Below are 72,089 nucleotides of genomic sequence, written 5' to 3'. Positions count from 1 at the left end.
ATCTCAAAGTGCCATCATCTCCCCCTTGTTCAAAAGCCATAGTCTTATGTTTGTGAATTCCTTCCTTCAACTGCAATAAGTAAGGATCACTGAACTGTTTTTCTTTTGCTTCGGCTACTAAGGAGGATTCAGCCCTGTTCTGGAGAACAACGCCACCATCTTCGGAGTCCAAAAGTCGAACTCCTAGATTTGCTAAGCGGTGGACTTCCTTCATCATAGTTCTCTTGTCTGCCTCAACATGAGCTAAGCTCCCCATAGAACGCCGACTGAGAGCATCGGCTACAACATTTGCTTTCCCCGGATGATAGAGGATATCAACATCATAATACTTAAGTAATTCGAGCCACCTTCTCTGATGTAGATTTAATTCTCTTTGCTTGAAGATGTACTGGAGAATCTTGTGATTTGTAAAAATGTCAACATGTACCCCATACAAATAATGGCGCCAAATCTTAAGCGCGAACACCACAGCTGCTAATTCAAGGTCATGAGTCGGATAATTCTTCTCGTGAGCCTTGAGCTGTCTCGACGCGTAGGCTATGACTTTACCGTGCTGCATTAATACACACCTAAGACCAACCACTGAAGCATCACAATAAACGACGAACCCTTTGGTTCCTTCTGGTAGTGTCAGGACTGGAGCTGAAGTCAATCTATTCTTTAACTCCTCAAAACTTTTCTCGCATGCGTCCGACCATTGAAACATGACTTTCTTATGAGTTAATCTAGTCAAAGGGGACGAGATAGAAGAAAATCCCTCTACGAAATGCCTATAATAGCCTGCTAGACCCAAGAAACTTCTTATATCGGATACTGAGGTGGGTCTAGGCCAATTCTTCATTGCCTCTTTTTTCTTAGAGTCCACCTTCACGCCTTCCCCTGAGATGACTTGGCCCAAAAACGCTACTGATTTCAACCAGAATTCACACTCATATCATTCTGTCTGAGTCTCTCAAACTCCAAAGCCTTAGCTTTCAATACCTCAATGGGTAGAAAGTGCTCAAGGAACGCATCTGCAAAATCCTTCCAAGTCGCAGGATCTGCATCCTCCCCTCGGGACTCTTCCTATGTTTCATACCACATGTTGGCAACATCCTTCAGCTGGTACGCAGCAAGCTCTGCTGCCTCAGTGTCTGTAGCATGCATCACTCGAAATATCTTCTGAACCTCATCAATGAAGTTTTGCGGATCCTCATCCTTTTTAGACCCTGTAAAGATGGGAGGTTTCATGTTGAGGAATTCCCTAGACCTGGAACTACCCGTCTCATGAACATCATTTGTTCCCTGCCTTTGAGCCTGATTAGCAACAATCTGGGTGAGCAACTGGATAGCTCCCCTGACATCCATGTCTGAAGCACTGGGCACTGAGCCTGATGCAACTCCCTAGGCTGGAGTGTCCTCATCCTGAGTAGCATTAGTTGTAGCCCCCTGGCTAGTAGCTGAGGCCCTCTTGGTGTACTTTCTTTTTGCAGGCATTTTTATGAAATACGCAATTCGCACGGGTTAAAAAGATTCCTGAAATCATAGCTCTAATTGCACGATCTAGAGTATGAAAGAAATGGAACAATCCTAGATGTCTTGGTGGTCAACTATTTACATGTGTGGCGCGCACACACACATAAAAGAGACCCCACTGGACACGGCTTCATAGACTCCCTAGGACTCTTGAACTTAGGGCTCTGATACCAAGCTTTGTCACGCCCCGAACCTGGGCCTGGACGTAACATGACACTCGGTGCCTGACTACATGTGACCGAGCGAACCAACTGGCTGGCTGAATTAACATGTGGTGTAACTATAAGTTAGAGGTAAATATAAAACATGATAATCTACTAAAGAGTCTGACTGAAATATCATAGATGCGGAAAATACTGAAAGGTCTGCAAGTAGAAACAAGTAGCCGACAAGGCTAACATATGAAATCCTGCTAAGATTTGACTGACTGGGTTATAGTCTACGAAGCCTCTAAAGAATACTGCAAATGCTAGCTGTTTACCGGGACAAGGTCCCCGGTATACCTTATTAACTGAAATACTATAATGACTAAAACAAAAGAGAGACAAGGCCCCGGAATACTGGGGCTCACCAATAGCTGATACGAGATGTCCTAGCAAGCAAAATCGTCAACCTGAAAATCGTGGTCCCGTGCAAAAGGGACGTCAATACATTTGAATTGTACTGGTATGTAAAATAGCTGAACAAAAGAACTGTCAACACTGAAACTGAAACTAAACTGTTACCTGATAAACTGATAACTGAACAAGGAAGTAAGGATGTGAATACTCCCTCTTCTGAATGATGAACAACCTGTTTATCTGAACATTAAACTACGGCCTCAGGCCCAATATGTATATATATGTATATATATATGTAAATATATGTGCACAACTGCGGCCTCGGGCCCAAGTATACATATACATAACTGCGACCTCAGGTCCAAAATGCATAAAGCATAAATTGCGGCCTCAGGCCCAAATGCAGGTGTTCAACATTCAGGAATTTAAATCAGGAACTGAGAATCATACTGTAATATGTGATACTGAAATAATGAGCCATACCGACTTACATGATACCGGTATAGTGAATAGGATTAAACTGAGATGAGTATTCATAATAAGTTGATTTGTCATAACTGAAACTCATAGAATATCGAATGATTATGAAACTATGTCATTTAGAGAATATAAGTTCTACTTCTATTCATGGAACCAAGGCATAATTACTTTCTGAGGAAACTAGTTATGTTCATGATGAATGTGACGTAGGGAGAATCATAAATATTCCCAAACGTAAAAAGTTAGCCTTACATACCTCAATTTGCCCCTTAGTGATACTACAATGATCCACACTACTAAGAACCTTCAATCTACAATAACAACATCCAATGGAACCCAATATTAGTAATAAATTCCATAACTTATGCCATTTAGGCATATTATCAAACACCTTGTAGGCATAGATATTTACACCTCATAACTATAGTGTTGGTTCATCCAACTATCACCATTAACCAACAATTCATTCCACCATCATTCCTAACAAATTTATAACTTCCAACAACATATGTATGACCATCCATTCACACCCAACCAACAAATCCTATCAAATAATCACCTTTAAATCCCTATCATGGTCATGCATTTAAATTGGGAATTTATAACTTCCAATTACCATACCATAAGTTGTAATACTTGATTCATACTCATAATTCCATAATAACACCATATATGTAAGTCTAAGGGTGTAGGATTACCTCTTGTAGACCAAATCTTGAAAGACAACTTTTGGGGTGTTCTTGAGATTTTGAAGAAATCCTATGAAACCCAATCAAAATCATGTTGTAACTAGTGATTGAGAAGTGAAATCACCATGATAACACACTTAAAAACTCACCTTAGGTGTGCAATTGGATGCCTTGGTCGAGTTGGGGGTGTAGAGGAAGCCCTAAGCTTGAGAAATGACTCAATTTCTCTTATTTTCGGTCTTTAAGATATTTAAAACCTTCCAGACGCGCGAGCTCGCGCGCTTGTTCGCGCGCTGGAGGCAGAATCCTCAGCAAAAACACGCGACTTCGCGCTCCTATTCGCGCTAGTGACACCTACCCAGTAAAAGGGTCATAACTTTCTGTATACACCTCCAAATGACGAACGATTTGTTGCGTTGGAAACTAGACGCAAAGGGATTTAATTTGATAGGTTATGCACCACACAAATCATTGTATCCAGGTAGATATGCTCGCCCAAAGTGAGGTCTTGTGCATACTCATTTGCAAATTTTCAGCTATAATGAAAATTTTCAACTTGGCTTGGACTTAAGCCTCTCCTTAGACCCCAAATTACCTATAATATGCCTCGTACACTTATTATCATAACCACTCAATTACCATCACGCTAATACTCGTTTAATACATCCACAACCGATTCAAATTACGGGGTGTTACAATATTGTTAGCAAATAACAATAAGAACAAGTGGTGTACCAGCAACGATTTTATTATGAGGTCATACAACTCACTTCAGATTTAATATACCTCTTCAAATAACTGAAATAATCATCACAAATATATCAAATCAGAGAAATAGTGCTAAATTTATAAAGAAATCAAATGTGATAATATGTGAAGAAGTGCTTTTGGCTAACTACCAAACGATCTAAACAATCGCCTAGAGTTTTAGAGATATATTGATATTGATGAACCGTTTGATAAAAAAGTAATAGTTTGGGAGCTGTCAAGTATGATCAATAGTTCCAAAATTGACCAAAGAAGAAACTGTAAAAGCCAACTTGCCAAAATTATACTTATAACCTCAAATGAAAAATATTCAAATGAAAAAAATATAGTAGTAAGAACAAATCCAACATTCAATGACTTCTTGCTTCGTGTCGGAAACGAAGAAGAGCATCCAATAAAAGATGATTTAGTTCTTCTAAAACACTTGGTTACTAACCCCAATGGTAATAATAGTGCATTTAATAAGAAAAAAAATTTCATCATTATATTAAAACGCAATTTGTGCAAATTACATGATAGAATTAAAAAGATATCTTAGCTAGCAGAAATGAATATGTTAATCAACTAAATAAAAGATTGATTGCTAAGTTTTATGGTTAAAAAAAATATATTTTTCAGTTTTAACTCAGCAGAAGATGATACCAATAATAACTTCCAAGAATAATACTTAAATACTTTAATACCAAATGGCCTTTCTACCGTACATGTTTGTTGTCAAGTTCATTATTTCTTACGTATGTTAGTGTCACCATATATATAATAGACTAAGTTAAAATTGATCTTCCATTGCATATAGATTGATTTTGAAATTGATCTTCCAATGCATATAGGTTGATTTTGAAGAAATATATATTCGTTATACTACTGAAAACTTAGATCCGCTGAATACCGTATGTAATAATACACATATGGTATATAGAAGTTTTAACATAACGTCATACATGCAGAACTTATGATACTAGTCAATATGCTTCTAAGTATGTGTTTACCCAATTCAACTTTCATCTTCCGAAGTAAAAGAATATCCTTTTAAATTTGTGTGAAAATAATTTTTAGTATGTTTATGTTTTGTAGTTATAATAAATAAAGTACAAAGACAAACATCTTAAATATTGAACTATATTTACCACAATATATTTTTTTACACGAATAATTATAGTGCACTTTCAAGAGAGATATCAATATCGACAACAAGAGTTCTGGTTATGACAGAGTAACCAAAGAATTAGAAGGAAACATATATATACAAAAAATCAGTTTATAAAGAAGTGTTCGGTAATATACCATCACATTAGATACCTTTAAACTACAATACATAACTATCTACTTAATATGACTACAATTGATCATTTGTGTAATTTCTGATGATATCCTTCTATTTTGAATTCCGGTATTATGCTAATGTAACAATATTTTTCGGTATTTAAATGATTGTTGTAGTATTATATATAAAATTTCTCTCCTTAATTAAATTTAATTATTTCTTTATATAAATAAATATTTAAACCATCATCTTCCCTTATTAACGTGCAGCGCACGTTTATAGATACTAGTAATATAAATAGATAGATAGATATAGATTAAGTTTAATTGGTTAAGTAAAAGGCTATTTGGGTTAATTATGCATTAAGAAAAGACTTTCTTATCTACGTGTCAATGGTAACGAAGGCCCATATGCAATATGGCCCAACTTCTCTAGGAGGCCTCTCTACTTATTTACCCAATCCAAAGGCAACAAAGCCCGATAAAATGATCCAAGACAAAGTTATCATGTTGGATTCATTTCTTTCACTTCAGAAAAAGGCAATTTACATGTATTGTTTTTGTCAATAGGCTTTTCAAACTATGGTTCTCATTATACTATGCAATAAAAAAGCTTGTTTAATTTGGAGAAGATAAATAATGCAAGAAAACAAAATATTTGCTTAAAAATCTGAATAGTTCAAGTGGCAAAAGTTGTTAGATTAATGACTTAGGTCACAAGCTCGAGCCAGACGAATTAAGCTTGGTATAAAAAAAGGATAGAGGAAAGGATCTTTTTCCTTGAGTTTCTAAGATTGCAGTTGATCCTAAAGGTTAGTCAAGACGGGGTTTTCGATTATGTTAAAAACAAACACAACAACAACAATAACCCAGTGTAATTCCACAAGTGAGGTCTGGGGAGGGTAATATGTACGCAGACCTTACCTCTACTCGAGAGGCAGAGAGGCTGTTTCTAGGAGACCCTCGGCTCAAAGAGGCAACAAGAGACACTATATTAATACTATCAATAGACTCATAATAAAACAACATAAAATACCATGAAATCCATAACATAACATAAATGCCATAAAAAACAAGTAACAACAATATAAGAGATATAGGAAATACGAGAAGGATATAAGGTATTAATACACAGCAGATAAAGCCTATCATCAGTAGTTGATCAATAGCATCCTAAGACTAACTCCTAACTGGCTAGTCTCACTCTAGTGCGCTGTAAAAAAGACATCACAATTTCCCCTAACCTACAACCTTAATGCTCGATCTCCACAATTCTCTGTTTAGGGCCATGTCCTCAGTAACCCTAAGTCGCGCCATATCCTGCTTGATTACCTCTCCCCAATACTTCTTAGGTCTCCCTCTAACTCTCTTCGTACCCACCACCGCCAGTCGTTCACACCTTCTCACCGGTGCATCAGTGTTCCTCCTCTGAATGTGCCTGAACCATCTGAGTCTTGCTTCCCGCATCTTGTCCTCCATGGGGGCCACACCCACCTTCTCTCGAATATCTTCATTTCTAATCCTATCCTTCCTTGTATGCCCGCACATCCACCTCAACATACTCATCTCTGCAACTTTCATCCTCTGGATGTGTGAGATCTTCACCGGCCAACACTCGGTCCCATACAACAACTAGTCCAAAAGAGGGGTTGTATGTACACATAATAAAACCTTTGGGGTAGAAAATCTATTTTCACGAAAGTTGGAGACCAAGAAAGGAAATTCAGACAACGTTATATACCCGTGTACTCTCCTCTCCGGCCAGTGCGAATCTGTTTGCCCTAATTAACCTTCAAAAGGGTGCAAACTTATACTCTATCCGCCGTCCACACTTGAAATAATATCTTCTTTCTTTATAGGTATAAAAAATCATCTCTTTCTCTTATATATATGTTGTTTATTCTAGCTAGGGTTTGTCAAAAGTATAATTGGTTTTTATGAATCTCGGTGTTCTAGGGTTTTGATTGTTTTTCATTTTGCTTTGGGTTTTTGGTATTAATTATTGTTTTATAAAGTGGATCTGTGTTATATTTTTTGTTAGCGTTTGGATGATTGAAAGTTAGGGGTTTTATTGGAATATTTTGTCAATGGAAAGGGTGAAGTTTGGGCTTTGTTGGGTGAAAATCTGTATTTTGGGTGTGGTTAATGTTGGGAAATTATTGTTAGGTGTTTGAAACTGTAGGATCTCTTTTCTTGAAAAATTTAGGGTCTTAATGTTGGTACTTTTTTGGATTGTGCTTTTTATTTAATTGCTTCGTGATGTGTGTCTGAACTGAAATTCGTTTTGGGGGTTTTAGTAGTTGAAAGAGAGTGGGATTTATATGCTGAAATTATTTGAAGGGGAAAGGCTTAATCTACTACTATATGTTATTCTCTGTTGATAGTATTAGCTTTACTTGGACATGCATAGTGAGTCTTTTTCGTATTGAGGCTTTAGAGATTGTACTTAGCTGAGCTAGTTATTTGTTTTTATGCATTTTAGCTATTCCCTTAGTTTCAGAATCTATTGCGAGGAATGATGGGGACGCTGACTGGCGCATTGAGCAACCTCTCAAGCAACCATTAGAGGTTGAGGTTGCTCAATGCGTCAGTCAACGTCCTCATCATTCATGAGCTTGTACTTAGCTGGGAATAGCTAAACTTGCCTCTACTAGATGGTGTCTCCTTAATATTTCTGTTGAAGCCACCATTTATGTATGTTGGACTTGTAATCATTGAGCATACTTAATCCACAAGCATATTGCTTTTATGAGAAACTTAATTCATGTTTTTTTGGATTTTTAAACTTTTGTTAAGTTCTTTATCTTAAGTGCACTTTTTAGAGTTTTCACTAGTTTTTCTTCTATGTAATGTTGGGCCTTTTTAAATTGTTATCTTTCTTTGTTTTTGATTGATGAATACTTTATGGGTTTTGGAGAAGGATATGACGATCATTATGACTTGGAAAGCTGAGATGACAGCAACTTATATTGTATTCGTACTGGCTGATCATTTCTTCATCTACCCAAATTGTTTTTTGGTTTTGAACTGGCTAGGAAATCATGAGTTCCTAGGAACTTGTGGTGAAATCTTTTTTTGTAGGAATTTGACTATCAACTTTTTTATTTGTTTTCATTTCACTTCTATGCTTTGTATTTATTTGCCAACTTAGAACATATTATAAGACTTTAGATCTTGGGCTTCATGTTTTTTTTGGTCCAAAGTCTTATATTTTATACTGAAGAGAACGAGATGATGAATAATGTATTTTCATGATTGCGGTATGATGCATTTCATCATGTATTCGTACTGGCTGATCGTTCTAGAATTGTCTGGTTTAGTGTGCTTTTTTTTAAAAAAATAAATTGGTTTACATTGATCTTGGGTGTGAAATCTTGAAATATGAATTTACATCTGAAACCATTTAACTTGGTTTTACTTCATATATTCTGGACCATACAGTGTTGTGGAGAATGAGATGATGAATGTTATACAGTTTGATAGGTGATATGATGGCAGATTATCATGTATTAGCTCTAGCTGATTATTCTCTATGGTGTGCCTTCAACTGGTTCTACTTGTGTGCTAAGTAGACTTGTTATTGAATTTATTTGACTGGATACATTGTGTGTGTAGCAATGTCTGTTCTCTATTTTTGTTTCAACTTTAACATTTTTCATCGTAATATTGAAGTCCAGAAGTTGATTTTTATCATGTTGACATACTATCTTAAAGGCTGTCTTCCCTTACTTTTAAAGCCTGATGGCCCTTTGGATTCTTTTCCAATAGAAGATACTGTAGGGAGTAAAAGGGTCATCTTTTTTCATCAAAAGGTGCTATCCCTGTCCCATTAATGCCGCCTTCCTTGCTTTTATTTGTAAAATATTATCTAGGGTCAAAATTTTCAATCTTGTGCATGTATATATTCGCAAGGTAGAACCAAATCAGGACATCAAGAGAAGTCTGACTTTTTTTTTGGTTTTATTATTTGTGGTTGGAGAATGATATGATGAACTTCATACAAGTGATTGCTTATATGATAGCACTTTATCATGTATTAGCTCTAGCTGATCATTCTCGTTTGATTCCACACTAATTTTGTTGCTCTATTTTGTTTTCGATCATGTTATTCAACTTAAAAATTTCTTACTATTTTTGCCTTCTTGTTCTGTCCCAATCTGAGAGAAATTATCGGGCCTGTCGTGTCTTTTCTTTTGTGTTGACGTCAATAGGAATTTTCTAAAGTACAATCTTCTTTGTATTCACTGTAGGTGTATGTGAGAGTGAGAGTAGATAGGTAATGTTTACAGTACCTAAATTCTACCATGCTGTTATTTGTTAAATATTATCTAGGGTCAGAAGCTCCTTCCTCGTGCACCTAGTAGAATAGTAGAATGATGGACGGCTTCTACAGAAGTTTGACATGTTGTGGGTTTTATTATTTGTGGTTGGAGAATGACATGATGAACTTCATACGAGTGATTGCTGATATGATAGCACTTTATCATGTATTAGCTCTAGCTGATCATTCTCTTTCCATTCCGCACCAATTCCACTAAGTTATCTAATTTTGTAATTTTGCTACCCTTGGACTTGAAAAATTGTTTTGCCTCCTTTTTTTTTACCCATCTAAAAGGAATTGTTAGGCCTCTGTTGTCCTCTTTTCCTTTGTTCTGGTTGGCATCAATACTAGTTTTGTAAGGTGAGAATGATAGTAGATATGTAATGTTTGCAGGAACTCCTCTGATTGAATATTGTTTGATAATCTGAGTAGACATTCTCTTTTCTCAGGGTGCATGCGTGGTCTTTTCTTATCGTCCTTTTCTTTTGGATCCTGGAGTGTGTGGTTTATGTATTGTTTGATATCATGACATTTATGTTTTTGTAAGAGTTTCCTCACTCTTTTTAAACTGTGGACAGATATCAGATTTGCTGCAAATGAGGAGACGGAGTTACAGCCCATCACCACCACGAGGTTATGGCAGGAGAGGAGGGAGGAGCCCGAGCCCCAGGGGTCGATATGGTGGTCGTAGCAGAGATGCTCCTACTAGTCTCTTAGTTCGAAATCTTCGCCATGATTGTCGGTATGCACTAATTACCGTCCTTTTCAAACTTTAATGAGCTAGACTTGAAGCATGCTATACTTTTTTTTCCTTTCTGCAAAAACAGAACTGAACCATTAAGTCAGTTTCAAGTAATTTTGTGCCTGTAGTGGATCACATAGACTTAGCATTTTGTTAGAAAATGCTCAGATGATTCCTATCTTGAGGAACAGCCAGTGGAGAAGAGGGTGAGATGGTAAATTTTTCATATAGCAGAGATGGCATTGAAGACAGAGCATTGTTGAGATTCATTAATTATATTTTTAGAGCACTCTGAGCTACTTACGCTAGACCTGTTCCATGTGTGCGTGTATATATGTATTTGTGTAACTTGCTATACAACTCACTTTAATTCTTGTATGCAGGCCAGAAGACCTAAGAAGGCCGTTCGGGCAATTTGGGCCTGTCAAGGACATTTACTTGCCCAGGGACTACTACACTGGGTGAGCTTGATTTGCATGCGATCTATTCATCTACTAAACTTTTCCCCTTGAAAAAGAAGAACGAGAAACAGAGCAGAAACATACCCCCCCAACTCTCTTCAAAAAATAGAAAAAGACATTCGATCTTTATGGTCAAGCTCTCTTTCTTGTCAAAAGTAGCAATTTTATATTTTAGTTTTGAGAAGCTGACACCGCTCCTACCTCCCCCCAGCCTCCCCAAAGTTCTAGCCTAAATTTCATTTTTGGTGAATCCGTACTGTATTTTTAATTTTAGATTCTTTTCTTAAATCTTTTTGTTATGTCAAGTTGGGTTGTGCTTTATTATTAAAATTGATGAGATTTAGCAGCGAAACTTAAAGAGTTTTGAAGACTTCAATCAAGTAGTAAGAGTTCTGTTGACTCATTGAAGTAGTAAGAGCAATCAAGTAGTAAGAGTTGAAGGTGATGTTAATGGTAGTGAAGATTTGAAGGAATTTGGATTTGAATACAATGTGAAGATTTCAAGATTTCAAGTCTTGAAGAAATTCAAGTCAATCTTTAATCTGATACATTCAAGGTCAGCAGCCATGTGCTTGCTTTATGTGCTTATGAAGACATTATTTTAGTAGGATTATTTTTGCTATTGTTGTTTTGTGGCTGTTTGGAAGTCTTGTTACTCCGTCGGCTAGTCCTTTACTTTCTTTATTGTATCTCTCTTAGAATCTTGGGTCCTGATAGTTGTTCTTTTTGGGGTGAGACTGAAGCTCTCAACCTCACGTGCTTGGCAATTTGGAACTTAAAACCTGATCAGACATATATTCTGACTTGGGTTTACTTTCGAGCTGCCCCAGAGAGCTTTGGCTAGGGTTCATGTGCAGAACTCCATACGGCATGCTTATCGAATCTCAAGTTTTCTAACTTTCTTCATTTGTTTCCACCTCCTTTGCACAGTCAACCACGTGGCTTTGGATTTGTCCAGTTTGTGGATCCAGCTGATGCTGCAGAAGCTAAGTATCAGATGGATGGGCAGGGTTTTCAAGGTCGGCAACTGACTGTGGTTTTTGCAGAGGAAAACAGGAAAAAGCCAACTGAAATGAGAGCTAGGGAACGTAGTGGAAGGTAATACTTTCTATTTCATTTGCTTACATCATATTAGCCCATTTAATTTCTGTCTTGGGTAGCCAGAATTTGCTTGTTACTCAGTGAACAACTACTTGAATCTTGGTTGTCCTCCATTTTTTGGTGTTGAGCATAGTGTCCGAAACTAAATATCTGGTAGTTTAAAGATTGGTGATTTGGTGCTATGCAATAATCTACCTTCACATTTCTTGTTTCCTATATTTTGGTCATTCTAGTTAGTATTCCTCCATTTTAAATCAAATGATTGAATGATGATAGATGTGATTCTAGAATTGATTGGGTTGATTGTTTTGCATTTGAATGTTTATCTTTAACTTGATTTTCTTGCAGTGGTAGGAGCCGCAGCTATGATCGGAGACGGTACTCACCTCAATATTCCAGATCTCCACCTCCACGTTATGCAAGGTCCCGCAGCCGTGGCTACTCTCCTAAGAGAAGGCAGTACTCGAGGTATGCAAGAATATTATTTTATGTTTATTGTACGTTTATGTTGAATTAGATCCGTGGTGTAACTAAAGGTGCTCCAGGTCTTTAATTACATGTGTGCATCCAACACAAGCCGTTAGCCTATCTGCTGATATTAACTTCAATTTTTGTGCATCATTGCATGTCTTCTGTTAATTTTGGCTGAAAAAGCATTGTTGCCTTCGGCTTATGTTATCACTTGGGTTGCTTTTTGTGCGAAAAATTATATTTTAGGCTTTGTTCAAATCCAAATTTCCATCTTTCTGTAAATGATGATTTACTCCTCACTTTGCAGGTCTGTTTCACCTGAAGAGAAAAGATACAGCCGTGAGAGATCATACTCACGTTCCCCTGCAAGGGACATTTCTCCACCATATAATGGGTCAAGGAGTCGCAGTCAAACTCCGGTCAGAGAGCATTCACCATATGATGATGGTCGAAGGAGCCGCAGCAGAAGTCCAGTTAAGGAGCGTTCTCCGGTTAGGGGTCACAGCAGGAGTCCCAGTCGCAGCAGGAGCCCAGGTGATGTCCGTTACTCGAGGGATCCAGATCATGACGTGTCTCCACGACACTGAGCTATCTCTTGGAGATTAATGCTGTAGTAGTTTGAATCACAGTCTAGTTGTACGACTCTTTGGTGTTTCTATTTATCTATGCTCGAGTAAAACTTAGTTGGTATTGTCTTGTCTTGTGTAGTAGACAACATGAATTCTGATTGGCTATGACATTGAACGATTTATAATAGTGGTTGATTATGCTTGTTACTGTTGAGTTTATGCATGTTTTTGAGAGCCATATTGGGCAGGTGCGTTAAGGAGTGCATTGTAATATGTTGCTTTTTTCCTTGTTTTCAAAAAAAGTTTCAATAATTTGTTTCTACATGAAATTTTGCAAGTTTCTGAAAATTTCGAAAATGAGTTTTTCAAAATCTCACTTTTTAAAAATTTTAGTATCTTTTTTCGACCCACATAACTTGCAATAGTTCTTCAAGTAAAATGCATGTTAAAATAATTTTAGATCTCAAATATTACTTTTGTTAAAAATTATGTAGTTTTTATGTCTGAACACCTGCTTAATCCTCACATCCCAACTGTAAGCCTTAGTATGCCTTGGCAAAGGGTCTGCAAATATTTGAATCAAATGAATTACTTTCATCCTATTATCTAATCCGGTCTTGCAATAGATTATAACAAATTTACATGCATATTTTTACGCTTAAACTCTATTTGATTTTCCCATGTTTTTTAAGTAAATATATTATAGACTCTATTTCCTTGTTGGAAGAACACTTCGTATATTACCAATGTTTTAAATTGAGCTATCTATTTCACTAAGGGCTTGTTTGGTACGAGGTATAATTAATTTTGGGATTAAATTTGAGGTGAGTTTATTCCATGTTTGGTTGGAATAAAATCGTAGGATAACTAATCTCGGGATTAATTATCTCGAGATTATAGTATTTTTTTATACCTATGAAAGGGTGAGTAATTAATCGCGGAATAATTAATTATGGAATAACTTGTTTCCCAACCAAATTATTGTGCGTTCGCATAAGCGCGTCCATAGATGAAGTTCCACTCTTTACACGTATGAGAAGGGTAAATTTCATGGAAAGAAACAAATGAAAGCGAAATTTCTCGAAATGACATATTGACATTAATATATATGTGAAGGCCTCACTCTTTTTTAAGCGAAGTAGGAAAGAAGGTAGGTAACTCCAACAATTTATAACAGAAGAAAAAGCAGAAAGTTTTAGAGAGATGTCTATGGACACAACTACAGAAGATAGTGATTCCTTTATTTCTAATACTGATGGAATCATCTGCGGTTATTCTGATAATTCAGGGTGGGGTGAAAGCATGATCTCAGATCCCAATATCACTTCGTCTCCTTCAAGGAGCGTAGACGACCGCCAGCAACATCAGTCGAAGCAACAGATTTCGACTGCTGCTGCTGGCGGTCCTACTGATGATTTGATTATATCATCAGGTACATCTTCCAGGATGCAGTTTAATGCTTATTGCAATAATTGTAACCGAGATGCTTTTGAACTTGGTTTAGGTTTGAATATTGGTGGTGGGGAAGTGGACAAAGGAGCTAGCGTTAGCTCGTCTGTCCAAACCTTGATGGCAGTACAACGGAAAACCCTAAGTGTAAACAGAGGTTATTCACGTAATAATAAGAATAGCAAAATCAAGCCAAAGGTCCACGAGTGTTCAATTTGTGGGTTAGAGTTCTCATTAGGTCAAGCTTTGGGTGGTCACATGGGAAGACACAGACCTCTTGCGATTAAAGCAACAAACACTAAGGTTTCCTTGACTACTGTTGATGAGATTCAGGAGGAGTCGAGAAGCATTCCGTTGCTGCTTGATCTTAACTGGCCGCCGCAGCCGCCACCAAGAGGTGGGGGAACGAATGAGATCCTCCATCTTTAACTAGAGATCTTCGATTCGAGCTCAAAGAATGAAGAAATTCTCGATATGAAAGCTTTCTCTTAAATGATTTTTATAGTGGGCGAATCTGTATTAGGTGATAGAAGAAAGTCTTTGATGGACTGTAATTACTTATTATTAGGTGATAGAAGAAAGGTTTTTTTGTAAGTAAGTTGCTCTATCCGATAATTTGATGGTATCCGATATTTGATTAACATTTTGAATTTTCGCATATTTAGTACTGGAATAACTTATACGATAATTTATATAGTATAACTTTATACAAATACTATGTGACATAATAATATTGTGAGACCCTAAGGAAAACGTTTGGTTTGATGAATTAGCAAAAAATAATCACAGTATGAATATTTGTATTATTTTATCCAATGTTTGGTTATCATTTTAAATTTCAGTATATTTAGTACAGTATACCGTATAAAGTAATCTATATACATTTTTTCATGCCAATGTGAATAATTATACCCATGATGCTATTATACGAAGAGGTGCTTTAAATGGCATGTGCATAAGGCGAGGAGTTTTATATGCTTTAGCGAGGTGTAAGCCCGAGATAAGAGACGTAAGCCCCATGAGTATTTAATTTTTAATATTTTATAAAATAATATAATTATAGTAAATATTTATAAACAGGTAAAATTGCATAAAAATTAAAGAAAATTATAAATGTGTAATATATATATGTGTGTGTGTGTGTGTGTGTGTGCGCGCGCTCCATCTCCATAAAAAAACTAGTCAAAACAATATATTATACGCTACTTACAAGCACTAGTAATTTGGGCCGAAAAGAATAAAGTTTTCTACATGTAGGAACAAAAAGGATGACTAACCTGCAATTTGAACTTTGAACTTGTTGCTACGAAGGAGAATGTAATTCTTTGTGTATTTGTTAAAAAAAATTGAATATTCATTGCTTTTGGGAGATATTAGCAGACTAGATAAAGAATTGGAAAAAAAATCATAAATTAGGGCTTCAATCAATAAAAAAAGGTCTTGACTTTTAAATTTAATACATTTCAGTTATTTTTTAAAACTTTTGAGTAATTACAAGTTAACTTTTGAAAATTTGGATATTATATGAAGGACTTATTCAACAAATTTTGTTTTAATTTGAAAAAAATCTCTAGAGCTTATGCCTCACTACAAAAAGGGGGAAGTGCACGGTTAGTCACTAATAACATATGTATTTACTTTTAAGCCACTGTTTAAAATGTCTTTAGTCTTTAGCCACTGCTTTAATAAACTTTAACTGCTCGGACGAAAATACCCTTCTGCTCATGTCCTTATCTAAGTTCAAGACTTTAGGACTACATGTCCTTAATTTTTGAACTTGGAACTCTAAGTTCAGGACTACATGTCCTTAACTTTTGAACTTTTAACTGTAAGTTCAAGACCAAAGTGTCCTTAACTTTTGAGCTTGTTAGTCTAAGTTAAAGACCTATTGTCCATTACTTTTGGGCTTCTTAGGCTAAGTTTAGGACCTATTGTCCTTAACTTTTGAGCTTGTTAGTCTAAGTTCAGGACTTCAGGACATATTGTCCTTAACTTTTGAACTTGTAACTGTAAGTTCAGGACCTATTGTCCTTAACTTTTGGGCTTCTTAGCCTAAGTTCAGGACCTATTATCCTTAACTTTTGAACTTATAACTATAAGTTCAGGACCTATTGTCCTTAACTTTTGAACTTGTAATTGTAAGTTCAGGACCTATTGTCCTTAACTTTTGAGCCTGTTAGTCTAAGTTCAGGACTAAATGTCCTTAACTTTTGAACTTGTAATTCTAGGACCAAGTGTCCTTAACTTTTGAACTTAGAACTCGAAGTTCAGGACCAAGTGTCCTTAACTTTTGAACTTGTAACTGTAAATTCAATACCAAGTGTTCAAAGTAAATCAACATAAGTCTAGTTTCATATCCGTCAGTGCTCATCCAGTTAATCAGTTGAAACTTACGAAAATATGATTTAATTATCAATATCGTCTTACTTGAAGTTTATGATATGTAGATATTAAAGCAAATTTAATATATAATATGAACTGTTTATGTGGCAAATCTAACATATGTTTACTGTCGAATTAAGGTAAGCATTTACCTCATCTTATTTCTCCGATCTCTATTTTGGGAAGCTTGTTTAAGAATAAGAAATAATTGCTTAGATAGTTAAAAGAGCCGAAGTGCATCAATGGAATTAATTCATGGCAGACGCATACACGACACGAGCCAAACCCATTGAAGATGAAGAAGAGTGTGCCATTTGTTCTTCTCCCTAACACATGAAAGGGATGGAAGAAAGGGTAACACAATCCTTTCATATTAATTTTAATAGACTAGTGGCTACTATTGCTAAGCATTAAAAATGCTGGATAAAAAGTAAATACTACTTTAAAAAGTGGCTATCCCACACGATTGGAGGCTACAAAAACGCACCTCAAGCCCAGGTGTACGCCCCGAACTCCCGGGCGTACGCCCCGAATTGTTGGGTGTATGCCACTTGAGATTTTCGCCCCACACCATCCCTCGAGGCATTTTTGGTGCGTCTCGCCCAAGGACTCGCTCCGGAAACATCTTTTAAAACACGGACGCTAGGAAGTTAATTTGATTTTTCATGTATAATTTAAATATATATTATTTCAAATATGCACGTGAAAAATTGTATTAAATAATGTAAAAGGATTTTGTTTTCTTTAGAAGAAATATAAATAGAGGTCCCACCAGAAGCATATGCTTCCTGACAGAAAGAAAGGAGGAAATAGGTAAATCTGGAATTTGTAAAAAGTAGCAACATATTGTGAATGATGTTGGCCATTGAAAAAATTGTCACTTTCCAACTGGAAGCCTTTGTCTGCATTTGCAAACATTTGACCAAATTAATGACTTTCTTCCTTATATTATCTAATCTTACAATAATGAGAAAGTATATATAAATCTAACATGTGAATTACTTCACTAGTCTTATTAAACCAGATTTACTTTTGATCTTATATGCAATTCAAAAATTAAGTAATTATATAACTAATTTATATTAGTTTAGTGGAATATTTCATCCAATACATCGAATAATTCATACGCTTACACATAATAAATAATCCCATATTTACTCTTGATTCTAACAGAGCTCCTTTCTTAAGTATTATTGAACATGATTTTAAATCATAGTTAAAAGTAAAGGGACAAATAAAACCTTTTTTTCCGAAGTATTTGACACATAGAATTCACCCACTCCTCGTTGGAGTCAGGGGCGAAGTTATGCATAGTCAACTGAGCACCGTTTGCCAAAAAATTATTCCATGTATAAGGTAAAATATTATGTGTTATTAATTAAAAAATAAACTTTAAACACCCTTTCAAAATTACATATACTTTAAACACCCTTAATGAATTTTCTGGTTCGCCAGAGCTCCATTAAATTTATAATAAAGACAAAACAAATAGCTCAAAGTATAACGGATGATTTTAGTTGTTCACTAGTTTGAGTTGTATTAGAGAGGAAAATAATCATTATAAGTTGTCACGACATATTTTTTGGCTTATGTTGCTTGTCACTGATCTATTATCTATTGTCTATTGCTTATTTTCTTCTTTTGAGTCGAGGATTTTTCAGAAATACCCTCATTTACCCTAGGGCTGTGTATGGATCGGACTTAGCATATTTCGAATTGAAATTTCTGATTTCGAATTCTATAAAATGCAATTCGAATTTCGATCCGAATTAATATTGGATCGGATCGAATTTTAAAGTTTAGATCGGATAAATAATTCGGATTTTGGATCGGATTATTCGTATTATTAAGGCTATTGCTAAGCTAATTAGCTAATGCATCTGCCTTATCTGCTTCTTCGGTGTTATGTGCTAATACAAATATCTCTTTGCTTTTTTATCACGCCCAACTATGCCTTATAAAAAGGACAAGCGGTCGTTGCAAATATAATCCGGTTTATAAGTCCGGAGTCGAATTCCACAGAGAACTAAAGCTTAGCTACAGTTGTTCACTATCACCAAGAATACAAGCTTGAACAATTATTAACTTATAGATATTAAGATTCTTGTGTTCTGATGATAGGCTATAATTGCATATTTTAGTCAATTATTACACTCTAATTTACTGCACTTTAGTTGAGTTTGCGCTTTAATCGCTAGTGTTTTGCACTAACTGTGTGTTTTATGCCTTGTAGGAGTGATTTCGAGCTATATAGATGTTATAAAATGAATTCAAGTAATTTGGATCTTTGAAGTCTGAGTGAAAGCCCAAGGAATTAAGCCGGGATCAACGGATGATAAAGCAACAAAACGAAGACTCGAGTAGGCATATTGTGTACTGTCTAGTAAAATACACATAACTTTTTGCTCAGAACTCCATTTGGGCTCCACAATATATGGTTGGAAAGCTAACTCAAAGGGCTACAACTTTTATGTTTTACGGGTTTTCAAATTCCAAACGGAACAGGGTGAAAAGCGCGGTAGAAACCGCGACCGCGAAGCTGAGGCGGGCTGAGGCAGTATACCTGCCATATACCGTGGTTGACCGCGGCCGCGGCAGTCCAGACGTGAAATATTGTCCTTTTTCGCGTAGGAGAAGGTATAATTGTTTGGGTCCGACCCTACTTGGTATATATACACGGAAAAACAGTATTTTTAAGTGTTGGACACACTTTTGACATAAAAATTAGACCTAAGGAGGCTAAGGAGAACTAGGATTCGACCTAAGGAGTCAAGAACACAATAGGAGCAAGGCGGGAAATTTTTCAACGAGTTTTTCCTTCCTCTTCCTATTTTTCATTGTTGGTTATGATTTTTAGTATTGTAGTTTACATACTATTATGAATAGCTAAATTGTTATCTAGAGTTTTGATAGAACCTTTTGTAGGATAAATTCTTGTTATGCTTTTATATAATTGAGCCGTTGGATTTCTCTACTTGTTCAACTACGTGTTTATTGTTGTTGATTGAATGGCCATCGATTGACTGTACCTATTTATTATGTGTTGCTTGAGAAAGGTTACATATTTAGGTGATTGTTGAACAACGTCACTCCTAATGTATGTGAGAAATCGATACAACAGGTTTAAAGGTAGGTTTAGAAATAACAAAGTCTTGATGTGGTCATAATGAGCGGTTAGATAAAGCCAACTAGCATAGTTCGAGAGAATATGTCTAATTAATTGTTGTAGTTGCTCGAGAGAGAATTACGACACCTAAAGTGCTCACGATCAGTAGAGAATACATTGGCGAAATTGTAGGGAATATAGCTAGAAGGATTCCGACAATTGGGAAAATCATAACTCTAGACCTCTTTAATTTAGTCTCCAACCATTTATCTCGTTAGTTGATAATTTTACCGTTTTCTAGTATTTGCTAGTTAATTAGTTAGAAATATAAATATCAATCTTTATAACTTAGAAAATTGTTCAAACTTGTCTTTTTAGTGATATTAAACAGATATAGCTAAGCCTTGGTTCCCTGTGGGATTCGACTCCGGACTTTTAGACCGAATTATATTTGCAGCGACCGCTTATCCTTTTTAGGATTAGAGTTGGGCATGATCACTAACTAACTAACAAATTAAAATAATAAATTAACACTAAAAATACTACAGGTTGAAAACAAAGATTAAGGAAGTCTAGAGTTATGATTTCCCCAATTATCGGAATCCTTCCCGCTATGTCTTCTATAATTTCGCCTAAGTATTCTCTACCGATCATGAGCGCTCTGCGTGTTGTAATTCTCTCCCGAGTAATTACGACAATTTACTAGACATACTCTCCCGAGTTACGCTAGCTGGCTTTAATTACAACTCACTTAGATCGCACCCAAGGTTTCGTTATCCCTAATCCCACCTTTAAACCCTTAGTTATTGATTCCTCACATATGTCGGGAGTGATGTTGTTCAACAACTACCTAAATATGCACTCTCTCCCGAGTAATACATACTAAATAGACACAGCTAATTGAGAGCCCTTCAATCAACCACAAGAATAATATAGTTGAACATATAGAGAAAATACTACGGCTCAATTATATAAAAACACAACAAGAATTTATCATACAAAAAGTTCCATCAAAACCCTAGATAACAAATTAGCTATTCATAATAGTATGTAAAACTACAATACTAAAAGTCATAACCAACAATGAAAAATAGGAAGAGGAAGAAAAAACTCGTAGAAGAATTCCCCGCCTTGCTCCTATTGTGTCTCTGTCTCCTTAGGTCGAATCTGTGTTAAAAGTATGTCCAACCTCTCAAAATACCATTTTCCATGTGTATATACCAAGCAGGGTTGAGCCCAAACAATTATACATTCTCCAATGTGAAAAAGGACAAGTTTCCAGGCCTGGACTAGCGCGGGAGCGCTAGTGACCGCACATATTAACAAGTGCACTGCCTGTGTCCGCGACCAGGTCCGCAATCGCGGGTTCGATCGCGTTTTTCACCCTGTTTCTTTTGGAATTTTGCAAAAATGTAAAATATGAAAGTTGTAGCCCTTTGATTAGCTTTCCAACAATATATTATATAGTCCAAATGGAGTTCAGAGCAAAAAGTTATGTGCATTTTACTAGACAGTGCGCAATATGTCTACTCGATTCTTTGTTTGTTCTAACTATCATCCGTTGACCCCCCGAACACGATCCCGATTTAATTCCTTGAGCTTTTACTTAGACTTCAAAGCTCCAAATCACTTGAATTCATTTCATAACATCTACATAGCTCGGAATCACTCCTACAAGGCATAAAACACACAATTAGTGCAAGACACTAGCGATTAAAGCTCAAACTCAATTAAAGTGCAGTAAATTTAAGTGTAATAAGCGACTAAAATACGTAATTATAGCCTATTATCACTTTTCCCTTTTATTAGCATTGCATCTCTAAGAACATATTTCTCTGGAGATTCGAGTTATGCCTTTGAGTTGCAAAACTCTTACTTATATTTTTTTTGTAGAAGAGGCAATACAACAAGAAAAATTCATGTTTCTACAATTATGAGGGTACTATAGTGCCAATGTAGCAAAATCCAACCATTGTAAATGTAATAAATTGGAAGAAGATGTAAAAGAAGTACTGGCTATCCGAAATTAAAGTTTAGTATTTATACATGCCCTAATAATTTCGGATTTCAAATTGGATCGGGTTAAAATTATATCAATTCGAATCCGATCTGGATATCGTAAATTTTAATAAACATAATCCGAAATCCGAAATTGAGCGGATCGGTTCGGATTTAGGATATCCGATCCAAATGCACAACCCTACTTTACCTTTTTGGGGTAAAGGTAAGGTCTGCGTATACTCTTGTCTCTCCGGACATAATTTATAAAATTTTACTGAATTGTTGTTATTGTTATTGTGACAAACATAAATGATAGAACGATACTGCTGTAACATAGAAATGGACTTTATATATCACAATCTGGTGTTGTCTATTATGTTCTTTTATTGTTGTTTTTGTGTTTGAATTCTAAGAGCCCATACCTCCAAGTCCTTAGTACACACATGCTTAGTTGGCTTCAACTAAAGGAAAAAGATAGGAATCTATTCATAAATACTCAATCATTTTACCACATTCTTATACTATAGACTTTTCATTTTCTCTTGTTTTTTTTCCTCAACCTGAAATTATTGAGGCCCTTTCTTTTTACTTTATTTTAAGTTTAAGATAAAAACATTTATCCCCCATTTGTTTAATCAAATAAATAAAAAAGAAAATAAAACAAAGAGGAATTTAAGGGAATGTACCACTAGATTGTGTTAAGCTAGACATAAGGCGAAAATCTCGATATGTCTCAAAATCTCTGTCCCCAGATCTCAAGAATCTTTAAGATCTAGAAAATAAAAAAAATGCAAAAAGAAAAACCTTTTTTTCTTTTACTTTTTTGTGCCTTTTCCATATTCCAAGAAATTTATATTTTTATTTCATCCATCTAAAGACAAGTAAAAAAACAAAAAATGGTAGTACACAGTATCTGTAAAGTTCTAGAGTTGAGATTAGCACAAGCTCTACATTTAAGGTCTCTTTATACTTTCTTGTCATATAGTATGAAAAAAATAATCTTTTTATTGAGGATATGTACAATGACATGAATAAAATAATTTGTTTGGTTCATAGTGTACGCGGGTGTTTTTGTTTTTTATATATTAGTAATAGTTTTAAGGCTAAAGATTAAATCTTTAAGCAAGATGGTTAATGGTATTTAGCAATAATTACTTATGTAGTAATAAATGAACAGCTCATTTTGGGGTACTGAAGTTACTACAGTAGACTAGTGTCCTGTGTTGTTCCAGTTTCCTTTAGGTAATTTTATGACCACTCATTCCTTTGTTTTTGTACCTAAAGTGAAGAGAAGTTAAAGGGGTTTTCAGTTTTTTCTTGAAAATTTGTTTTTGGGTTGACAGCTTTGTCTCTAAACTGTCTGTGTTTTACATTTGACTGTTTGAGTTTACTAACTTTTATAGGATCTTGGTTAGTAGATTTTCTTTGTTTGCTTCAGTGGAGCAGAAGTTCAATTAAGGTACTTTATTTCTTGTGTTTTTTCTTCTGCTTCTTCATTAATGCTTCTGTTTGAAATGTTGTGTGTTTAAAAGCAGTTTTGAGATGTGGGGTTTTGAAGTTGAGGCTAAATTTGTAAAGGGTTTCTTAATCTTTTAATATTTCTTGGATTTTGGTGTTGTCTATGCTTTTTAAGGTGTTAGATAATGTTAGTTTTTGATAAAGTTTAGTTCTTTGAACACTGTTTTTGCTCTTATGAGAGTGAGTGTTTTGTGGTTTTGAACACTGTTTTTGGTCTTATGAACTGATAAAGCACAATATCTTAATCAATGCTACCTCTGTAGTGACATTTTCTGTTGTTTTTAAACTACCCTGAAGTGGACTAATAAGTACATGACACTATTTGTGTACCAAGAATTAGATAACTGAAACTGAAATGTCAAATATTTGGGGAATCCTGTGATCTATTATTTAGGAAAACCAGCATTCTAAACTGCCAAAAGTTTGAATCTTTTGTTAGGTCTTTGTTTAATGAATTAGACTGCATTAAGTGCTGGTCTTTTGCTCTGGAGTTGTCACTGCTGGAAATCTGGATTCGCTAGACAGTAGACATCCTTTAGTGGAATAATATGCTAAGATTTCTTGTGTTATGAGAGTGTGCCTTCCTTTTTCTTATTGCTGGGGGTGGGACTGGGAATATCGTGTATATTCTTCTGGACTTCTAGTAGATTGCTATTACTACCTAGAGTTTAACTGCTTTCTTGGCTTCGGTCTTTTTTTATCTTGCTGTTGTTCCTACTTGTTGCCATTACTTTTTTCATCCTTTTTCCATCCGAGGGTCTATCGGAAATAGCTTGTCTGCCCTTCCAGGGTAGGGGTAAGGCTGTGTACATCTTACCCTCCCCAGACCCCACTTGTGAGAAATCACTGGGTTTGTTGTTGTTGTATTATTCTTCTAGTAGAGTTCATGTTTGTTATACAAAATCCCATGCTCTAGGCACAGTCAACAAGCTGGAGAGAAAAGAGTTCTATTATCACTCTTGAGCTCCTCGCACGTCTATACCTTGTTTCATATTCGTTTGGTGGGTTCTCTAATTCCCGGTTAATGCTATTAGGAGAAACCCAATGATGTAGAAGGTAACCGTTAACTAATGTTAGAGCATCTATTCCAAAGTTTTTTTACAGTGGTTGAACTCTCTTAATAAGAATTCTGCCTTTGATGGATATAGTTAAATTTATAAAAGTCTTCACTTTTTGAATTTCTTTGCTCATTTTTAGATATCTTGGGCCAGTTTTATTGGGGAGAAGTGTTTTGCCTGTTAGGTTTTGCATTTCTGTTTATATTTGGAGTTAATAATCGACCTACATTTTTGAGGCAGTCATACTTCCGAGTTCATCTTTCTTTTCAATGAAACTCGCGTTAATTTTTGTACTCTATTTCCTGTAGAACCTCTTGACAAACCTCGTCTGAAGCAACAGTGCAGGCCGATTGATACTAGAGTTATAAATTTTGGATACTTCTGATGATGCTCAAACCGTGGCTTGCGATATCCATACTATTTTCTTTCCTCATCTCAAATGTAACAGGTAATGCTTTAAGTTTCTACTTATCAGCATAATAATCTAATATTTGTATGGTGATTCAGGACATTGGTTACTTGATTATGTTCTTAGTTGTTCCTGTTTTTTGTGTTTTGATTTTCTGTTGTTCATGTGATTCATTTGTAATAGGATCCAACAGCTGAGCTTTTTACGTATTGTCCTTGATTTGATTTGTTTGGAGTTTTAATGTGTATGTTATTTCAAAATTGTAGGTGCATTTGTTGGAATAAACATTGGCACCGATGTTTCAAATTTACCGCCAGCTTCGGATGTGGTTGCACTCCTCAAAGTTAATCAAATAACTCATGTGCGCCTATTTAATGCTGATGCTCATATGTTGAATGCGTTAGCCAACTCTAGTATCGAAGTTATTATTGGTGTTACAAATGATGAAGTCTTAGGGATCGGAGAATCTCCATCAGCTGCAGCTGCTTGGGTAAATAAAAATGTAGCAGCTTACATGCCCTCTACAAATATTACGGCTATTGCCGTGGGTAGTGAAGTTCTCACCGCAATCCCAAACGCTGCACCGGTTTTGGTTCCCGCTATGAATTACTTGCATAAAGCATTAGTGGCTTCACAACTTAATCACCAAGTAAAAGTTTCAACCCCGCAATCTATGGACGTGATTGCTAGGGCATTTCCTCCTTCCACTGCCACTTTCAATTCTTCTTGGAACTCAACAATCTTCCAGATCCTTCAGTTTCTAAGAAACACAAACTCATACTTCATGTTGAATGCTTATCCATATTATGAATACGTGCACTCCGATGGAATCTTTCCGATTGAATATGCTCTTTTCCAACCACTCTCCGCAGTGAAGCAAATTGTTGACCCAAACACCCTGTTTCACTATGTAAGTATGTTTGATGCTTTAGTTGATGCTGCATACAACTCTATAGCAGCCCTCAACTTTTCCGATATCCCAATTGTTGTGACCGAGACTGGTTGGCCGTGGGATGGTGGTGCCAATGAGCCTGATGCTTCTAAGGAAAATGCCGAAACATTTAATAATAACCTGATTCGGCGTGTTTCAAATGATACTGGCCCACCTAGTCAACCAAAAAATCCCATTAACACCTTTATTTACGAGATGTTCAATGAAGACAAAAGACCTGGACCGATATCGGAAAGAAGCTGGGGTATCTTTTCTACAAATGGGAGCGAGATTTATTCCCTTAGCTTGGGTTCCTCGGCCGGTATTTCAGACAATTCTACTGCAGTTTTCTGTATAGCGAAAAAGGGTGCAGATGAGAACAAACTGCAAGATGGAATTAACTGGGCTTGTGGCCAGGGACATGCTAATTGCAGTGCAATTCAATCTGGACAGCCTTGTTATTTTCCAGATACGTTGCAAAATCATGCTTCTTATGCGTACAATGACTATTATCAGAGAATGCGAAGTCTTGGTGGAACATGCGATTTTGATGGTACAGCAACAACGACAACACAAGATCCAAGTAAGTTACCATAGTTGGTGTTTTAGTATGTATTTTCTTTTTTGTCTTTACAATGAGTTCGGAGAGACTACTGACTCTTTTCTTTAGTTATCTTGTCCTTTCTCGTCACTTTTATTATGGCTACATTAGATGAATGACATTACTTTTTTTCAAATGTTTGTGTATGAGATATGGTAGTGGAGCATTGCTTATTTTGCAAAGTTAATCAACTTATATCTATTTAATTTCTTACAGATGTGGCAACGGTTCTCTAAGTTTCTACACATTGATTAAAATGCAAAGTATGCGTTTGTACAATATTGCAAAATGCTTCTAGCCGTATATTTCTAAATAACATTTCAACATGCCGTCTCTGTATTTTAGTCTACATGAAGCTCTTTTGCTCTTTCGTTTTCTTTTTCTTTCTTTTTTCCCCTTTTGGCCCCTTGTCCGGATCACACTTGCAAAATCGTCGATAATGATCTAGACGACAACAACAACAACAACCCAGTAAAAACTCACAAGTGGAGTCAGGGGAGGGTAGAGTATACGCAGACCTTACCCTATCCCAAGGGGTAGAGAGACTGTTTTCGATAGACCCTCGCTCAAGCAGACGAAAAAGACAATATATCAGTACCAACAGTAGAAAGCATAGAAATAATAACAGAATCATAAGTACTAGAAAATAGATGAAAAACGATAGCACTAACACGTAAGAAAGGCTCGGTGCTATGAAAGATAATGATCTAGACAATATGCATTGAAATCGCAACCCTTTTCATCCTCTGTGTATGTTATCAGAACCACTTTTTTGCTTTCTTACCTAAAGCTTGACTCATTTGATGGTTATCCTTGTGCAGGTTCCAAAACATGTAAATTTACAGGAAGGTGAGATTACTAAACTAAGTATATGTGTGCATGGTAAATTGCAAAAATATTGCTTCTCTGTGCTAAATTGCTTTCTTTTATTCGATAGTTCGACTCCAGGTGGGCTGTTTCCTCCGGCAGCATTTGGACCTATCAGTCCGACTTCTCAGGGTCCAACGATTCGAGCAACTGTTATCGTGTATACATTGGCTGTATTTTCTGCTTTGTTGATGCTTGATGTGAATGTGCATTTTGTTTAATAGCTTCTTTAGAAGTCAGTTCTTTGCCTTTTTGATTCCCTTGTAGTTTGCAGGAAAATTGAACCATTTCAGTAGTCAGTTTAGATGATTGATATCTGTCTCTGACACCAACCAGATGATTGAAATTCATTTTTTGATATTTATCCTTGTTGATGAGATCCACTTTAGTCATGTTACATGTTTACTAAATTTTAGGGGTGGGCAGCTCAGATTGCATATGAAAATTCGGTTTAGATTTTCTGTTTTCGAATTGAAGAAATTGACAATCCGGATTGGATCCAATTTTTTAAGTTCTATTTTGGTTTGGATAATTTGTATTTTGGGTTTTGAGCTTGTAAGTTGAGATGTTTCTTCTTTTTACAAAAATGAATATCCGAATGAAATATTCATGTTAAATTGCCTGAAAATTCCTCATTCTCACCATAATCATCTAACTGAAGTATTCAAGTAATGAAGTTATTATAAAAAAATAAAATACAATAGAGACATTAATAAGCCCGATAAGAAATAGAAATGGTAAAATTATGTCCAAATAAAAAGTATTCTCACATTAGCATAGTAATTGATATTGAATATATGAGATAATATTTAATAGCTAGCGTGTTATTTATTATTATTGACATATGGATAATGGGGTAAATTTTTCTCTTACTCCCTCTTCTATCTTACTTTCTAGTCGAAATTTCTTTGGGGCATAAAGTATAAGAATTTTGAATTTTCGAATATCCAAAAAAGTCGAAGTACTAAATCCAATGTTCAGTGCGAAATCCAATAATTTTAAAAGTTAAATTTAAAATTCAATTCGTAATTCGAAAATCTAAACAAAAAATTCAAAAAATTTGGATTTCAGGTTTGTCCACCCTTACTAATTTCTAAGAGTCTTTTAGTCATGTAGGAGATCTATATGCTTTTTAGTATTTTATTTTGTATAACACTAGTCGGTCGAGTTTAATCGATAAATATACTTCTGAAGGCATAAGTTTGGCCAAACAAAATTATTATAGAAAGATAATAAATGTCATGTGAAAATATACATTAGATATACTTATTGACTTGGTCTATGTACCATAATATTTTTTAAACAACAATTATTTTTGGTAATTCTCCAAAGAATTATGTATGCCAAGCAATAAACTATGGAGTATTCTCTTTCATCTTTTCTTTTTATAAAATTTTAATTAAATCATTGTCAAAATCCCCCAATGCTAGCAAAAAATTCGTGTTCTTCCCTAATATGTCTAGGGACAAAATTAAAGCCTCATTTGAAACTCAAAACGAGTCTAAGTACCAAATTGTCTACTACTAAAAAGAAAGAGTTTAACATTTATATACATCCTTAATTTATACTTAAAAGATAATTGTCAAAATGTAATGATCCATAATTTGTTACAATAAGTTAAAATATAAGTAATTGGGAAAACTTAGAAGATAATATTTAAACCACGAATATGCATTATTCCTTGTGAATTATTGCATATATAGGACCCATTTGGACATAGATTTTCAAATATTTTTTGAAAAAACTGATTTGGGTGAAGTTTGATTTGAAATTATAAATGTGATTGAACATGAATTCTGGAGTAAGTTTTGACATGTTAATTTTTTTTAGCTAAAAAGTCCTAAGTGGTTTATTAAAAAAATTTATTAAATATTTATAAATATCTAACCTATTTATTATTGTATATTAATTTGAGATTACGACATAAACTTATATATTTGAGATATTAAAAAGAGATCTTAAGCTATATTTGGGATTTGGAATTTTGATAAATCAACATCTCTCAAAAAGACATATATTTGATTTTTTTTTTTTTTTTTTGGAAAAAAGCTTGCAAAAACTTATGGCCAAACACCTACATAATGTGTATAGAAGCAGAAAGCAATCCACTTCGATAGACTGAGAGATAATCTTCAATGTACGGCGGAGCTCCGTCGGGCGGAATAGGAATCGGTAGTAGTAGTGGAGGAAGAACATGGCCGTCGACGACGTCGGTGTCTAGTTCCGGTAAGAGAATACAGAAGGAAATGACTGAACTAAGCATAGAGGCACCACCAGATTGTGCAGCTGGGCCTAAAGGCGATAATCTTTACCATTGGGTTGCTACCCTCTTCGGCCCACCTGGTCAGTCTTCTATTCCCCTCTCTTTGTTTAGCTACAAGGAGTTAATCTTTCTTTTTCTTGTGGATCAGTATTACAAAGTGTTGATTTTTTTTTTTTGAAGGATTATACTGTGAAGTGTTAGGGTTTGAAGCGTAAAGTTGGATACTTAGTCCCCTTTGGGCATAAGTACTATTATACAGTATTTGCAAACTTGCAATTCAGTATTTTAGAATTTGCACATAGTGAACTTCAAGAGAAATATTGAAATAGTTTTTTGAAGGTATATTTCAAGTGAAATGCTGGTTTCGGCTCATATATCTGTTTTTTTAAGTGAAATTCGCGTCCAAACACAATTGAACTTCCACAAAAACTATTCATTTTAACTTCAGCTTGAAATTCGAATATCGTCCAAACGGTAATACTCAAGTCCAATTTAAGTGTGTTGGATTGACTTAGAGTAGATTGACCAATTCGGTGTTGAAGTGTGTCACTCCATCATTTAGAAGATAAACGATGCTTTTATTTATTTATTCATGTGTGTATTATCACTTACTCTCATGATTTTTCCGAAAAAAGAAAAAGAAAAAACTCCAAATCCTGTGTGGCCTGATTCTTGTAGGGGCCAAGCACATGGAGATACTTTTTTTGTTAATGAGTCGTGGTGAGACTTGAATCCAATAATTATTTAAATCCTTCACGGCAAGGTACTCCATAAGCTTATTTGTTGAATTGGCCTGATGATGTATAACACGTAGGTCGAAACCTTACTGTTAATGTATCTTGAATCTCTAAATAATAGGAAATGAAAATGCTATTTCTGATGAAAGTGATTATTGTATTCTTCATGTTGATGTGGCTGTGCTTATTGTCTGGTTTCTTTTAAAGCTGGCTAAATATACATTTTGTTTTTGCAAACTGAGTGCTGCTACAAGTGCTTCTTTGAATTCCATGGCAGCTCTAAATATGCTCGGGATAACAATTTTTTAGCACTTGGTTTATTTATTGGGTTTACATGAATTTGGGTTTTTAAGTTTGATTGTATACTTCTGCTTGATTTTTGGATAATAGATAGATAATTATTTTTTTGCTTCGATTCACTGAAGAATTCCTGGTGCTTCACGGACTGAATATCTTCCTGTTTCTTGCAGGAACACCTTATGAGGGTGGAATATATTTTCTCGATATAACCTTCCCTTCTGATTATCCATTTAAACCTCCAAAGGTATGTTGAAGAATATGCCTTAGTGAATGTATTGTGCATATAGTGTTGTACCTTTTTTTAAGCAAGGCATCTATTGTTCTATTTTGTCTGAATGAAAAATTTCCAATATTTTCCAATAAAAAGAAACTCTGTCTTCTGATATAAATGTTAAATCTAGTACGGGCTGCAAAGCCCTGCACAAAGCTTCGTGTTCACCCTCTTCTGATAAAATGTTTGCAGTGTACTTTCTGCTGAATAAAACTAACATAAGAAATGGTAACTGCTATTATAGAGAATTGCCTCCCATAAAATAGTCGCTTGATTGCTTCCCTTCCTTTATGAAAACTGTCACTTATGTTCTCTATTTTTGGGTCATGTGTAAATGTATGAGCACTCTGGAACTTAATGCTCTTGATGAATCTTCTATATATTTCTTCACATGTTTGATGAAGGTATCACACAATAGCTGGACATTGATCTTTTAAAGATGTAAATTCTTTCATGAATCCTAAACATTGTTTCTGAGGACTTTGAGGTTGCCATGTCTTAAAATGGTAATTCAAATATTTTGGGTTTTCATGTTCTTTACCTGCAGAGTACCATCATGGTGGATAATAGAAGCTTCTTTAGCCATTATAATTCTGAGACAAAAGGTTACACACAGATAAGAATTCTAGGAAATTGTGCTGTGATGTTCGATTTGAGTGCTAAGTTTCTTGCTGGTGCATTCTTGTTTCTCCTGATTTATCTCTGTGTAAAGGCTGAAACTTGAGCTAATGATGATTTCCTCCGTACTTGTATAATCTTCTTTATGGTTTGTGTTTAAAATGATCAATCTGCATTATTGCTTGAAGAGGACAACAAAGAGAACGGCTGCGGAACCGGAAAATGAAGTGAATTATGCCATGAAACAAAATCATTCTCTATGCGACCAATTCCAGTAAATTCATAAATTAATGATAAATGTGCTTCTTCCTAAACTTTGGGTTGGTGTAGAATAAACGAGTAAAGTGAGGAATGAATTCCGTAAGATCTGGTATATGTATAGTTATTTTCACCTTTATACAGTACTATGCTTCTCAAGAACATAGTGTTTATTGTTTAATCTGAACAAAAGACATGGGTGCCTTCATTTGAAACATTTCCACTGCCAAATTCAGCCGATAAACAAAAATCATCTTCACACACTTAATAATATTTCTTGTTTATCAGCTGAATCTGGCGGTGGAAACATTCCCTGGAGATTATCTTTTAGGTCCCTTTTCTTTTCATTCTGACCTCAAGCTTTTGCAGGTTGTATTCAAAACTCGCATATATCATTGCAATGTTGAGCCTTCTGGAAATGTTAGCTTGGACATCCTAACAGATAACTGGAGTCCAGCATTAACAATCTCGAAAGTACTACTTGCTCTGAGATCAATGTTCACCACTCCAGAAACCTGTAAGTTCGTATCCTATCCGCAGTCCTTTGCCCTCTCTCAACCGAAGTAAAATAGACAAAAATATGTTAATTTTATGAGAAAAAAATGCATAACAAAAGGCACATGTATTGTTTGATGAAAGCGCTTACAGGTTCATGCTGGAAGTCCTTCCAATTATTTGGTTTCAATGGGCTAACTATATGAATATAATAACCACCTTTTTTCTGCATTCTGATGGTAGTATCTTTTGATCCTGATTCTTGCAGATAAGCCAGTTGTTCCTGGTATTGCACACTTATACTTTGAAGATAAAGCCAAACATGATGAAATAGCTACAGAATGGACACTGCGATTTGCAAGGTGAAAAAAATGAATTCAATGTGGAATTTTCTTAACAAGTTCTGGTCAGCCCCCTGCTTAGTTTGAAATTCTCCCTAGCTTTACTAGTTAACAGACAATGAGGAGCTGTTGTAGACTTGTAGCCGATATTTAAACTTAATGCCTGTATATAGATAAATTAGACTTACCAATCAAAAAAATATATAGATAAATTAGACTTCCGGTAGCTAATTTTTCAACTTTTCGTTGAGCCCAGTGGCCTTATTTGTTTTATTTGATTTGTTCATTTCTTCACACTGCTTCATTTACAAGTCCTTAAGGCTGAATCAATGGAAGCAGAGAAACTTGAGGGCAGGTTTTACCCAAAATTGGAATAATCTTGGATTCCTCAAGGAGAGTCTAACGTGAAGTTTTAGGTTTGGGATAAGGGGCTCTCAGATCCAGATATATATGTGGTTTCTCTTGTGTGTGCATTCACTGTTTTCCTTGAACTCCATGTTCGATACTTAGTGGTATGTAGTTGATAGAAGAACAAAAAGAAATGCCCCCTTTTTCTGTTTATTTTTTTAAGAAAAAGTCAACCTTTTACTTTGATAGTAGGATGCCATAACTCAAGTGGTATCCTGACAGTTTTTTAATTATTTAAATTTATTTTTATTAGTGTTAAATACTACATTATTATTTCAGTCACCAGAATCACCAAATGGTGTTTTTATTTGGAATTTGCTATTATCTTAGTGGGTGACCATGAAGGCATTGCATTGAGGAAACTAAGGATGTCACATTGCTATATAAAACCAGAGCTCCCTACTCAATATGCAAGACAAGTTTAAGATATTTTCATTCTTTCTCTAAGTATTGTTGGCTGCATAAGCAAAATGACAAGCTTAGGAAAGTTGGGCCAATGGCCTTTACTTGTAACTGCTTTGGCAATTTGCATAGTAGCCAACACTGTTTTTGCTGATTACTCTTATGGGTATGCTTCTCCCTCACCTTCTTATGCCTCTAAGAAGTATTACAAATCACCATCTCCATCCAAGTATCATATACCGACTCCTTACTATAAGTCACCTGCTCCTTCAAAGTACTACAAATCACCTACTCCCGCAAAATACTACTACAAGTCGCCAGCTCCCGCCAAGTACTACTACCAGTCGCCAGCTCCCGCAAAGTACTACAAGTCGCCCTCTCCCGCAAAGTACTATAAGTCGCCATCTCCCGCAAAGTACTACAAGTCACCAACTCCCGCAAAGTACTACAAGTCACCAACTCCCGCGAAATACTACAAATCACCAGCTCCTTCAAAGAATTACTACAAGTCGCCATCGCCGACAAAGTACTACAAATCCCCGTCGCCTGTAAAGTATTACAAGTCACCATCCCCAGCAAAATATTACAAATCACCTGCTCCCTCTAAATACTATAAGTCACTCCCTCCACCAAAATATTATAAGTTCCAAGTTTACTATAAGTCTCCACCACCACCAGCTAATTATGAGAAATCACCTTCATATTACAAGTCACCTCCACCTCCTCCGAAATACTATGAGCAGTCACCTTATTACAAGTCATCTCCACCCCCACCAAAATACTATGAGCAATCACCATCTTCTTATAAATCTCCACCTCCACCATACTATAAAGAATCTACACCTTCCTATAAATCTCCTCCACCTCCACCAAAATACTATGAGCAATCACCTATAACTTACAATTTGCCATCTCTACCAAAGACATATGAAAAATCACCATTTTATTACTCACCTCCACCACCAGCGAACTATTACAAGCAAACTCCCACCTATGCCTCACCTCCACCACCTGAGAAGTACGAGCAATCCGCCACCTACGCTTCACCTCCACCCCCATCAGCATCTCCTCCGCCAACCTATTACTAATTTTAACTATTCAATCATTTTCCCCCATTTCCATGACTTTAATTCCTTTTTGTCCTCTTTATCTTTAGCAACTCCATTTCCTCCGCCAAAATTTGATTTATGCTTTCCGAAATGATCGGCTTTTGCTTATTGTGTGTTCAATGTTCTTCTATTTAATAATTTGTATTATTTATTATTTGATTTAAGTAAGATCCTCCAGATCTCCATCAATTCCGCTCATTATATCGAGATTCTGTGCATTCTACTTTTCTTAATTCTGTCATCTTCTTTGTCTAATAATGCGTGCTTTAATCGACTGAATTCTTTCGTTGTTCCATAAGAATACCTCATGACATATATTCAAACTTAGTTGAAATGAAGTGGTATTGTGTCTTGAGAATTATTTTTTCCCAAGAATGGTTTATAGCCTATCCGCTAAAGAATTGCTAACCTACGAATATATTAATCTGTTTTAACAGTTTCCAAAGATGTAAGAAAATAATTGAAAGGCTAAAATGGCACACTTCCAAAATAAAAAATATTTGACATAGTGTATTAAAAGACAGGGACACAAGGCGAGATATAAATTTCCAGACATGGCGTGTAAGCCCTTGAATCTTTTAAATTTTGCTAATTTTTAAGTTACAATAACTTTGTATAATACCATGATATACGATCAACTACAATGTCCAAACAATCCAAACATCAAAAGAAAACAAGAGTTATCTTTGAAACAAAGTGTGAAGTATTTATGGAGAGGTAAATGAGTCGAGAAACACTTTCTTCATACTACTAATTTAAAATTTTCTCCATTTTGATGACGAATGGGTACAAGTCAGTTTACACATACATTGACTATTACGCTGTATATCTAAGGGGCGGATTTATAGCTCAGATTATGGAGCACATGAACTTACGGTCTCTCTGCCAAATTAGGTATTTTAAGTATGTATTTTCTAGAATTCGTCTAATTTATCCGCTGGCCCTATACTTCAAAAGGCTGAATAATGCACTTAGTTGGATAATGAGTTATTTACTCAAGGAATAAGGATCAATTCCCACTTAATACTTATTTTTTGCTCCTTTCCTTAGTGGTGCACCATGTTCTAGAAATCGTGTATTTGGCACCTCCCACCTGTACATGTACCCGAGTAACTCTAACCAACTTGGCTTCGGTAGGAAGAAACCATCTAGTTTGTTAAAGACTAATATTAATATTACTAAATTTCTTGTTTAAGATGCAATCAAATATTAGATTAGATAAATCAGAAATGGTAACTTAGCCTTACATGAATAATTACAATTACATAATTCAACTCCAGCACGGTGTGCTTCCAACTGGTTAATAAATTAACAAACATCTTACAATACTATGATTCGTCAATAAAAGAGAACTTTTGATATAGTTGTTTGTAAATTGTTATTTTCTAACAGTTAGAGCTTTCACACCCCATGAAATGAGAAGGAAACTATTATTATCAACCGGAACAGAATAATTAAAAGAGCAGAACTTGAAGAAAAAAAATATAGACCGTAATTATGAAGACCTTGCAAAAGTTAAAGACCAAGGGTCTACAAAGGAAACCGACAAACCGCACCAACCTGATAATCCGAGTCAAACCGAGAAAAAAAGCCCGAATATGGTTTTGATATGATTTGGTGTTGGAAAAAAAAACCCGACCATAATTGGTTTGGTTTGGTTTTAACTAAAGAAAGTCAAACCGAAACCAAATCAACCCGACATTACATATATAGAAATTTTAGATATATTTAATATATAAATATACTTATTATGATGTAATTTATAAATATTTCTTAAACTTTTTCATAATTTAATCATTTAAGATATTATTTCAAGGATGGACTTAGAACTTTTGAAAGTTCCAAACTTCCAATAAGTTTTATAGCCATTATATAATATTAGTAACTTAAATAATGCTAACAAAAGTCCAAACCAAAATCAAATCAATATTAATGTAAACTACGGATTGTAGATACGTTTTCTGTTGTTATAAGATTTATTAGGTGTATTTAAGCTACTGTATTCATGAATACAATAACAAAAATATGCATGAATCAGGGAAGTCCAGCTAATCAATTGTTGTATTCGAGTGTATTTGACTATATTTATGGCGTGAAACATGGGCTTAGAGCTGGATAGATTATTGTATTAAACTGTATCCGACTGTATTCATGGCGTGAAACAGGGGATTACACTATTTTTAAACGGAAAGTGAATCAATTAACATAATAGACTCCTAATATAACTCAACAAACTCAATTATAACACACAAATTTTGTATTTCCAGTTATAAAAAAGATTATCAACCGAAAAATACCCTAAAAACATAGCAATCTTCAGAGAAATTATATAATACATCTGAATACATAAATTATATTAATTAAAAAAACATATGAATACATTCATGGCATATAGCGAGACAGTGAATACAATGGAATACATAGAATACAGCGGGATACATTGAAATACAATGAAAAAAAAGACAGTGAATACAATGAAATACATGAAATATAGCGAGATACAATGAATTACAATGAAAAAAAGACAATGAATACAATAAAATACATGAAAATACAGCGTGATACGTTAAAAATACATTGAAATATATTAACAAAAAATCAAGTTGCTCAGCCCCAAACTCCGTCGTCTCTGTTCAAGAACAAACACTAATTTCCGGCGAATCCGCCGTCGAGCAAAAATCCTGAATCTCATTGTTCCCACGCATTACCATTGTAGCAGAATTTGCATATTTGTTTGTGGTTTAATTACCGGCGGTGTAATTAAGAATCTCGAAACTCAAACCAGATGGAAAATCCGGTTCGAAGATCCTTACCAAATTGCCATGAACAGGTTATAAACATCACTGGTGACTCAAATATAGACAAGAAAATAGGGATAAGCTATAATAACAGTGAAGAAGTTGAGGGGGTAATGGAAGTTTCTAGAGGACAAGAAGGTTTGATTCGAGTTTACGAAAGAGTATTGCAGGTTGAAGGAAATGAAGGTGGGGCAGTTGGGTGTAGATTGCTTGCAATTAAAAGTCAAATTGAAAATCACCGTTTGTGGCTAATGGTAGGTGATGTGGGTGAGAGAAATTTTGAGATTGAGCATCGTGTTTTTAAGGAATGAGGGAAGAGAATGTCATGTATCAAAGTAGAGAGAGAAAGAAAATAGTGTAACTAAATAGCGTATTTAGTGGCTTAGGGGTAGGAGGTAACCAAAATTAGATATTTTGCTATAAACATTAAAAGGTATCTATAGAATATAATTTTTAAAATGGTATTTATTTAAAATAAATAAGGTGTTAACCTTTGCTATAAGAGGTAAAAATTCCTATAATGCTAAAAAAGCTCAAACCGAAATCAAATCAATACTAATGCTAACAAAAGACATTCAATTCAATACTACAAACGTCAATGTAATGAATATCTATTTTTTGTTTTGCAATAATTTAGATAAAAATGCATAATCTAATTTTATTTTTTCTTTAGAGTTTAATCATGTAATTAATACTCCCCATTTGCATCTATACCTGTTTTTTGTGTCACGTTTTAACTTGTGCCCGCTTTGAAAAAATAATTGCAAGCGTATTCGCTTTTTCGCATAACTTCAGCATACGGGGCTGAAGTAGCAAAGGCAATCACGCAAAACCTCAGCATTCTGGTAGACGGGAGTGAAGTTCAGCTCTAGAGCTGAAGTTTTTGTTTTGTAACTGGCGAACTTCAGCTCTTTGTTTTGTAACTGGCGAACTTCAGCTCTAGAGCTGAAGTTTTGTTTTGTAACTGGCGAACTTCAGCTCTAGAGCTGAAGTTTTTGTTTTGTAACTGGCTAGAGCTGAAATTTTTCTAATTTGCTCTTGTCTCACACATGAAAATGCTAGTCTGGTTTCTTCTACGGAACTGCTGTGTCGAACAAGAAAAAGGGCGGATTAGACACCAACCTAATGTTAACGTTGACTGCTTGATCCAGATCATAGAAATATTAGGCTAACTGGCTAATTGGAATACTTATTTGAATAATTAGTTGATTTAAAAACGAAAGAGATAGCTCGACCGTGGAAAAAGCAAAAGCAAAACAGAACTTTGTATAACAATAATTTTTGGATTACCCCCCTCCCACCTTCAAAAAAAAAAAAAAAGAAAGAAGAAGAAGAAGAAGGAATAGAAAGGGGGCTGGAGTTGTTTATAAAGTGAGTACAAGTTAAAAGTTTTTAAAAAAATGGGTATAAGTTAAATGGGGCACCAATTAGGCGCCCCGTGCAATATTTACCTTATTAGTCTACTTATTTTAGCATGACTTAGTACTTTTAGATTATTCTTATTTTTATCATGGTTTTTTAATTAACAATATTTATATTACATAATTTTATTTGTTTATTGTTGAATTTAGGATAATGCCATGACGCATCTCATATTTTGTATTATTTTCTTGGAAAATACCTTATATAGTTGTATCTTATTAGGATTAAAGAAATATTTTGAGCACAAGTTATATGTTTTGTGCTATGAAGATTTTATCGGGAAAAAATCCGAAAAAATCCGAATAACCCAAAAATCCGAGAAAAATCGAGATTGAAAACCCGAATTTTATTGGCTTGGTTTGATTTTTAGATTTAATAACCCGACATAATTGGTTTGCTTTGGTAATTATAAAATCCAAACCAACCCAACTTATATACACCCCTAGCTAAGACATAACTATTTTTTCCTGATGAAAGGTTCCATCAAAATTCACCCTTATAGTGTCCTTAATGCAAAACAATATTAGGACCCATTTTTTGGGTGCAATATTTCGACTTCTAATTTATGATAAATGACGATGGCTTTTAAAGAGTTAAATTTAGTTAAGGAATATTTGGATTTACAAGGCTAATTATACTCGTTTGCACAAAACATAATGGGACGAGCCTCAAGCGTTGGGCGTGCATTTTACAAGACAAGAGCCTCATGTTTTTGAACTTCATGTCCAATATACCGTAATTATATCTACATACCAACTTATACATTCTTGCTTGGGGAAAGAAGAAAGAAACCTCATCCCCCCTCATGGAAAATGCCAAATAGTCAGTTCCTTTACTTCAGCAATTCGATACCAGTCGTGGCAACCTTATTCTTTTTCATTTTGATTTTAATATTTTTTTTCTAAATTATAATTTTCAATCACCAAAGAAGTGCTTGCCACTAAGTATTGACCTAGTCTTTATTTGGACTTTGCTATCATCTTAGTGGTTAACCATGATGCAGTTACATAAAATGTTAAGAAAGATGTCTCGCTGCAATATAAAAACTAGAGTTCCCAACTTAACTATGCAACACAAGTCTTAGTTCTATCCTTCTCTTGTCCCACTATAGTTGCAAAATGAGAAGCTTTGGGAATTTAGGGCAATGGCCTCTTCTTGCTGCTGCTTTGGCAATTTGCTTTGTAGCTAGCACTGTTGTTGCTGATTACTCTTACGGGTATGCTTCTCCCTCACCTTCTTACAATTCTAAGAAGTATTACAAATCACCATCTTCACCCAAGTATCATATACCTACTCCTTACTATAAGTCACCTCCTCCTACAAAGCACTACTACAAGTCACCAGCTCCCGTAAAATACTACAAATCTCCAGCTCCCGTAAAATACTATAAGTCGCCAGCTCCTGCCACATACTACAAGGTGCCAACTCCCGCAAAATACTATAAGTCGCCAGCTCCCGCAAAATACTACAAGGTACCAACTCCCGCAAAGTACTACAAGTCGCCAGCTCCCGCAAAGTACTACAAGACGCCAGCTCCCACAAAGTACTACAAGTCGCCAGCTCCCGCAAACTACAACAAGTCGCCAGCTCCCGCAAAATACTACAAGTCGCCAGCTCCCGCTAAATACTACAAGTCGCCAGCTCCCGCTAAATACTACAAGTCACCAGCTCCTTCAAAGAACTACTACAAGTCACCATCGCCTACAAAGTATTACAAGTCACCATCCCCAGTAAAATATTACAAATCGCCTGCTCCCTCTAAATACTACAAGTCACCACCGCCACCAAAATATTACAAGTCCCCAGTTTACTACAAGTCTCCACCACCACCAGCTTATTATGAAAAATTACCTTCGTATTACAAGTCACCTCCACCTCCTCCGAAATACTATGAGCAGTCACCTTATTACAAGTCACCTCCACCCCCACCAAAATACTATGAGCAATCACCATCTTCTTACAAATCTCCACCTCCACCGTACTATAAAGAATCTACACCTTCCTATAAATCTCCTCCACCTCCACCAAAATACTACGAGCAATCACCTATAACCTACAACTTGCCATCTCTACCGAAGACCTATGAAAAATTACCATCTTATTACTCACCCCCACCACCGACAAACTATTACAAGCAAACTCCCACCTATGCCTCACCTCCACCACCTGAGAAGTACGAGCAATCCGTCACCTATGTTTCACCTCCACCCCCATCAACATCTCCTCCACCAACCTACTACTGATATTAATTATTCAGTCATTTTCTGCCATTTCCATGACTTCTAATTCCTTTTTGTCCTCTTATTTTTGGCAACTCCATTTCCTCTGCCAAAATTTGATGTATGCTTCCCGAAATGATCGGGTTTACTTATTATGTGTTCAATGTTCTTTTGTTTTAATAATTTGTATTATTTATTATTTGGTTTAAGTAAGATCCTCGAGATCTCCATCAATTGTTCTCATTGTATCGGAATTCTTTGCATTCTACTTTTCTTAGTTCTGTCGTCTTCTTTGTCTAATATTGCATGTTTTAACTTTTAACTGACTGTATTCTTTTATTGGTCCATAAGTATATCTTCTGAACATTTATTCAAACTTAGTGAAATGAAGATGATGGTCTCTTGAGAACTTTTTCCCGAAATGGTTTATAACCTATCTATTCTAAAATAAGAAATGTTGATCTCTTTTTCGCGGTTTTCCAGAAGATTTTAAAAATTAGAAAAGCACAAAAATGGCGCAATTTGAGTTTTAAGGTTTGACGTATTGTATTAAAAGACGGGGCACAAGGCGAAACGTATGTCCCATGAATCTTTAAATTTTTGCTAATTTATAAGTCTACAAATAGTAGAAAAATTTAAAAATTGTTAAAAATACGTTAAGATCATAAAACTATAAAATAAAATAAATTGTCAAAATATTAGCATAAATATAAAGACTCTAGCATAACTATGAAAAATAAAATAACTTTATGTAATACATCAATTACAACATCAACAATCCAACATTGAAAGAGAAGAAAAACATCTTGGAAACAAGATGTGATATGTACCTCATGAGAAGTAAATGAATCACGAAATATTTTCTTACTATTATTTGAAGTTCTCTCCGGATAATAAGTGGGTGTTTGGGTAAGTTTACGCGCCCCTATTTTCTCCCATCAGCATATGTACTGGCTAATTCAGCTCAGTAACACTTTAACAGAAAAGAAGAGATCATCTAATGTTCTAAACACTACACTTGCGATGTTCTCACTTCTGATTTATGGTACAATGCAACAGAATCTAACGAGAATAGTCAATCTAGGAGCTCGAAGCTCGAAGAAGGTGACGACTATATCATGAATGTCACGACCCAAGTTCGCCCTCCATGAACTGTCGTGACGGCACCTAGTTTCTAAGACTAGGTAAGCCTAACAATTTTGAAAAAGAGAAAACAAATGCGGAAAAACTAATAAAAACTGAAGATAAACAAATATAGAAGCATTTAAGATGCCGCTCGGCATATACTAATATAAGATCTCAAAAACTGAACAACTTCCTAAAACCCAGAATCTCATGAAATCACAAGCTATGAATACTACATAGTGCTCTAACACCAGAATGTCTAGATCAAAGTAAATACAGAAGGGAAATAACTACTAGAGAGAAAGGAGAGGGACTCCTTGGTCTGCGGACGCAGCAGATATACCTCAAAGTCTCTGAAGAATCGCCTCGCCTCAAGGATGATAGGGCTGAGCCGAAGAACCTGGATCTGCACATGAAAAACATGCGCAGAAAGGGCATGAGTACACCACAACAGTACTCAGTAAGTGCCAAGCCTAACCTCGGTCGAGTAGTGATGGGGAAGGTCAGGGCCCTACTGATTATAGCTGAAAAACGAGGTAAAACAGTATAGAATATGACAATATAATTAAATACTAACAGTATGAAGTAACACAGGATAATAAGAATAATAACAAATACAACAGAGAGAAAATTACAAATAGGAACGTAACTCTACACAGAGATAGCAACCGGGGATCTCCCAGGATACTGTCCTATAGTCCCCAAATGTAAATATCCATTGGATCTCCTGGGTGTCGTCCCGTAGTCCGACTCATAGTGCACGGGGATCTACCGAAAATCTTGATCCGTAGTCCCAATTGTAAATACCTAGTACTGGGGGAATTTACCGGGTGTAGTCCCGTAGTTCCAATATAATGTGCAGGGGGATCTACCGGAACATCAATCCATAGTCCCAAATAAACAGGTAAGGGGGATTTACCGGGATATCGCCTGTAGTCCCAAAGTAAACACACAACAACAACACGAAGAATATTAAATTCAAACTAATTTCATACCAAGGTAAAACAGTTATTTCTAACCTAGCATGCTGCACAGAATTCAAATAAAGCAGTTTGAGCGAGTAAAACAATTAAGTCAATTAGACATGCTTTCCTAAGCTAACAGTAGGCTTAAATTGCAAGTAGTATAAACAGGGAGGAAAACACAGGTATAGTTACTTATGAAAACAGGATTTTCAACAATTAACACATGTACGCATTCGTCACCTCACGTAAAAGGCATTTCATATATCAACAATACCAAATCCTAAGAGGAGTTCCCCCACACAAAGTTAGACAAGCCACTTACCTCGAACCAGCTCAAAAATTCACTCGAAATCACGTTCTTGCCACGAGTATCCAACTCCAAATGGACCAAATCTATTTAAAGTAATTGCATAATGTAAATATAACTTTAATTAACTAATTCAACTAATTAATTCGAAGATAATACGCGAAATTAGAAAAAAATGACCAAAAGCCCCCCGGGCCCATGCCTCAAAATCGGGTAGAATTTTCAAATTCAGAATCCTCACACTCTCACGAGTTCATATATAAATAAATTACTCCAATCCGACATCAAAATCTTGATTAAAACTCCAAAACTAGGCCTAAGAACTTTTCTAAATTTTCACCCCAAATTCGAATTTAAAGGATGATTTTAAGCATAGATTCGTGGAAATTAATCAAAACCGAGTAAGAATTACTTACCCAAAATACCCAGGTGATAATCTCTCCCAAAATCGCCAATCCCGAGCTCCCAAATCAATTTCTAAGGTTTTGAGACTAAACCCTCATTTCTGCCCTTTTTTTCCTGACCAGTGGAACTGCATCTGCGGCTCTAAGGCCACACCTGCGGTCCGCTTTTGCGGAGACCATGTCGCACCTGCGACTTTTCATTAAACCAAGAATGCCGCACCTGCGACCCCCTTTTACGCAGATGCGATGCCACTTCTGCGGTGCATGGACCGCATCTGCATCCTGCGGTCCAATACACGCATGTGCGATTATGACATGTTCAGCCAACTTCATATTTCTCCTAAGTCCAATTCAACTTTCGTTAAGCACTCGAAACTCACCCGAGGCCCCCGGGACCTCAACCGAACATGCCAACCAGTCCTAAAACATCATACGAATTTATTCCAACCTCGAATCACATCAAACAACGCTAAATCCACAAATCACTCTCCAATCTAAGCCTAAGGATTTCCAAAACTTCCAATTTCTCCGTTCGATCAAAAAGTCTATGAAACCTCGTCCGAATGACCTAAAATTTTGTACACACGCCACATTCAACACTACGGAGCTACTCCAACTCTCGGAATTCCATTCCGACCCCTAGATAAAAATCTCACTATCGAACCGGAAACTTCAAAAATTCAACTTTCGGCATTTCAAGCGTAAATACGCTACGGACCTCCAAAATACAATCCGAACACGCCCCTAAGCCCGAAATCACCCACCGGAGCTAATGGAACTGACGAAATTCCATTCCAAGGCTGTCTTCACACTTCTCCAACTACGGTCTAAATTCTAAAGCTTAAACTCTCATTTAGGGACTAAGTGTCCCAAAACACTCCGAAATCCAAAACGAACCTTCCCGGCAACTTACAATAGCAGGAACAAACACGGGGAATGCAATTAATAGGGGATCAAGCGTTAATTCTTAAAACGACCAGCCGAGTCGTTACATCCTCCCCCTCTTAAAACATTCGTTCGTCCTCGAACGATCATAGAGACATACCTGGAGTAGTGAAAAGATGAGGGTAACAGCTGCGCATATCCTGCTCGGTCTCCCAAGTCGCCTCCTCGACCGGCTGGCCCCGCCACTGAACCTTCACTGATGCAATATTCTTTGACCTCAACTTTCGAACCTGCCTATCCAATATTGCCACTGGCTCCTCAACATAAGATAGATCCTTGTCCAGCTGGACTGTACTGAAATCCAATACGTGTGATGGGTCACAGTGATACCTCCGGAGCATCGAAACATGAAATACCGGATGAAGTGGGATGTAAGGCAAGCTTATAAGCAACCTCCCCAACACAACGCAATATCTCAAAAGGACCAATAAACCTCGGAATCAACTTCCCCTTCTTCCCAAATCTCATAACGCCCTTCATAGGCGAAACCCGAAGCAGGACCCCTCTCCAATCATATAGGAAACATCACGAACCTTCTAGTCCGCGTAACTCTTCTGTCTGGATTGGGCTGTACGGAGTCTATCCTGAATCTCCTTAACCTTTTCCAAAGCATCCTGAACCAAGTCTGTGCCCAATAACCTAGCCTCACCCGGTTCAAACTAACCCATCGGGGATCTGCACCGCCTACCATACAAAACCTCGTACGGTGCCATCTGAATGCTGGACTGATAGATGTCGTTGTAGGCAAACTCCGCCAGTGGCAAGAACGGATCCCAAGAACCTCCAAACTCCATCACACACGCACGGAGCATATCCTTAAGAATCTGAATAGTGCGCTCGGACTGTCCGTCCGTCTGAGGGGTGAAATATTGTGCTCAACTCCACCCGAGTACCTAACTCATACTGTATAACCCTACAGAACCGTGATGTGAATTGAGTACCTCTGTCTGAAATGATGGAAACTGGAATACCATGCAGACAAACAATCTCCAGATGTAAATCTCCGCCAACCGCTCCAAAGAATAGGTAGTGCACACAGGAATGAAATGCGTGGACTTGGACAACCGATCCACAATCACCCAAATGGAATCGAACTTCTTTGAAGTCCGTGGGAGTCCAACTACGAAGTCCATGGTGATCCGCTCCCACTTCCACTCCGGAATCTCTATCTGCTGAAGCAGCCCGCCCGGTCTCTGGTGCTCATACTTTTCCTGCTAACAATTGAGGCACCGAGCTAAAACCCAAATATATCCTTCTTTATCCGCCTCCACCAATAGTTCTGCCTCAAATCTTGGTACTTCTTTGCGTCACCCGGATGGATGGAATACCGTGAACTATGGGACTCCTCTAGAATCAACTCCCGAAGCCCATCAACATTGGGTACACAAATCCGACCCTGCATCCTCAATACCCCGTCATCACCAATAGTCACATCTCTGGCATTTCCATGCAGGACCTTGTCCTTGAGGACAAGCAAATGAAGGTTATCAAACTGACGCTCATGGATATGATCAAACAAGGAAGACTGAGAAACCTTACAAGCAAGGACCCGACTGGGCTCCGAAAGATCCAATCTCACAAACTGGCTGGCTAAGGCCTGAACATCCATCGCCATGGGCCTCTACGCTACTGGTAAATAAGCCAAACTCCCCAAGCTCTCTGCTCGACGACTCAAAGCATCGGCCACCATATTGGCCTTTCCCAGGTGATATAAGATAGTGATATCATAGTCCTTCAGCAGCTCTAACCACCACCTCTAGCGCAAATTAAGGTCCTTCTACTTGAACATTTTGCTGCAAACTCCGATGATCAGTATAAATCTCACAAGAACACTGTACAAATAATGACACCAGATCTTCAAGGCGTGAATAATAACAGCTAACTCGAGATCATGGACATGATAATTCTTCTCATATACCTTAGGCAATCACACTACCGTTTGACATCAATACCGCTCTAAGGCCAATCCTCGAGGCATCACAATAGACAATATAAGACCCCAAACCTGTAGGCAATATCAATACTGTGGCTGTAGTCAAAGCTGTCTTGAGCTTCTGGAAGCTCGCATCACACTCTTCCATCCATTAGAACGGAGCACCCTTCTGGGTCAGCCTGGTCATAGGTGTTGCAATAGATGAAAACCCCTCAACAAATCGACGGTAATAGCCCGCCAAGCCAAGAAAACTGTGGATCTCTGTAGCTGAGGATGGTCTGGGACAACTCTGCACTGCTTCCACTTTCTTCGGATCCACCTGTATACCCTCACTCAATACCACGTGGCCCAAGAATGCCACGGAATCCAACCAAAACTCACATTTCGAGAACTTTGCATATAACTTCTTTTCCCTCAAAGTCTGAAGCATTGTCCTCAGGTGCTGCTCATGATCTTCCCGACTCCGTGAGTATACCAGAATATCATCAATAAAGACAATAACGAACGAGTCAAGATATGGACGGAACACTTTGTGCATCAAATGCATGAAGGCTGCTGGGGCATTGATTAGCCCAAATGACATAACAAGGAACTCGTAATGACCATAGCGAGTCCTGAAAGTAGTCTTCAGGATGTATGGCTCCTGAATCTTCAACTGATGGTAACCTGAATGCAAGTCAATCTTAGAAAACACTCGCACACCCTGTAACTGGTCAAACAGATCATCAATACGAGGCAAAGGATACTGGTTCTTCACTGTAACTTTATTCCACTAGCAATAATCAATGCACATACGCATAGAACCATCCTTTTTCTTCACAAACAAGACAGGAGCACCCCAAGGTGATACACTGGGCCAAATGAAACCCTTATCAAGCAATTTCTCTAACTGATCCTTCAACTCCTTCAACTCAGGAGGGGCCATATGATACAGAGGAATAGAAATGGGCTGAGTGCCTGACAACATATCAATGCCAAAATCAATATCTCTATCGGGCGGCATGCCTAGAAGATCAGCTGGAAACAGATTAGGGAAGTCCCGTACTACTAGGACTGAATCAATTGTAGGGGTATCAACACTAACATCCCTCACATAGGCCAGATACCCATCACACCCCTTCTCAACCATTCACTGAGCTTTAAGGAAAGAAATAACTCTATTGGGAGTATGATCTAAAGTACCCCTCCACTCTACTCGCGATACACCTGGCATAACAAGTGTCACAGTTTTGGCATTACAATCAAGAATAGCATAATGGGGCGACAACCAGTCCATGCCCAAGATAACATCGAAATCTACCATGCTGAGCAATAACAAATCGACTCTGGTCTCAAAACCACTAAGAGAAACCAAACACAACCGATAAACACGGTCCAAAACAAGAGAATCTCCCACAGGAGTAGAAACATAAATAGGGGAACTCAAAGAATCCCGAGATATGCCCAAATGCGGGGCAAAATAAGAAGACACATAAGAATAAGTGGAACCTGGTTCGAATAAAACAGATGCATCCTGATAGATTTTAAATACTCTTGCCTTATATTTTAATGATCTAACAAACTTACTGTTAAGAACCAGATAGGGAACTTGACCTACTTGGACTGCTGCAAGCTTTAACGGATTCTAGCTAAAGGTGAACTACTACAGCTTCAGGAGCTAGGAACCCACACAGGGACCTGATACTCTTGTGGTTTCCTCATAGAAGTACAGAGTCAATTGGACACAGCTGGAAATGAAGTGACTGACGACACTATTTCTGCCGCACTGCACTGTCTCTAGTGCCAACTCATTCTCTAACCAAAATAAAGTACTCACATCATTTAAAGTGATGTGATCAAGATGTTCCTACAATGAGTTTTATACAAAACATCACTTGAAGGTTTCTGTTCTCATTCAAGCTTCTTGCAAAAACAGAGAAATTAATCCTCACAAGCTTGAAGAACAAGGTTGAACGCAACTACCGACCAGTTCCTAAAAGATAGCCTGTTGTTGTCTTAGTTGAGTTGTAACCTTGTTATTGTAATTATTGTATCTCCTAAACTGCTTACCTAGAAGCGTTTGATTAGGAATCCTCTTATAAATTCGTAAACTCTTTGAGTTTATGTTGTGACTAGATTTAGTCATAAGTAAAAGTCTTTGTAATTGTAGAATTACAAAGTGGCTTGCGGTGAGAGCATCGCAAGTTAGAAAAAGCCTTTGTAACTAGGAAGTCACAAAGTGGCTTGTGGTAAGAGTACCACAAGTTAGTTGAGTAAATCCTTTGCAATAGGAGTCATTGCAAAGTGGCTTGTAATTGGATCTTTACAAGTTAGTGAAGTTAAAAGCCTATAGGTGTAGGTCGTGATTTTTTGATCCCCTTGTGTGAGATTTTTTCACATAAAAATTCTCTGCCTTATTTACATACTGTTTTATCAACATTCTCAGCAGAATCTTATAGAGGACCAGGTACTCTATGGTTTGGTGGACTCATACAAACTAACAATTGGTATTAGAGTAGGTTCCTCCTATCAAGCTAACACCTAGTAAGGATCCTCATGGCTGCATCTACCAAATTTTGAAGAAGGTCAATCCATATACCGACTCCCCAAGTTTAATGGACAATGCTATTGGTGGTGGAAATCTAGAATGCACGATTTTATCATGGCTGAGGATTGTGAGCTATGGGATATCATTTGCGATGAACCTTATGTTCCAACCAAGGTACTAGAGGAATTTCCATTTTCAATGGAAAAAACCAGCAAAGAGTATACTGAAGCAGACAAGAAAGCTGTTGAAAAGAATTTTCGTGCCAAGGAAATTCTAGTATGTGGAATGGAACCTAAAGAGTACAATAAAATCTTCACCTGCGACACTGCCAAGGAGATATGGGAAGCTTTGCAAATAGCTCATGAGGGAACTAAACAAGTAAGATAGTCTGAAGACGAATCTGATACTGGTGATATTTCTATGATAGCAGTTGAAGGCGAGAAGATTGGATATGACTCAACTTTTGCTTTGATGGCTCAATCAGATGATGATGAAGACAATGGCAACAAAGAGGTAAATTTTAGGGATGTTCAGAGAAATCTGAAATCCTATTTTCCAAAAAAACTCATGTCTTTAGCTGATGTATTAATCACTGCATTTCATAGTCTTGTGGAGGATAGGAATTCTTTGATATTAGAATTAGGAGAATCTGAACAAACTAGAGACGACTTAGTGGCTGTAGTTATTGACCATAATAAAACCATTGAAATCCTCAAAAAAGAAAAGAGTGGTCTGCTGGCAGAAATTGCAGACCAAAGGGAAACAATGGTGAAACCATGGACTAAGTCAAAACCTGAAAGTTCTGAAAAGGGAAAGGAGATAGCAAGTGAGGAACACATTAGGCTTGAAAATGAGGTGAAAGCTATGTGATTTAGGATGTGTGCTAAAATTGAGAAAAACGAGCTTCTCCAAACTAATCTGGAAAGAGTAAAGAATGATCTTGAAAAGTCCCTAAAGTGGACCTGGTCCTCAGAAGCTACCACTGCCTTGCTTACTAATGATTGTAAACAAAGGCAGGGAGCAGGGTTCCAAAGGGAGAAAACTCCTCAAAACCCACACAGTAAGTACGTCACTATCTCTGATAATTGGCCTCGTACCTGATGTGGGAACACTGGGTGCTTCAAGGAAGATGTCTAGGCTAAGAACCAATCAGTTCAGAAAGACAAAGTGTTTCCTGAAACAGTGACTACAAAAGAGGGACCAGGTTCCACTAATAACTAGGGGTTTTGATGCATTTTATACTCCTTCTTGCTTATGTTTTGATTAGGAATTTATACAAAATAGTCCCAAACGGCTCACAAATAGTGCTTGATTGCAGGTTTGATCAACAAAGTGACAAGATGTCAAAGATCATCTCAAAAAGGAGTGAAACTTGCACAAGTACCAAGACAAGACAAAGCTCAGGCAAAGCAGACTCAATGCGGCCACACACCATTCTGTGCGGTCCGCATGAGTGAGGTTCAGAGAGCATGACACTCAGGCAAATAGGCAATGCGACCGCACTAGGTTTTGTGCAGTCCGCACTAGGATCAACGTGGCCACACTCGATTTAGTGCGGTCCGCAGTGAGAAAGATCAGAGAGCTGCCAATTCCAAGTTTCAAGCCAATGCGGTCCGCGCTCCATTTCATGCTGACCACACCAGAAGCCTCCACGACCGCACTCCATTATGTGCGGTCCGCATTGCCAGAGTTCAGAGACATGAATTTTCAAGTTCAGAGCCTTAGTGAGGCCGCATAACATTTTGTTCGGCCGCAAGGGTATTTTTGTCTAGATTTTTCAGCTTAGTATAAATAGCTTCTTTTCCCATTTTAGGTCATCAGATAGTTTTAAAAAATAGCTGCGCTCATGGGTTCGATACTTTTTGCTATTTTGGACAATTTTATCTACATTTCAACATTGAATCATATTGTTTATCTTAGTAATTAGTTAATATGAGTTGTTCTTCATCTATTTCTTGCTTTTCTTCTTTAATTATGAGTAGCTATACCCATAAGCTAGAGTTGTGGCTCAACTCTAGTGTGGGTAATTGATGGGTCTTGTATTTTAGGGTTAGATTGACTATGGATGTTTGATATTTGGGCCAATTTCATGTTTTATGTCTGAATTAGTGGTTGCAAATACTAGTTTGTGTTTAGTTGACTTGAGCTCTTCTTGAGAAAGAGAGCCCAAGTCTTCGAAATAGGTCCAACAAGGAATTAGGGCATATTCAAGATATTGACAGCCCTAATTAAAGGGTTAAACCTCAAGAGAGTAATACTTGACTTGAACCTTGATTGCTTGTGCAAATTTGCATACCCAACTGGTCTTGAGAAAGTCAATTCAGGCAAAATCACTCGAACCACCGAGAGGTGTAGAGTGGGTAAAATTGTGCAACGATTATATCATACTCTCCAAATATGTCAATCATGCCTTAGACTCAAGTATCCATCAATTGACCACCTAGGTGAAAGTCACTACCCTAGTGCCTTGTAAACTATTTGAACAACCCATTTTAGTTTAACTCTTAGTTTAATCTAGTTTCATTTACCATTGTAGTTTGATAAAAATAGAAGTAAAACAAAAACCCCAAAAATGTATAGAAGTGTAATTTGGAACACATACGCAACTCTAAACTAGATAGATACCCGACTCCAAATTCTAGCTCTCTGTGGATATCAATCCCAACCCCAAATTGGGTAAAAGCTCTTCGACCCTCTCTTGCTGCTTAATAGTAGTGCAGAGTAGGCCTTGATCACTTTTTGGCATCGTTACTGGGGAGTTAATGGTTTTGGCTATCTATTTAGCTAGTTTTGTGTATTGTTCTTCTTTCCTTCTTTGTTACTAATTCGTTTGTGTCACAACTCAGGTACCAAATGGCAGCGAACAACGCAAATGACCCTCTTGGAAATGTGATTGCGGGGGAGGAGGTAGATGATGTCGAAGATGATGAGGTGCCTCTTGTACCTCAAGGACAACGTAGAGGCCTCCAGGCTAATGCTAATGACAATATTCCAGACCCTCCTCCGCCACCTCCAAGAGTGGCTCCTAGAGTGCTTCCGAACCAAGGCTATGCAAGTGCTATTGTCCCACCCCGAATCTGGGCGGGCATTTTTCAAATAACCAATGTGATGTTGACCTTACTAGAGCAACATGGGTACTTTACGGGCACTGCAAATCAAAATGCTTACAAACATCTCAAGGGGTTCGTGGATACATGTTAGGGGAGCAAGAAGATTAATGTGTTCGAGGATGATCTTAGGTTGAGACTCTTCCCATTCTCACTTAGAGGGAAGGCATTGGATTGGCTCGAGCAACTTCCCAACCATTCCATCACTACTTGGGATGAGTTGGCGGACAAGTTCATTACAAAATTCTTCTCACCGGGGCATATGACGGCACTGTGAGATGAGATATTAGCTTTCAAGCAAGAGCCCACGGAACCTTTGCATGAGATTTGGGAGCGTTATAGAACAATGGTGAAGGAATGCCCCAACAATAATATGACTGAGGCGGTGATTCAACAAACCTTCTACCGGGGCATTAATACAACAAACCAATTCATAGTGAACCAACTTGCTGGGGGCAACTTCATGAAGCTGTCGTATGATGAGGCTTGTGACATTCTTGACGAGATGGCTGACACTTCTTCCGCTTGGCAAAGTAGAGCCAATGTGCCCCAGGGTGACCCCACGGTTATTCATTTGCAAAAGGAGTTACATGATCATGGGCAGGTTATAGCTGAGTTGAAACTAACTAGCGAAGGCACAGTTGCAACAAGTTCAAAATCCTCACCAAGTAAATGCCATGGAGGGTGTCAACATGCTTGTCAACAAAGAAGAAAAAGAGGGCACCAGAATCAAGAGAATTCGGAGCAATTTGACAATGATTGTGGTGGATTTTAAAATGATGTTTATGATGAACAAAGTGAAGAGGTGCAATACGTGAATAATTATCAAGTCTAAAGAGGCAATTCTTCCAACCAACAACAATGGAGACCCCAAGGCAATTGGGGAAATCAACAACAAGGCAATGGTAATTGGGGGAACAACAACCAAAACGACAACTGGGGCAATCAGAACAACAATCAAAACAACCAAGGAAATTGGAATGGTAATAACAACAATTGGGGTGATAATAATAATCAAGGTGGATGGAACAATGGAAACCAAGGAAATCGGGGGCAAGCCTTTCAAAGGCCCCCAATGTTCTTCTAGCAATGATATGGGTAGAATTGAAATGATGTTCAAACAGATGAAGAAGAAGAATTCGGATTCCGATGCGCAGTTGGCTTCCCACAATACCTTAATCAGAAACTTGGAGGTGTAATTAGGCCAAATCTCACAGTCTTTAAATACTCACCCTAAGGGTGCTCTACCAAGTGATACGGTAGTGAACCCGAAGGGTGGTAACAATTATGTTATGGCGATAACAACAAGAAGCGGGAGAGGTGGTGATGTGCATGCCTCCAACCAAAAGCAAATTGTGGATGATGATGTTGAGTTGCAAGAAGATGAAGTTCCTTTTGTGGTTGAAAATGTGATTGATGAAAATGTGAATGAAGAAGTGAGGATTGATATTCAAGATGTCGAGGTGGAAACTCAAAATGATGTGAACCCGTCTAGGGATCACATAATAGACATGCCGGAGCCGGTTATGCCTAAAGCCAAGGCTCCTTTGCCAAGGCCACCTCCACCTTATCCTCAAAGGCTCGCGAAGCAGAAAAATGAAAATCAGTTTAAAAAGTTCATTGACATGATGAAGAGCTTATCCATCAATGTGCCTTTGGTGGAGGCTCTTGAATAAATGTCGGGATATGATAAATTTATGAAGGACTTGGTAACAAAGAAGCGGTCTATGGATTGTGAAACTATAAAGATGACTCACCAAGTTAGTGCAATAGTGCATTCAATGGCCCCAAAGCTTGAAGATCCCGATTCTTTCACCATTCCTTGCACCATTGGGAGTGCGGATTTTGCTAAAGCTCTATGTGATTTGGGGGCTAGTATCAATTTGATGCCCTATTCCATTTTCAAGACTTTGGGTATTGGGCAGCCGAGGTTGACTTCTATGAGATTATAAATGGCAGATAGAACAATGAAGAGACCATTGGGTATTATTGATGATGTGCTTGTTCGGGTGGACAAATTTATCTTGCCAACTGACTTTGTGATCTTGGATTGTGAGGTATATTATAAAGTTCCTATCATTCTGAGGAGCCCTTTACTTGCTACGGGGAAGGCCTTAGTTGATGTGGAAGTAGGGGAACTTACCTTCCGGGTGGGTGACGAGAAAGTGGTCTTTCATGTGTGCAAATCAATAAAGCAGCCCAACACTATCGAGGTGTGCTCTTTTGTGGACCTCGTTACAACAGTGATAATTGATGACACTAGTGCAATGATCAATGTGGAGGACCCATTGGAGGCCGTATTATTGAATCTTGATGGCAATGGGGATGCAAGCCGAGTGGAGTGCATGAATGCTTTACATGGAATGGGCTCTTACTCTTATGAGCCTAGGAAATTATCTTTGGACCTCAAGAATAGAAAGACTCCACCAACAAAACCTTCAATTGAGGAGCTTTTGGTGTTGGATTTGAAACCGCTGCCTCCACACCCCAGGTATGAGTTCTTAGGCTCAAATTCTACTTTGCCAGTTATTCTTTCTTCTTGCCTTACTAAAATGTAGGTTGATGCGACATTGGTGGTGCTTCAAAAGCAGAAAAAGGCAATTGGATGGACTTTAGCTGATATTCGGGGAATAAGCCCCGCATTCTGTATACACAAGATTATTCTGGAAGATGATGCAAAGCCCTCCTTGGAGCATCAAAGGAGGTTGAATGAGGCAATGCAAAAAGTTTCAAAAAAGGAGGTGATTAAGTGGTTGGATGCCAGGGTTGTGTACCCCATCTCTGATAGCTCTTGGACTTCACCGGTACAATGTGTAACGAAGAAGGGTGGCATGATCGTGGTTACAAATTCACAAAATGAGTTGATTCCTACAAGAACTGTTACTGATTGGAGGGTATGCATGGACTACCACAAGTTGAATAAAGTGACCCGCATGGATCACTTTCCTTTGCCTTTTCTTGATCAGATATTGGATTAACTTGCTGGGCGTGCCTTCTACTGTTTCTTGGATGGGTATTCTGGGTACAAGAAAATCTTGATTGCTTGCGGAAGATCAGTAAAAGACCACATTCACTTGTCCATATGGCACCTTTGCTTTTTCTAGGATGCCTTTTGAGTTGTGTAATGCACTGGCTACATTTCAGCGGTGTATGATGGCCATTTTCACCGATATGGTGGAAGATATTTTGGAGGTGTTCATGGACGACTTTAGTGTTGTGGGGGATTCATTTGATGGGTGCTTGAAGAATCCTGATAGAGTTTTGGCCCGTTGTGAAGAAACCAATCTTGTCCTCAATTGGGAGAAATGCCACTTTATGGTCGAAGAAGGAATAGTTCTTGGGCATAAAATTTTAAAGCATGGTATTGAGGTAAATAAAGCAAAGATTGATGTAATTTCAAGGCTCCCTCCCCCTACATCCGTCAAGGGAATTCAAAGTTTTCTTGGGCATGCAGGGTTCTACCGGATATTTATCAAAGACTTTTTGAAGGTAGTGCATCCCTTGTGAAAGTTGTTGGAAAAAGATGCTAAATTTGTGTTTGATAAAAAGTGTATGCAAGTCTTTGAACTTCTCAAGCATAAGTTGACCACCACTCCTATCATTACCGCGCCTAATTAGAGCTTACCCTTTGAGCTCATGTGTGATGCGAGTGATGTTGCGGTTGGGGTGGTTTTGGGTCAAAGAGTGAACAAAATGTTTCATCCAGTGTACTATGCAAGCAAGACAATGAATGATGCTCAAGTGAACTACATGGTGACCGAGAAATAACTTTTGGCTATTGTGTTCGCAATGAAAAAATTCTGGCCGTATCTTATGGGTGCTAAGGTTATTATTCATACCGACCATGCCGCACTCCGGTACTTGATGAAGAAGAAGGATTCCAAAGCTAGACTGATGCGATGGGTCTTGTCACTTCAAGAGTTTGATTTGGAGATTGTGCACCAGAAGGGTAGTAAAAACCAAGTTGCGGACCATTTGTCACGCTTGGAGGAGGATGGGAGGCCTCGTGACGGCCTAGAGATCAATGATTCATTTTTCGACGAACAACTCCTTTCGGGGTCGATGAATGATATGCCATGGTTTTCCGATGTTGCTAATTTCCTTGTAGCTGGTATAATGTCATGTGAGCTCTCTTGTAACCAAAGAAAGAAGCTCAAGTAGGATAGTTTGGATTTCTATTAGGATCAGCCATACTTGTTCAAGATTTACACGGATGGTGTGATTCGAAGGTGTGTCCCATAGGAAGAGCAATTGATTATCTTGGAGGCTTGTCATTCCTCTCCCTATGGTGGCCATCATGGCAGGGCGAGGACGACTTCCAAAGTTCTTAGTTGTGGGGTTTATTGGCCAACTTTGTACAAAGATGCAAGTGAACTTGTGAAGAGGTGTGATGAATGTCAAAGAGTGGGTGGAATTTCGAAGAAAGATGAGATGCCTCTCAATACCATTCTTGAGGTTGATATTTTTGATGTGTGGGGCATTGACTTTATGAGCCCATTTGTAAGCTCGTGTGAGAACACATACATTCTTGTGGCGGTGGACTATGTTTTAAAGTGGGTTGAAGCCGTGGCTTTACCCAACAATGAGGCCCGAAGTGTTGTTGCATTTCTCAAGAAGAGCATCTTTACAAGGTTTGGTACTCCTCGTGCAATCATAAGTGATTGGGGGTCTCATTTTTGCAATAGAGATTTTAACACTTTACTTTCAAAGTATGGTGTCGATCACAAAGTTTCTACTCCCTATCATCCTCAAGAAAGTGGTCAAGTTGAAGTCTCCAACAGGGAAATCAAAAGCATATTGTCAAAGACGGTAAATGCAAATAGGACCGATTGGTCAAAGAAGTTGGATGACGCTCTATGGGCTTATAGGACTGCTTACAAGACTCCGATTGGCATGTATCCGTATCGGTTGGTGTTTGGGAAAGCTTGCCATCTACCGGTTGAGTTAGAGCACAAGGCCATGTGGGCTTTGAGGAAGCTAAATCTTGAATGGGATGTCACAGCCAATCTTCGTGTAGAGCAGCTTAATGAACTTGATGAATTCCGATTCCATGCCTACTCCAGTTCGTCCTTGTACAGGGACAAAATGAAGTACCTTCATGATAAATATGCTCATAGCAAGGAGTTCAAAGTGGGCAATTTGGTTCTTTGTTCAACTCCCGGCTATGTCTGTTTCTGGGAAAGCTCAAGTCAAAATGGAGTGGACCTTTTGAAGTGGTGTGTGTGACCCCATTTGGTGATCTTGATTTAAAGAACAAAAATGGTGATGTTTTCAGAGTGAATGGGCATAGGGTCAAGCACTACTTGGGAAAAATTAATGACAGACACGTGGTGGCACTTCTTCATCTCAAATGATGTGATGGTAACCTGCGTCGTGCCACGATGTTAAATCAGGCGCTTCTTGGGAGGCAACCCATGTGTTTCTCTTCTTGTTTTTCTTTGATTTTCATGGTAGTATAGTATTGATTTTTGGGCTAATTGGTTGTGAGATACTACAGGGTTGTGTTGATGTAGTACAGGACATAGTGGAAAAAGTGTTCAGGTCTCTGAAGTTGTCAATACGGCCGTACTACATTCAGTGCAGACCGCATTGATGAAGAGTAAAATGCCCAACTCTCTGAAGTTTGCCACTGCGGCCGCACTACATTTTGTGCGGTCTGCGGTGGACTACTGCGTCCGCATGACATTTTGTGTGGACCGCAGTAGGTTGCCTTCTCAATCTTCAAAAGTGCTGTGTGATGCGGACCACAGTCCATTTGTGCGGTCCGCATTGGGGTAGGTATGCTGGGCCCCAGGACTTTTCCTATAAATAGTACCTGAGGCCCAATGTTTAAACTTTTCGATCCTCTGACTCTCAAACCTCATAAAAAACACTGTTCATCATATCTTCTGCTCGTACCTAGCTGCTAGGACTCATTAATCATCTGTAAATCTCACATCTGGTACCTCTACTTCTTTTTAATTGCTTTAATTTCGTTATTTTCTTTTCCTTTTTTTACTTGTCTATTACTCTTTTCTTCCTTTAATTTCTTCCATTGGTTAGGTTAGGGTACTTAGTATCTTGATTAAAGTGGACTTAGATAGTTAAATATACTGGGCAAACATGTAGGGACACTACTTAGGTGAAAAATTAGGCTTATAATCAAATTATTTTGAACCCTAAGTTAGTGCCGCAACTGGGCACTCAGTGCAGACCGCGTTCGATTCTGTGCAGTCCACGGTGCCCTTGTGCGGTTCACAATAACATTTTGTGCGGACCGCATTGTTGAAAGTCCTGAAAGCTGAACTTTGGGGACTACAACCACACTACATTTTGTGCGGACCGTACTGATCCCTGTGCGGCCGCACTACATTTTGTACGGTCTGCACTGTTTGGATACAGAGAGTGGGTAGTCTGAACCCCACCTATGTGCGGACCACTTTGTTATTTCGTGTGGTTCGTACTGACCTTTGTGCGACCGCACACCATTCTGTGTGGTCCGCACTGCATATCTTCTGCAACTGTCTGCAATTTTTTCTACAACTCTTCTTTTAATTGTTTCTAATGATACTAACAAGCTTATTGGATTGTGTTTGCAGACAATGGTGAAACAATGAGGTAAATGCTTTAAACAACCAAGCAGAGGAGAATCCTCCCGGGGAGGGAAACAGAAAATGGTAAGATTGATTGTTCAAGCCCGACAAAACATTAATAACATGAGAAAGATGATTAAAGCTGCTGATAGGGCCATTGACATGTCTGAGAGTGAGTACGAGCCCTCCCGGGAGATATATTTAGACTCAATCCCAGAGTACATCCTTGATTGGCCGGAGAGAAATAGACTAAGAGACACTCCTCCCACTTCCCCCGCTACCCAAACGTCAGTAAATATATCTTCTAGGTCGTCTGAGGACTCAGCTGAAGGCGGTGAGGATGAATACTCCACCTCTCCCACAACTTCATTATCCGGAGAGGGTGCAGTAGGAGATGAGGAGGAAATAGGAGGAGAAGAAGTAGTTGGAGAAGGGGGTGAACCTCAAGTGGGGGTGTTGCTAGAAATAGGAAACAAGAGGCATGTCAAGACCAATTCGTGAGTGAGGTAGCGTATCATAAATTCCAGGAAGGGTGAACGGTGAAGAAGTTGATCCCGGAGAGGAGTTTTGTGGATAAAAACTTGCTACCTCACAACCCCAATGTGAGGAGGCAGTTTAGGGAGAGAATTAACTGAGAATACTTTTTGGGTGAATGTGTAGATGCCAACGAGCACTTGGTCAAGGAATTTTACACTAACGTTGCCCACATAAAAAAAGGCACAAAAGTGACCAAGGTGCGAAATTTGAAGGTGCTGTTTGATGGGAAAACAATAAATGATTACCTTGGCTTTGATGAGGAGGATGAGACCCTATATATGGAGAAGATGGAAATGGGCGAGGAGGTCCGTCCCTGGTTGGCACAGTATCTGGAAATCCCAGGTACCACCCCCGATTGGTTGAATGGGGGCATCAAGATTCTGAGAAGAAGTTTGAACTTCGAGGCAAGGGGGTGAGAAACACTTGTGTGCAGCAGACTGGAACCTACTACTCATGACAACTCCCTCTACACCGGGCAGTTTTGGTGGCTTCAATCATGGCGGGGTACCCGATAAATGTGGGAAATGTAATGTCTAGGGTAATCACACTTGTGGGCAATGAGAATGACAGAAACTACCCTTTCCCCAGCTTCTTAACTATGTACTTCCGGGACCTCAAAGTTGAAAAGAGGTTGTTTGATATAAAGGTCAAGGCGAAGGCCCCATTCTCGTGGTATAGCATGCAGGGGGATGACAACCCAAAGAACAAGAACTTCAAGGGACCAACTACTACTCCAACTGGCCAGTCTGAAGAGCCAGTTGTGATAATGACTCCTGCTCAGCCTGCCTCGACCTCCACAGACATTCCTCCTGGCCCATCTGCCTCTGACCCAGAGATACCCTCTTCCCGAGCATATCCAGTGACTGCACACCGACTGAGCCAGGCTCTCCTCAGTATCAACAACTGGATGCAGACAGTGTCATCCAAGTTTTCTATCCTCACTACTACAATTGAGGCTCAATCGACACCTCCGCCTCCACAGGTCCCACAGTCCATAAAGGATGCCCTCAAGGAGATTCTGGCCAACCAAAAGAAAATCTTCGACACTCAGAAGGTGCTCACAGATGCAGTTGATTCACATAGTAAGGCTCTCAAGGAGCTTGATAAGGAGCACAAGAAGTTGAGGAAGACGCGGGCTTCCAAGGAGTCCGTAAAGGCGCTAAGGGTTGATGTTGACAGGATAAAGGCAGATCATCTACCTTTGGACTTATTGCTACAGGATCCAGTACCATCAGCTCATCCCCAGCTCGAGAAGTCCCAGAGGCCTTCAAATAGGAAGAGGATGATTCCTAGAGCGGACGATGCAGTCATTCAGTTGGCAGACCCACCAGAGGCCTCCTCCAATCAGCCACAGGATGCACCTCAGGAGCCTGTCCAGGCCTAGGTCCCAACAACAGAGCAGCAGGCCATAGGGAACTAGTCTGAGGTTCCCAAGCACAATGAGGACCCAAGGACCACTCAGGAGCCTATGCAGGCAGACGGGCCATAGGGAGTCTCTATATACTTTTCCCTTTTCTTTTTGGTGCTTATTTAGTTTAGTTGGCATTGGGGACAATGCCAGCTTTCATTTGAGAGGGCAAGCCCTACTTTTATGGATTTGGATTATTGTATATATTTGACAGTTTTTAGGCTTTCTTTATTTTTCATATTTGGTTTGTATATAATTTTAACATTTCATTACATTTTGCGTACTTTTATTTTACTTTGGGTTTGTATATAAAGTTATGTTACATTGCACATATTCATCCCATCTATTGTATATTCGACAATCCCCTCTTCTATATATTCATTTTACTTTCCACAATTTTTCGTTCTTAGCTTCTTATTTATGTTTGTAGCTTCTTGTTTTGAGAATTTGCAATAAGCCTTTGGTTTTCTTAATGCCACGGTTCTTTCCAAATGTGGAGTCTGTGTGAACTAGGTGGCTCTTCCCAATGATGGATGGCGTGACTGTCACACCTCCTTTTTTCCTACGCCCCGAAAGGGTAGTATATAGGGGAGTTTTTCCAATTTAAGTGACATTTGAAACGGGATTATTTTATTTGAAATTCAGAGTTGCCACTTGGGATAATTTATGGTGTCCCAAGTCACTGGTTTAAATCCCTAATCGAGGAAAAGATTGACTCTATTATTGGTCCGCGAACTAGAAATCTAGGTAAGGAATTCTGTTAACCCGGGAGAAGGTGTTAGGCATTCCCGAGTTCCGTGGTTCTAGCACAGTCGCTCAATTGTTATATTCGGCTTAATTATCTGATCTTAAACAATTATGAACCTACGCAAATTTTAACTTTTATCCGCTTTTACTCATTTTAAAGACAATTGCAACGTCATTAAAACACATCTCAGACCACGTCACATAAATGCACCCGTGATTTTTGACGTATTTTAACATCGTTGTGATTTGGATTTGGGTTACATAAATGCGCACCCGAATTTAGGAAAGTAACATTATTAAATTAACGCGCCTAAAGCGATTACGAATTTGTAACTTTGCGAGGGCCATGATAATTCGCTAAATGACATGCCTCGATTTCTAAGGATAAACAAAATTAATTAAACGAGGGCCATGCAATTGTCATTTTTGGTTGGCTCGACGCACCTCAATTTATTAAAAAACAATACTTAATCAAACGGGCCTAAGATGTTTGAGCCTATTCTAGATTAAGACTCATAAACCCAAGTGAGATCAGCAGGTATTTTAATTACATGAAGAGGTTTGGGCCAATGCAACTATTAATTAAGCTGGTTCGAATAAAAAGAACATAAGCCTTAGCATATACAAGGCCCTGCTCGTGGAAGGCCCTTAGACTAGGGCCTGGGAGAGCCCAAGTTTTCTTACGGACTGACTCGGCATCGAGTCTAGATGGAGCCTCATCAACCCAATTCGAGTAAGGAAATTTGACTCCAAATGATCATTACAGAATCACGAAGAATGAACATGATTATTCGAATTAGGCTATTATTACAATTCCTAAGCAGATTATTCGGATCTATACTAACATGATTTCTCAGCACACGTATGCTAACAGCTATTTCACTTCATCTCATTCTCCTTGCCTTAAATCATCATTCCCAGACAATTTCAAACCAGCAATGATTTTCAAAATAAAACATTCAATTAATACTCATATCATACATCTTAAGTTATCAAATAGTAACATGAAATCCTGGACATATCATTAGGCCTCAATATTCAAATGAGTTGCAAAGGCATAAGGGATCTAACACCATACGCTTAGCTAACACTGCTTAATCACAGAATTTAGCTAATGATCACTATTTTATCAAATTCCATTTCTCAATAGTCTAAGACCAGCTATACTAGCAAGAATTTCAAAAACAAGCAACATTTAACTACAAGGGCTTTCCTAACTCCAAACAGATGCAACTGACTAAGAGTCCTCATATCGAACATACAATGCATCAATTAACTCCAAAAGACTGAAACTGAACTAAATGATCTGAATAGGTAGAAGCCATATTTAGCACTCCAGATTCCATTTTACTTCAATATCAAGCCTCATGTGAGGTGAGTCTAGAAACATGTACCTGGAATATGAAATGAAAGAAAGCAAGGGGAAGTCAGTAGCCAAGCAGCAGAGTAGCAGAACCCAGCAACTAAGAATACCCAGTAAAACCAAATTCAAACCCAAGAGTGAGGTGCAGCAGTCCAGAAAACAATTTCAATTGAACCGTGACCTCAACAACTTCAAATCAAACTTTCACAAACATAAGTTCAATCCATTTTAACCCTAAAACTATTCAGGAATTACTTCAGAGACTAAATTGTAACCAATAAATGCAAAAAAGAATCAATGAAACAGTTATACTTTTGTATTTAAAGTCATTTTCAATTTTTCTCTGATTTTTCTTTTCAATTTCTGCCTTGAAAGGCAAGAAAACCATGCCTTTATAGGCAAGGAAGTAGGACAGCTTACAGAAAATCAGATTTGCAATTAGACCCTTTTCATGTTTTCATTTTTGCCTAGATATCCCTATTTAGTTTTCAAAGTTTCAAAACAAACCCCAAGTCAGCTTCTCAGAAGTTTCCTAATCAGTTATACAAAAATTCCCCTAAGAAAATACCCAAAACTACCCCATACCCCTATTATTTACACTCAACAACTCATAGGTCAAGTTGACCCAAAAGCCTGATACGGGTTAATAACCTAGGTTCAGTTCCTTCTTGGGATTCTGATTCCTCAGAGTCCAATTAAAATCAAACGATGACTCCAATTTTGAGAAACTGACCCAAACTTTCCCTAAACAAATAAGCCTGGAACCATTTGTTTAAAAACAGCCGAAACTAAAAGCAAACTGAATGAACTAACCAGTACAATTACATAACAACAAATTAATTAAATCATGGGCCTAATTTCATTGACTAAGTGATTAAACTGATGATGAAACCATAATTATGCTATTATTACAAAGACTTAGACAAACAAGACAGGGCGGAATAAAGAAATAAGATAATCAAGCTTCACAACGACAAAGAGGAAAACAGAACAAGAAATAGAACCAATTTGAACTCGAAAAAAAACCCTCAAACAAACTTTGACCAAAACAAAAGAGAATGGATGAGAAGGAAGATGAAACAGTGAAAGAAGATAAAATACAAGGAAGAGGCACTTACCGAATCAAAGCTCGAAACCTAATTGATACTGATTTAAATAAAAAGTGATGTTACCCAGTTGTTCTTCGTAAAAAACAAGTGAACAACATCACTTTCGTATTTAATCAACCTTCAACCTTCAGAAAGACAAGGGCAAGTAGCCATGCAAGCCACAGAATCAAAGATCGAACCATTTTGACTTCTCGGGGCTTCGAGCTCTATCCTTATATTCAAGATTTGACAGATTTGGGAGGGATTTGAGGGATATGGGTTAGGGATTTGGAAAGAGGGGGTCACGGGGGTTTTAGGGTGTTAGTTTGGGGGCGGTTTGGGGTGGTGCCGCCAGGCAGACGCGGTGGGAAAAAGGGGCGGCTCTAGGGTTTCATGGGAGTCTCTGAAAGGGAGATGAACAAGATGAGAGACGGGGTTTGGGGAGGGGGGGTAGTGAGATTAGGACCATAATATATTAAGGATACCCTTAGTTCCGGACCATTTGATCCAAGGAAATCAACGGTCCAGATCAAAGGTAGTCAAAACGATGTAGTTTGGTCACTAGACGGGGTGGAACGAGTGTGGTGTGGAGTTGGGCCGGATCCGAGCGGGTGTTAGAACGGGTATGGGAGGAAACGTTTGGGCTTGGGTAAAGAAATTAAGGACTTGGCCCAAATCTGACTCTCTTCTTAGTTTATTCCCTTTTCCTTTTCAATTCAATTTTTTCAAAATTCTTTTAAATAAAAAATTTAAAAACAAAACCTAAATTAATCCCTAATCAAATAATCCTTATCAAATTAAGTTAACTAACTCTAAATAATTATCACAACTATTTAATTCCCAAATTAAGCAAGCGACGAAATTTGAATGCGCAAACATAAACTATTTTTGTGGTTTTCCTTTTTATAAAGCAACTTAATTAATTAATTAACCCTAAAATGTCAACCTAAATCCTAAATGCCAATGTACGTATTTTTGTATTTTTCATTAGTTAAATAAAATAGATATGCATAGACAAATGCAAACATTTAACATAAAATGCCACGAAAATCCATAAAATTGCAAATAATGAAAAGAAATTATTTTGTTTTGAAATTATGGGAGCAGTTCATATAGGGCAAAAATCACGTGCTCACAGCTGCCCCTCTTTGCCCGGAAACACGAAGAGTTTTCGTGTAAAGATAAAGTGAGCGAATATGAGCAATTTTTGCCCGTTTGAATACTCCGTGGAAAGCATTTTTGAAAGATTTGACCGCACCTTGCTTCCAAGGTTGCCTACATATCCTTGGCTAGAAAGGAATCAGGTCAGTGTAGTTCAGGAATGTCTGGTAGCTGGGACTACCATGAAGCTGTGATTTCACTGTTGTTGCTGCTGCTACTGCTTACTGAGCCTCCTTATTACACCATGATAAAATAAAAGAAGCTAGCTTAGAATATGATCTATGCATTACAAAATCCTATCTATATCTTCAAACTTGCTCTTGTGGTTCCTATTGCCTTGTTGACTTGTATTCTCCCCGTGGAATCCCCTTGTTGCCGCCTTGAATTGTAATCGAAGATGTTTCCCTTTCTCCAGGTGGACACCCGCTTGTTGAAACTTGAATGTATTCCCTTGTTCTCCAGGTGAGATCTTGATTGCTGCACTTGAAATGTATTCCCTTCTTCTCCAGGTGGGCGCCTGATTACAAAAACTTGAAATGTATTCCCTTGTTCTTCAGGTGGGCGCCTGATTGCTGAAACTTGAGTGTGTTCCCTTGTTTTCCAGGTGGGCGTCTGACTGTTGAACTTGAAATGTATTCCCTTGTTTTCCAGGTGGTCGCCTGATTACTGAACTTGAAATGTATTCCCTTGTTTTCCAGGTGGGCGCCTGATTGCTGAAACTTGAGTGTATTCCCTTGTTTTCCAGGTGGGCGCTTGACTGTTGAACTTGAAATGTATTCCCTTGTTCTCCAGGTGGACGCCTGATTACCAAAACTTGAAATGTATTCCCTTGTTCTTCAGGTGGGCGCCTGATTGCTGAACTTAAAATGTATTCCCTTGTTCTCCAGGTGGGCGTCTGACTGCTAAAACTTGAAATGTATTCCCTTGTTCTCCAGGTGGGCGCCTGATTACCAAAACTTGGAATGTATTCCCTTGTTCTTCAGGGGGAACCTGATTGCTGAACTTAAAATGTATTCCTTTATTCTCCAGGTGGGCGCCTGACTGCTGAAACTTGAAATGTATTCCCTTGTTCTCTAGGTGGGTGCCTGATTTCCACAAAAACAAAGAAAACTTCTGCCCCAGTTTGGTTCTGGGCGCATCTGTGAGTGTTAATTGAATCATGTTACCAAAAAATCTCAACGAACTTTAAAAGCTAGATCCCATTATCTAGGAGGGTCCTGAAAACCCTTAGTTATATGACAGTTTTAAATCTAAGTTATATTTCCTAAAGGTACGACTTCTACTAAATCTTGTTATCTATGAAGACCTTAAAACTGAATCCCATTATCCAGGAGGGTCCTGAAATTTAAAATCAAATCTCATCTTAAGGGTAAAAATTTCAGAGCTAAATTCAACTTCCTAACGGTGAAACTTATGCTAAATCTTAGCATCTAAGGGAGGTATTAAACTAAATCCCATTATTCAGGAGGGTCCTTAAAATTTCAAATTGAATCTTTTCCTAAGCATGAAAACTTCAAAGCCAAACTTATATTTCCTCAAGGTAGAGCCTAGCTAGATCTTGTTACTCATGAAAGTTTTGAATTTTAACTAAGTCCCATTGTCCAGGAGGGTCCTGAGAATTTTTTAAGATTAAATCCCATTATCCAGGAGGGCCCTGAAATTTTAAAATTAAATCCCATTATCCAGGAGGGTCCTGAAAATTTAAAAACTAAATCCCATTATCCAGGAGAGTCCTGAAAACTTAAGAACTAAATCCCTGGAAATCATAAATTGAATCTTATCCTAAGCATGAAAACTTCAAAGCCCAACTTATATTTCCTCAAGGTAGAGCCTAGCAGATCTTGTTACTCATGAATGTTTTGAATTTTAACTAAGTCCCATTGTCTAGGAGGGTCCTGAGAATTTTTAAGATTAAATCCCATTATCCAGGAGGGCCCTGAAATTTTAAAATTAAATCTCATTATCCAGGAGGGTCCTGAAAATTTAAAAACTAAATCCCATTATCCAGGAGGGTCCTGAAAACTTAAAAACTAAATCCCATTATCCAGTAGGGTCCTGAGAACCTTTAAAATTAAATCCCATTATCCAGGAGGGTCCTGAAAATTTTAAATTAAATCTCATTATCCAGGAGGGTCCTGAGAATTTAAAACTAAATCCCATTATCCAGGAGGGTCCTGAAAATTTAAAAACTAAATCCCATTATCCAGGAGGGTCCTGAGAATTTTAAATTAAATCCCATTATCCAGGAGGGTCCTGAGAATTTAAAAACTAAATCCCATTATCCAGGAGGGTCCTGAAAACTTAAAAAACTAAATCCCATTATCCAGGAGGGTCTTGAGAATTTAAAAACTAAATCCCATTATCCAGGAGGGTCCTGAACACTTAAAACTAAATCTCATTATCCAGGAGGGTCCTGAACACTTAAAACTAAATGCCATTATCTAGGCGGGTCCTGAAAATCACAAGTCAAACCTGTCTGGTGCTTGCTTTTCCCCCTTACGGAGGGTTCCTCCGAAACAATCGAAATTTTCTGCCCCTGTTTCAATCAAAGAAAAATCTTGTTAGTTTAAAATGTAGTGGTTAGTTGATGACATTCTTTGTTGAAGGTTTCTCCGCTGCCGTTCTTTGTTTTGATTGGCTCCCTCTGAACTGGCTAAGAACCGCTTGACTGCCCAGCTGTCTTTCAAACCCCATGACCTTGGATGACCTGAATGTTTTATACCCAAACCGTTGTGTTACATCTCTGACCCATCTGTTTGAACCTTTGCATTTCCCACAAAATTACCGAACCGTTTCACCGATGGAACTTCCACCGACCTTTTATACCTCATTTCATGTCATACTACCTCTAGCAATGCCCTGGCCGCCCTGCGCCTTGTGCCACTTTGGAAGTTGGTAGTAACCTTTGAAATTCCTTTTTATTTGCTTAAACAAAACTGACATTGGGAACATCTTAGAAAAATAAACCCAAAAGAAATGAAATGCAATGACATTCAGAGTTAAGGATGAGAAAAATTCAAAACTGGAAGGCTATCTGGAGGGGAAAAGAAAAAGGGACTTATCTGAGTGGAACTGCTGGCACCAATGATCATAACATGCATTTCAGATTAATCGGCCCAATCTGTCCAACCAATCAACTTTCAGTTGCCATACTTGTTGCATCGAAATTTCCATAACCTGATTTCTTCACCAAAACCTTGACCTTGTTCGGCCTGCGATGCCCTGAAGGGTTTTCACCAACAAGCCTCTCTCATTTGTTTATCTATCAACTCACTTTCGCCTCAAGGTGCCCGTGAAGGTTTTCACCAATAAGACTCTCTCATTTTTTATTTCTCTCTGCTCCCGTCGCCTTACGGTGCCCGTGAGGGTTTTCACCAATAAGACTCTTTCATTTTCAATTTTTCCTGCTTGGACTAGAGTGTTGCCCTTGATATTATTCCCCTATACCTGCTTGACTCGACATTTATCGAAGAGTGATCAGAAGGTCTTTCTTTGGATAGTAACGTGGGTTTTTGGACAGGGTTAGAAAGAAAAAGGTATAAAAGTCTTAAAACAATTCAAATGGGTTAAAATTACAACTTTCGGAATCAGATTTCTTACAATAACCACAACTTCTGCCCCAGTTTCTTACCTGGAGACTTTGGATTTTATTTTGATAGGACCGAACCGTAAGGCTGCCTACGTATCCTTAAAAGGAATCAGGTCGAATGTAGTTCATGTCATAAAAATTACTTTGTTGTTGTGATTTTCTCTTTTCTCTTTCTTTTCTTTCTCTTTTTTGCTTTCTTTTCTCTTTTTGTTGTTTTTCTTTTCTATCTTTTTTTCATTCTTTTTTCTCTCTTTTCATTCTTTTCTTTCTCTCTTTCTCTTTTCTTTTTTTTTCTTCTTCCTTTACTTATCTTTTGTGCTTGCGTTCATGAACTTTGCTACTGATTCCAAAAGAGGGGTATGAAAGAAAATAAATGAGGCTCAAATAGGTAACGAAGGATAAAGTGTTTAGATAGCAGAACAAAATGCCTTCGTCATTCCAATCTCCAAAATATACCAAGTACAAACAAACCCAATTTGACCAAAGAAATCATACATAGTATCTTTTGACTGCATCAGAATTGATGGCCATTTCTACACATTTGCCTTCTATATCCGTTAAATACAAAGCACCATAGGACAACACTCTTGTCACGATGAGCGGCCCCTGTCAGTTTGGGGCGAACTTGCCTTTGGCTTCAGCCTGATGAGGAAGAATGCATTTCAATACTAACTGACCCACTTCAAACTTCCATGGACGCACCTTCTTATTATATGCTCTTGCCATTCTTTGTTGATACAACTGGCCATGACACACTGCTGCTAATCTTTTCTCGTCAATCAAACTCAATTGTTCCAGGCGGGTTTTAACCCACTCATCATCGCCAATTTTGGCTTCTGCAACAATCCGAAGGGATGGAATTTCAATTTCCGCGGGTATCACTACTTCCGTGCCATATACCAACAAATACGGAGTTGCCCTACTGAAGTACGAACAGTAGTACAATAACCCAACAATGCAAAAGGCAGCTTCTCATGCAATTGCCTGGACCCTTCCACCATTTTCTGAAGTATCTTCTTTATGTTCTTGTTGGCTGCCTTGACTGCTCCATTCACCTTGGGACGATATGGGGTGGAATTGCGATGTGTAATCTTAAACTATTGACACACCTCTTTCATCAGATGACTATTGAGATTAGCCCCATTGTCTGTAATGATCACCTTCGGTATCCCAAACCGGCAAATGATATTTGAGTGCACAAAATCAACCACCACCTTCTTGGCTACAGACTTGAAGGTTTTAGCCTTTACCCACTTGGTGAAATAGTCTATGGCCACCAAAATGAACCTGTGTCCATTTGATGCTGATGGCTCAATTGGCCCAATGACATCCATGCCCCAAGCGACAAAGGGCCATGGTGCAGACATCGTATGTAATTCAGATGATGGAGAATGAATAAAATCTCCATGCACTTAGCACTGATGACATTTACGCACGAAACTGATACAATATCGCTCTATAGTGAGCCAATAATAACCTGCTCGGAGAATCTTCTTTGCCAGCACGTACCCACTCATGTGTGGTCCACAGACTCCAGAATGTACTTCGGTCATAATAGCTGTAGCCTGCCTAGCATCTATGCATCTCAGCAACCCAAGATCTGGAGTCCTTTTGTATAGAACCCCTCCGCTGAAGAAAAAACCGCTTGCCAACTGCCTAATTGTTCTCTTTTGATCACATGTGGCTTGCACTAGATACACCTTCATCCTGATGTATTCCTTGATATCGTGAAACCAAGGATCCCCATCGAGCTCTTCTTCCACCACATTGCAATAAGCGTGCTGATCGTGGACTTGAATCTACAAAAGGTCCATATAAGCCTTATCGGGATGGTGCAACATTGACGCCAGAGTAGCCAAAGCATCAGCAACCTTATTGTGATTCCTTGGAATATGCCTGAACTCTATTGATTGGAACCGTTGACAAAGATCCTGCAAGCACTGTCGGTACAGTATGAGTTTTAAATCTTGTGTTTCCCATTCCCTTTGAATCTAGTACACCAGAAGGTCCGAGTCACCCAAGACCAAGACTTTCTGGACACCCATATCCACAACCATCCTCAAACCCAAAATGCATGCCTCGTATTCAGCCATGTTGTTAGTATAGTAGAATCGAAGATGAGTGGTAACATGGTAGTGATGCCCTGTTCCAGAAACAAGTACCGCTCCTATACCAACGCCTTTCATGTTAGCATCCCCATCAAAGAAAAATTTCCATCCTGCCTTTTCAATTTGTTCCAATTCATCAATATGTATGACTTCTTCGTCAGGGAAGTAAGTCTTTAGAGGTTCATATTCTTCATCCACTGGGTTCTCAGCCAAATGATCGGCCAATGCCTAGGCTTTCATTGCAGTCCTAGTCACATAGACGATGTCAAATTCTGTGAGCAAGATTTGCCACTTTGCGAGCCTCCCTGTAGGCATAGGTTTCTGAAAGATATACTTTAACGGATCCAAATGAGAGATGAGGTAAGTAGTGTAAGATGACAAATAGTGCTTCAACTTCTGTGCTACCCAAGTCAGGGCGCAACATGTCCTCTCAAGGTGAGTGTACTTAACCTCGTAAGATGTGAACTTCTTGCTGAGATAATAGATGGCCTGCTCCTTCCTGCCGGTGATGTCATGCTATCCCAACACACATCCAAATGAATTGTCCAAGACCGTCAAATACAGAATCAAAGGTCTCCGTGGTTCTGGCGAGACCAACACAGGTGGGTTTGACAGGTACCCCTTTATCTTATCAAATGCTTCCTGGCATTCATCTGTCCACTTGACCGCATCATCTTTCTTTAACAGTTTGAAGATAGGTTCACAAGTTGTCGTGAGCTGAGCAATAAACCTGCTGATGTAATTCAATCTCCCCAGCAGATTCATTACCTCAGTCTTGTTCTTTGGGGGTGTCAATTCCTGGATAGCTTTGATATTAGACGGATCTAATTCAATACCTCGGCGGCTGACTATTTATCCCAACAACTTTCTAGACGGAACACCGAATGCACATTTTGCAGGATTGAGCTTGAGATTGTACCTGCAAAGCCTTTGGAAGAACTTTCTCAAATCTCTGACATGGTCAGACTGCTTTCTAGTCTTTACAATCACATCATCCACATAAACCTCGATCTCCATGTGTATCATGTCGTGGAATATGGTTGTCATATCCTTCATGTAGGTTGCCCCAGCATTTTTCAAACCAAATGGCATGACCCGATAGCAGTATGTTCCCCATGGTGTGATGAATATCGTATTTTCTGTGTCCTCCTCATCCATTAAGATCTGGTGGTTGCCCGCATAATAATCCACAAAAGAACCAAGCTCATGTTTGGCACAATTATCGATCAATATATGGATGTTAGGCAATGGGAAGTTATCCTTGGGACTTTCCTTGTTGAGATCTCGATAATTAACACAC

The 72,089-nt window shown here is 37.9% G+C and overlaps 4 protein-coding genes and 2 non-coding genes across 6 annotated transcripts; all 6 read left to right on the top strand.

Moving 5' to 3' along the window:
* The first annotated feature begins 6,977 nt into the window (after positions 1-6,977).
* Positions 6,978-13,147, top strand: LOC107794659 (serine/arginine-rich SC35-like splicing factor SCL30A). The gene is made up of 6 exons (XM_016617173.2): positions 6,978-7,134; positions 10,175-10,338; positions 10,722-10,799; positions 11,730-11,897; positions 12,249-12,368; positions 12,679-13,147. The coding sequence occupies exons 2-6, from the start codon at positions 10,193-10,195 to the stop codon at positions 12,956-12,958; spliced, it is 792 nt and encodes a 263-aa protein (XP_016472659.1). The 5' UTR covers positions 6,978-7,134; positions 10,175-10,192; the 3' UTR covers positions 12,959-13,147.
* Positions 9,254-9,331, top strand: LOC142173164 (small nucleolar RNA Z102/R77). Its single transcript, XR_012702597.1, has one exon. It is a non-coding gene; the product is annotated as a small nucleolar RNA Z102/R77 (small nucleolar RNA).
* On the top strand, positions 9,708-9,785 carry LOC142173163 (small nucleolar RNA Z102/R77). Its single transcript, XR_012702596.1, has one exon. It is a non-coding gene; the product is annotated as a small nucleolar RNA Z102/R77 (small nucleolar RNA).
* Positions 13,148-23,152: 10,005 nt separating the features above from the next.
* Positions 23,153-32,773, top strand: LOC107794662 (glucan endo-1,3-beta-glucosidase 4). Its single transcript, XM_016617177.2, has 9 exons — positions 23,153-23,337; positions 24,763-24,902; positions 25,130-26,377; positions 27,217-27,244; positions 27,333-27,477; positions 29,392-29,605; positions 30,733-30,806; positions 32,079-32,226; positions 32,473-32,773. The coding sequence occupies exons 2-9, from the start codon at positions 24,839-24,841 to the stop codon at positions 32,568-32,570; spliced, it is 2,019 nt and encodes a 672-aa protein (XP_016472663.1). The 5' UTR covers positions 23,153-23,337; positions 24,763-24,838; the 3' UTR covers positions 32,571-32,773.
* Positions 32,774-32,923: 150 nt separating this feature from the next.
* LOC142173010 (uncharacterized) lies at positions 32,924-34,716 on the top strand. Its single transcript, XM_075237567.1, has one exon. It carries the CDS (start codon positions 33,424-33,426, stop codon positions 34,441-34,443), a length of 1,020 nt encoding a protein of 339 aa, XP_075093668.1. The 5' UTR covers positions 32,924-33,423; the 3' UTR covers positions 34,444-34,716.
* A 5,056-nt stretch (positions 34,717-39,772) lies between these two features.
* LOC107794663 (uncharacterized) lies at positions 39,773-41,171 on the top strand. Its single transcript, XM_016617178.2, has one exon. It carries the CDS (start codon positions 39,803-39,805, stop codon positions 40,925-40,927), a length of 1,125 nt encoding a protein of 374 aa, XP_016472664.2. The 5' UTR covers positions 39,773-39,802; the 3' UTR covers positions 40,928-41,171.
* Positions 41,172-72,089: the final 30,918 nt, after the last annotated feature.

This window comes from Nicotiana tabacum, chromosome 18, assembly GCF_000715075.1.
Source record: "Nicotiana tabacum cultivar K326 chromosome 18, ASM71507v2, whole genome shotgun sequence".
Taxonomy (NCBI): Eukaryota; Viridiplantae; Streptophyta; class Magnoliopsida; order Solanales; family Solanaceae; genus Nicotiana; species Nicotiana tabacum.
The sequence above is the reverse complement of the archived record's forward strand: the minus strand, read 5'-3'. Positions and strand labels throughout refer to the sequence as shown.

Bases quoted from the DNA above. Each gene is read 5' to 3' on its own strand.
- LOC107794659 (XM_016617173.2), top strand. From the start codon at position 10,193: ATGAGGAGACGGAGTTACAGCCCATCACCACCACGAGGTTATGGCAGG. The intron at 10,339-10,721 runs GTATGCACTAAT...TCTTGTATGCAG, and splicing joins AATCTTCGCCATGATTGTCG to GCCAGAAGACCTAAGAAGGC. The intron at 10,800-11,729 runs GTGAGCTTGATT...TCCTTTGCACAG, and splicing joins CCCAGGGACTACTACACTGG to TCAACCACGTGGCTTTGGAT.
- LOC107794662 (XM_016617177.2), top strand. From the start codon at position 24,839: ATGATGCTCAAACCGTGGCTTGCGATATCCATACTATTTTCTTTCCTC. The intron at 27,478-29,391 runs GTTTAATAGCTT...ACTGAGAGATAA, and splicing joins TTGATGTGAATGTGCATTTT to TCTTCAATGTACGGCGGAGC. The intron at 32,227-32,472 runs GTAAGTTCGTAT...TGATTCTTGCAG, and splicing joins GTTCACCACTCCAGAAACCT to ATAAGCCAGTTGTTCCTGGT.
- LOC142173010 (XM_075237567.1), top strand. From the start codon at position 33,424: ATGACAAGCTTAGGAAAGTTGGGCCAATGGCCTTTACTTGTAACTGCT.
- LOC107794663 (XM_016617178.2), top strand. From the start codon at position 39,803: ATGAGAAGCTTTGGGAATTTAGGGCAATGGCCTCTTCTTGCTGCTGCT.